This window comes from Enhydra lutris, unplaced genomic scaffold (assembly GCF_002288905.1).
Source record: "Enhydra lutris kenyoni isolate GAN:26980312 unplaced genomic scaffold, ASM228890v2 scaffoldscaffold93, whole genome shotgun sequence".
In the NCBI taxonomy this organism is placed as follows: Eukaryota; Metazoa; Chordata; class Mammalia; order Carnivora; family Mustelidae; genus Enhydra; species Enhydra lutris.
The window spans coordinates 536,286-608,374 of NW_019154177.1; the positions used below are offsets into that span (position 1 = coordinate 536,286).

General features: G+C 39.4%; 3 protein-coding genes across 3 annotated transcripts; 2 read left to right on the forward strand and 1 right to left on the reverse strand.

Moving 5' to 3' along the window:
- Nucleotides 1-9,886: 9,886 nt before the first annotated feature.
- On the reverse strand, nucleotides 9,887-10,831 carry LOC111138639 (olfactory receptor 2H2-like). Its single transcript, XM_022490670.1, has one exon. The coding sequence runs from the start codon at nucleotides 10,829-10,831 to the stop codon at nucleotides 9,887-9,889; it is 945 nt and encodes a 314-aa protein (XP_022346378.1).
- Nucleotides 10,832-31,961: 21,130 nt separating this feature from the next.
- Nucleotides 31,962-32,903, forward strand: LOC111138572 (putative olfactory receptor 2B3). The gene has a single exon (XM_022490593.1). The coding sequence runs from the start codon at nucleotides 31,962-31,964 to the stop codon at nucleotides 32,901-32,903; it is 942 nt and encodes a 313-aa protein (XP_022346301.1).
- Nucleotides 32,904-58,093: 25,190 nt separating this feature from the next.
- On the forward strand, nucleotides 58,094-59,038 carry LOC111138589 (olfactory receptor 2B11-like). Its single transcript, XM_022490606.1, has one exon. The coding sequence runs from the start codon at nucleotides 58,094-58,096 to the stop codon at nucleotides 59,036-59,038; it is 945 nt and encodes a 314-aa protein (XP_022346314.1).
- Nucleotides 59,039-72,089: the final 13,051 nt, after the last annotated feature.

A 72,089-nucleotide genomic window follows, 5' to 3' on the forward strand; every position in this document is an offset into this window, starting at 1 on the left:
CGGTCACCAAACTGTGGAAAGAACCAAGATGCCCTTCAATGGATGAATAGATAAGGAAGATGTGGTCCATATACACTGTGGAGTATGATGCCTCCATCAGAAAGGATGAATACCCAACTTTTGTAGCAACATGGACGGGACTGGAAGAGATTATGCTGAGTGAAATAAGTTAAGCAGAGAGAGTCAATTATCATATGGTTTCACTTATTTGTGGAGCATAAGGAATAACACAGAGGACATGGGGAGATGGAAAGGAGAAGGGAGCTGGGGGAAATTGTGTGTGGGGGGGAGATGAACCATGAGAAACTGTGGGCTCTGAGGAACTAACTGAGGGTTTGGGAGGAGGGAAAGCGGGTGGGAGGTCGGGTAAGCCTGGTGGTAGGTATTAAGGAGGGTACATATTGCATGGAGCACTGGGTGTAGTGCATAAACAATGAATTCTGGAACACTGAAAAGAAATTTAAAAAAGAAATTTAAAAAATTTTTTTAAATCTAAAAAAAAAAAAAAAAAAGACATCCAGTTGGCTAACAGACACCTGAAGAAATGCTCAACATCACTCATTGTCAGGGAAATACCAGGATGAGATACCACCTCATACCTGTCAGGATGGCTAAAATTAACAACACAAGAAACAATGGGTCTTGGCCAGCATATAAGAAAGAGTTGCACTGTTTCTTGCACTGTTGCTGAGAATGCAAACTGGTGCAGCTAATCTGAAAAATAGTGTGGAGGTTCCTCAAAATTTAAAAATAGAACTAACCAATTATCCAGCAATTGCACTAGTAGGTGTTTACCCAAAGGATACAAACATACAGATATGAAGGTTTACAGGTATCTCCATGTTTGTAGCAGCATTACCAACAATAGCCAAACTATGGAGAGAGCCCAAATAACCATCAACTGATGAATGGTAAAGAAGATGTGGTATATATACAATGAAATATTACTCATCCATCGAGAAAGAATGAAATCTTGCTATTTACAATGATATGGATGGAGCTAGAGGGTATTATGCTAAGTGAAATAAGTCAGTCAGAGAAAGAGAAATACCATATGATTTCACTCATATGTAGAATTTAAGAAACAAAATAGATGAATATATGGGATGGGGGAAAAGAGAGAGGGAAATAAACCATAAGAGATTCAATGATAGAAAACAAACTGAGGGTGATGGAAGGAGGTTATTGAGGGATGGGCTAGAAGGGTGGTGGATATTAAGTAGGGTACTTTTTATGATGAGCACTGGGTGTTGTAAGTCAGTGATGAATCACTGAATTCTATTCCAGAAATCAATATTGCACCGTACATTAACCAACTAGAATTTAAATGAGTATTTGAAGAAAAAAGAACGTGTACAACTCAACATGCAAAATCCCCCAATAATCCAATCAAAAATGGGCAGGAGATATGAAAAGACATTCTCCAAGGAAGACATAGGGATGACCAACATACACATTAAGAGAAGGGGCGGGGGGTGGGAGGTTGGGGGATCCAGGTGGTGGGTATTAGAGAGGCACAGATTGCATGGAGCACTGGGTGTGGTGCAAAAATAATGAATACTGTTATGCTGAAAAAAATTAAAAAAGTAATAAAAAAGTAAAAAAAAAGAGATACTCAATATCACTGAGTATCAGGGAAGTACATATCAAAACTACAATGAGATACTATCTCACACAAGTTAGAATGGTTAAAATTAAAAACAAGAAACAATAGGTGTTGGTGAGGATGTGGAGAAAGGGGTACCCTCTCAGACAGCTGGGAATGCAAACTGGTGCAGCCACTCTGGAAAATGGTATGGACATTCTCAAAAAGTTAAAAATAGAACTGCCCTATGAACTGGGAACTGCACTAGGGATATTTACCTAAAATATACAAAAATGTTATTTCAAAGAGATACACACACCCAGATATTTATAGCAGCATTATCAGCAACAGTCAAGTTATGGAAATAGTCCAGGTGCCCATGGGCTGATGAATGGATAAAGATGTGCTATATATCTTGGAATATGCAATGGAACATAACTCAGCTGTAGAAAAGAATGAACTCTTGCCATTTGCAACAACATGGATGGAGCTTGAGAGTATTATGCTAAATGAAGTAAGTAAGTCAAAGACAGACAAATACCATATGATTTCACTCATGTGTAAAATTTAAAAAGCAAAAGAAATGAACAAAGCAGTAAAAAGAGAGAGAGAGAGAGAGACAAACCAAGAAACAGACTCTTAACTGTAGCAAATGAACTGATTGCTACCAGTGGGAGGTAGGTTGGGGTTGGGTAAATAGGTGATGGGGATGAAGGAATGCACTTGTGGTGATGAGCACAGGTGTTGTGTGGAAGGGATGAGTCACTATATTGTATACCCGAAACTAATATTACTACTAATATTAATTGCTGACATTAACTAACTGGAATATTTATTTATTTATAAGTGTAAGCAGGGAAGGGGCAGAGGGAGGAGAGAGAGAATCTCAAGTAGACTCCAGACTGAGCATGGAGTATGATGCAGGTCTCAATCTCACCACCATGAGATCATGACTTGAGCCAAAATCAAGAGTCAGACACTTACCCACACTTAGCCATCTATATGCCCCTAACTGAAATTTAAATAAAAACTTTTTTAAAATGAAAAGGCAACCTACTGAATAGATGATATTTCCAAATGATCTATCTGACAAGACATTAATATACATGATATATAAGGAACTAATGTGATTACTACATTAGTTTTACATTTGAGAGTTCTGAATTCATAAAATATACTCAAGGACAAAAAGGAAAAAAATTCGTACCCAGCCTATACAATATCAATCCTCTGTTGTAATATGGAACTCCAAAAGTGGGTTGGACTTCTATGATAGATCCATGGCTTCATAAAAATCAACCCCAAAATACTTGATTTGCCCCCTGTTGTTATATGCAGTAGCCAAACCCTCAGGGCTGCATTTACTTTAAACAAAAATTTCAGATTAAAAACATGTGTTACCAATGGGGCACCTGGGGGGGCTCAGTGGGTTAAAGCCTCTGCCTTTGGCTCAGGTCATGATCCCAGGGTTCTGGGATCAAGCCCCACACTGGGCTCTCTGCTCAGCAGGGAGCCTGCTTCCCCCTCCCCCTGCCTGCCTCTCTGCCTACTTGTGATCTCTGTCTGACAAATAAATAAATAAAATATTTTTAAAAGATGTGTTACCAAACAAAACACAACCCCGCAAAAACCCAAAAAACAAAAAACAGAAAACAAAAAACCCCACCACCACCAACAACAAAAAAACCTCATACGAATCAACAACAAACAACAATATGATTTAAAAGTTTAAAAGTTTCAATAGACATATTTTTAATAAGACATCTAGATGGCCATAGATACATGAAACAATATTCAACATTAATTATCAGGGAAATGCAAATCAAAACCACAGTGAGCTACCATCTCACACGCCTCAGAATGACTAGTATAAGAGACAAGAAATAACAGGTATTTGTATGGAAGAAGAGAAAGGGGAATGCTCTTGCACTGTTGGTGGAAATACAAACAGTTCAGCCACTCTGGAAAATAGTATGGAAAAAACTAAACATAGAACTAGAACTACCATTGTGGCAATTCCACTTTCAGGTTTTTATCTAAAGGAAATGAAACACTAATTTGAAAATATATAGGCACTTCTCTATTCATTGCAGCATTATTTATGTTAGCCAAAATACTAAAGCAACCAAGGTGTTTATCAAGAGATGAATAAAGAATACAAACACACAAACACACAATGGAATATTACTCAACCATAAAAAAGATTGAAATCTTACCATTTGTGACAACATGGATGGACTGCCAAGGTATTATGTGAGGTGAAATAAGTTTGATGAATAAAGATGAATACCATAGGATTTCATTTATAGTTGGAATCTTAAGAAGAAAAACAAAACAGACTCTTAAATACAGGGGAAAAACTTAAGGTTGCCAGAAGGGAGGGAGGTGGGGGTGGATGAAATAGATGAAGATAATTAAGAGGGACAAACTTTGTGTTATGAAATGATTAAGTTGTCAGGATGTAAAGTACAGCATAGGGAATACAGTCAGTAATATTGTAATAACTTTCTGTGGTCACACATTATATCTAGACTTATGATCATTTTGTAATGTATGCAAATATTGAATCACTATGTTATAAAACTAATACAACATTGTATGTTAACTATACTTCAGTGAAAAAATACTGTAAAAAATTTAATTCTTCATGGTAATTATCTTGTAATATGCAATGTTCAATATATTTTAATATCTGAAGCCCTTCAATTTTAGACATCTACTGAAAGTTTTTTAAAATTATATTTTTGCATAGCACACATTGTCTTTCTATTTCATTGCAAATACTTTATCTGCTTTGTAAAATTATAAAACTGAGAATTAACATTGAATGAACTGTTCAGCATCATAACATTTCATCAAGATATACACAGTAGCTCAAATCTGTTGGATGTTTTGAATATACCTGAGATGTCCATCTGGTCCAGTGTGCAAGTTAAAGCTTTTATTTCCTTGTTGACCTTTTGCTTAGATGATCTGTCCATTTCAGTGAGGGGGGTTTTAACATCCCCAACTATTATTGTATTATTGTTGATGTGTTTCTTTGATTTTGTTATTAATTGGTTTATGTAGTTGGCTGCTCCCATGTTAGGGGCATAGATATTTAAAATTGTTAGATATTCTTGTCATACAGATCATTTAAGTATGATATAGTGTCCTTCCTCATCTGTTATTATAGTCTTTGGCTTAAAATCTAATTGGTCTGATATAAGAATTGCCACCCCAGCTTTCTTTTGATGTCCATTAGCATGGTAAATTGTTTTCCACTCCCTCACTTTAAATCTGGAGGTGTCCTTGAGTCTAAAATGAGTTTCTTGCAGACAGCATCTCGATGGGTCTTGTTTGTTTGTTTTTTAAATTTTATTTATTTATTTCACAGAGAGAGAGAGATCGCAAATAGGCAGAGAGGCAGGCAGAGAGAGAGAGGGGGACTCTCTCTGCTGAGCAGAGAGCCTGATGCGGGGCTTGATCCCAGGACCCTGAGATCATGACCTGGGCCGAAGGCAGAGGCTTCACCCACTGAGCCACCAGGCACCCCAGGTCTTGTCTTTTTATCCATTCTGATACCCTGTGTCTTTTGATCGGGGCATTTAGCCCACTTACATTCAAGGTAACTATTGAAAGGTATGAATTTAGTGCCACTGTATTACCTGTAAGGTGACTGCTACTGTATATTGTCTGTTCTTTTCTCGTACGTTACTTTTAGGCTCTCTCTCTCTCTCTTTTTTTTAATATATTTAAAATTTTTTTTTCTTTTCAGCCTAACAGTATTCATTGTTTTTGCACCACACCCAGTGCTCCATGCAATCTGTGCCCTCCCTAATACCCACCACCTGGTTCCCCCAACTTCCCACCCCCTGCCCCTTCAAAACCCTCAGATTGTTTTTCAGAGTCCATAGTCTCTCATGGTTCACCTCCCCTTCCAATTTCCCTCAACTCCCTTCTCCTCTCCATCTCCCCTTGTCCTCCATGTTATTTGTTGTGTTCCACAAATAAGTGAAATTTAGGCTCTCTCTTTGCTTAGAGGACCCCTTTCAGTATTTTCTATGGGGCTGGTTTGGTGTTTGCAAATTCTTTTAGTTTTTGTTTGTCCTGGAACCTTCTTATTTCTCCTTCTATTTTCAATGACAGCTTAAATGGATATAGTATTCCTGGCTGCATATTTTTCTCATTTAGTGCTCTGAATATATCATACCAGTTCTTCCTGGCCTGCCAGTTCTCTGTGGATAGGTCTGCTGCCAATAATATTTCTCCCATTGTAGGTTACAGATCTCTCGTCTGGAACTGCTTTCAGGATTTTCTTTGTCTCTTAGACTTGTAAGTTTTACTATTAGATGATGGGGTGTTGACCTATTTTTATTGATTTTGATGAGGGTTCTCCGTGCCTCCTGGAATTTGATACTTGTTTCCTTCCCCAAATTAGGGAAGTTCTCCACCATAATTTGCTCCAGTATACCTTTGCCCCTCTTCTTCTGGGATCCCAATTATTCTAATATTGTTTCATCTTATGGTATCACTTATCTCTCAAATTCTCCCCTCGTGGTCCAGTAGCTGATTGTCTCTCTTTTGCTCGGCTTCTTTATTTTCTATCAGTTGGTCTTCTACATCACTAATTCTCTCTTCTGCCTCATTTATCCTAGCAGTAAGAGCCTCCATTATTGATTGCACCTCACTAATAGTATTTTTTTTTATTTCAACTTGGCTAGATTTAGTTCTTTTATTTCTCCAGAAAGGGATTTTATTTCTCCAGAAAAGGATTCCCTAATATCTTCTCTGCTTTATTCAAGGCATTGCTGCTCTTATTTACCTGATTCTTTTTTGAGATTAAAACTTTGTCTGTTTGGTTTTTTGTTTGTTTTGTCTTGTTTTGTTTTATTTTTTAATTTTTTTAAATTTCTTTTCAGCATAACACTATTCATTGTTTTTGTGCCACACCCAGTGCTCCATGCAATACATGCCCTCCACAATACCCACCACCTGGTTCCCCCAACCTCCCACCCCCCACCCCTTCAAACCCTCAGGTTGTTTTTCAGGGTCCATAGTCTCTCATGGTTCACCTCCCCTTCCAATTTCCCTCAGCTCCCTTCTCCTCTCCATTACCCCATGTCCTCCATGTTATTTGTTATGCTCCACAAATAAGTGAAACCATATGATAATTGACTCTCTCTGCTTGACTTATTTCATTCAGCATAATCTCTTCCAGTCCCGTCCATGTTGCTACAAAAGTTGGGTATTCATCCTTTCTGATGGAGGCATCATACTCCATAGTGTATATGGACCACATCTTCCTTATCCATTCGTCTGTTGAAGGGCATCTTGGTTCTTTCCACAGTTTGGCGACCATGGCCATTGCTGCTATGAACATTGGGTTACAGATGGCCCTTTTCACTACATCTGTATCTTTGGGGTAAATACCCAGTAGTGCAATGGCAGGGTCATAGGGAAGCTCTATTTTTAATTTCTTGAGGAATCTCCACACTGTTTTCCAAAGCGGCTGCACCAACTTGCATTCCCACCAACAGCGTAAGAGGGTTCCCAGAAAAGGAGAATTTTATCTGAAAAATAAGTCGTGTGGCAAGAGCTAGAGCTCAATATGCTATTTTCCCAGGTGTTGGAATTCTACAGTCTTATAGGATCTGTAGGCTTGTTGTCCACTTGTTCTTCAACCTGTCTTCATGGGGAGAGGGGCCTGCCATGCTGTTTCTCAGGTATCCCTGCCTGGGCAATGTTGTCCCAACCCCTCTCATGGGTGTGGGCTCAGTGGAAACTGGCCCTCTGGCTTTTGCTCCCTGGAGGCTTTTCACATCCCTTCAGAGGATTAGGGCAAAAATGGCTGTGCCCAAATCTCTGGCCCAGAGCAGAAAGGTTACAATCTGTTCTCTTTAATAAACTCTCCAGGACAGAGTCTCCACTTCTGTCTGTGCCCAAAACTGTAGCCTCCCATTGTGCGTGTCCACTGCAACTCTCTCAAAGGTAGACCCAAGAGCCCTAGAGTGCCACTGTCCTTTGTGTTTCTAAAACCACAAGCAGCCACAGGCTCCTGCAGACACCTGAAGCTGCTGGATCATGTCCGGGTGCCACCCTGATGTCCTTCTGGACAACTACCACCCTGTGAGCTTTTGCCCAGTTGCAGGCACTGGTTCTAGACTTTTTCAGGCTGCTCAGGAAAAGAGTGATTATCCACCAGTGCAGCTCAAGGTTTATGATGATCTGAGCTGAGAGCCCCCTCCTGGGCTCACTGACCATAACCTGCTTCCTGGCTCCACTGCTCAGGCAGTGTACTGGTTTAGGCACCCCCTTTCACCCTGTGGCTCCTCATATCCTGAGACCACAGTGACCTACCTAGAATTCTGCTTTTTCATTTCCAGAGTCCCTTTCAGAGAGGGATGTCTCTCACTAGAGTAGATTTCTAAAGGTTCTTATTTTGTGCTCCAGTGTTTTATCACTTTCCAGAACCCAGCTTATGGAGGGTTCCTCCTCATTCTGCTTATCTTCTGATATATCCCCACAGATTCACAACTGCGCACATCCCACCTTGCAAAAAGTAGTTGATTTTCTGCTTCTAGAGATTGTAATATATATATTCTTACATCTCAGGCTGATTTCGTGGGTATTCAAAATGGTTTGATAGATATCCAACTAAATTCAGGGGACCAGTTGAAATGACATCCCCTATTTCTCCACCATCTTGAATCCCTCCCCCAGCAGCCCTACTTTCACCTCCAGGATAGTTGCTACTTATTGACCATGTCACACCATGAGCCAATAACACCCATAACAACTATCCCCTGCCCAGGATGTCCCTGAATGGAAAGCTCAAAATAAAGCCATAAAACAATCTCTGTCCCTATAGTCTTCTTCTTAGTCACTCCCTGTATTCTTTGCAACTGAGCAGAAGGATATCAAAATTTAATAAATATTGTTTTTAAAAATATTTTATTTCTTTATTTGACAGGCAGAGATCACAAGTAGGCAGAGAGGCAGGCAGAGAGAGAGGAGGGGAAGCAGGCTCCCTGCTAAGCAGAGAGCCCAATGTGGGGCTCGATCCCAGGATCCTGGGATCATGACCTGAGCTGAAGGCAGAGGCTTTAACACACTGAGCCACCCAGGCACCCCATAAGCATTGTTCTTTTATAGACAGTGAGAAACTACGTTACATCCTCACAGAAATTATGCTGTTATTTCTGAGCAGAAAGTGAGAGTAACAGGGCCTGATCCTAGCTCCACCTATATAGGAAATTGGCACCAGTGAATGAAAGGCAACTAAGGATTGAACACAGTTAACTAGACAATCTACACAACAAAGTCAGTAATTTATACTTATTATTTTAGTGAAACTAATGAGAACAGTCAACACTTATAGCAATAGCTAAAAAGCAACAAATATATCTTTGGTTCATAATATTCAAAAGTCCAAATGCATGCAGCATGGTAATCAGCCTGAGGCAGGAACTGGAGAACAATTCTCTCTCCACTAAACAATACAGAAGATTTTGTTTAGTATCTGCACTCACCATTTGACCATAAGCTCCATGGTGCTGATGATTTTGTCTTATCTACCATTATATTCCCAGCCCTACTACATAATAGATGTATAAAGGAAAGTGAATGAACAAGAATTGGATCTGATGGAAAGAAAGCTATTTGATTATAACAGCATCTAAAAATGAATAAAAAATGCAAGTCTATTCCTGTAATTAGGGGTTTGGCATGTCAGGACTCAAACTAAGAATCTGGACCCTAAACTGGTGAGTGTGGACTTCTACTTGGCTGACACCTTGCACTGGGTAGTTCTGGGCACATGATGCAACAGCAATGGTCCTGCTGTGGCAATGAGGCTCCAGTGACTGGGAACTGAGACCCACCAGATCAAAGTGCCAGAGAACACAGAAGTTCCTTAAAGTTTTCTGTCTCAAAACTTTCAGACCCTTTTTGGGCTGGACATTTGGATGAAAGTTGTGGTTGAGCTTGGAGGAAAATAGAAAGAAGGAAAAAGAAAGAAATGTCAAGACACAAAATATATTGCTTGGTCTTTTATTTTGGTCTGTGTTTCAACTGTATTGAGCATTCTTTAAGAGAATGATGTTAAGTGTAGTCATTTCTATATCATACTGTGCCTCAGTCAGCACCCTGAAGAAAGTGAGGGCCTAATCAGTCACTGATGAATGGGGCTGAAGTCTCAGGGTGAACAAAATACAGCTAACTCTCCCCTACTTTGGGGCTAGATGGTAAATCTTCAGCTTTTTGCAATGAGTTTCTTCTCTCTTCACAAGTTAAGCTAGAGACCAATATATGTCAGCCACTTCAGTTATTCTGGGAATCCCAGGTCCTCCTCCCCAGTCTTATTAGCGCCCCCTTGACCTCCTTGTTCCTTAAGGTGTAGATGAGTGGATTAAGGGATGGGGTTGCAACAGTGTAGAAAAGGGTGAGGAACTTGTCCTGTTCCTGAGCATAGCGGTTCTTGGGTTGGAGGTAAACAGCTGTGACCGTGCCATAGAAGAGGGACACCACAAGAATGTGAGAAATGCAGGTGCTGAATGCCTTCTTCTGCCCTGCAGCTGACTTTATTTTCAGCACAGCCTTAGCAACAACCCCATATGAGGAAAGAATGATCACTAGGGGTACCACCAGGAGAATGATACTGGCTATGGACATCTGGATTTCATTGTAGGTAGTGTCTGCACTAGAGGCCTGAATCAGAGCTGGGACTTCACACACAATGTCATCCACCTTGTGATGGGAGCAGAAGGGCAACTGGAGGGTGGCGGGAGACTGGACCAGAGACTGGACTAGGCCAGTCCCCCATGCAAGGATGGCCAGCTCCAGGCAGAGTTTGGGGTGCATGATAGCAGTATATTGCAGTGGATGACACACTGCCACATAGCGGTCCACAGCCATGACCACAAGAAGGACACATTCAGTGGCCCCAAGCCATAAAAAGACATAGAGTTGAATGGCACAGCCAATGTAGCTGATGGTCTTCTTTGGACCCCAGAAATTAACTAACATCTGTGGAACGCAGCTGCTGGTGAAACAGAGATCTAGCAGGGAAAGGTTGCAAAGAAAGAAATACATGGGGATGTGGAGTTTAGGATCCTTTGAGGAAACAAGAATTATGACTATATTTCCTGCAACAGTCAAACAATAAAAGATCAGAACAACCCAGAAAAGTATCTTCTCCAAATGTGGCTTCTCAGAAAAGCCCAGGAGGATGAAATCACTGTGGCTGTCATTGCAAATTGTGATCATAGCTTCTGGAGCAGTCACCTCTTTGGAAAATTGTTCAAAAGTAATGCTCAAAAGCCTGTGATGGTTGCGATACAGAGGCAGAAAGAGGGGCAGTATGACTTATTTGACTCCTTCATACTCAAAGATGAGATTCTGCTACCTATAGTTTAGGGAAAAATAAAAGATTCAGTGACTTGTCCTAATCTTTGATACATGTCATTCATTAGGTCTGTTTCTTTTCCTCTTTTGCATCTTCTTCATATTTTACCCAATTAGAATTTCTCATTATAAATATTATGTAAAGGATATATTAAATAGCTATTAGTGAAAATCACTTTGCTAAGTAATAAGAGACTATCCTATCTTTGCTTTGTTGTACATTTACAACATTTATAATACAGTTTTTAATAAAAATTACTGTTTAACCATATCTTCTTTTGACCTTTATGTCTTCATTTTGTTGTCTTGTTTCTCTGTATCTTTATATCTCAATTTATCTGAACATTCTCCTCCCATTGTCTTCCCATCCTGTCCTTCAATCTTCTCCTTCTTCTTCCTCATTCCTTCTCACCTTCTCTTGATTTCTGAGCTTGAATTCCTCCTCAGTTACTTAATGCTATGTGATCTTAGGAAAGTTATTTAAACTTTTTTTTTCTTACCTTAGTTCTTTCCTTAGATTTTCTATTTGGAAAATAGAGTACAATCATAGAAACTACCTATGGGTGTTGGAGGAATTAAATGTGAAAACACAAAGAAAACAGAGAGAAAGAGAGAGAGATACAAGTAGAGAGAGAGAGAGAGAGAGAGAGAGAGAGCCTGGCCCATGGTAACTATGTGATGTGTGTTAGCTACAATTATCACCATGATAATGATGACACTATTCAAATGTTTGTTCCAGATTAAAAAAAATCAAAATAGATAGGCAACATTTTGTAGAGAATATGAGTGGCATCATTAAGAAAAAAGAAATATTATATGTCTATATAATCTCCTTTCTAAAATAATTAGGAATGCAATCATACTGTTGAGGATCCATATCTGTACTCTCTACTCTGTTCCATTGGCCTATATGTCTGTTTTTTTTGCCAGTACCATGCTGTCTTGGTGATCAGAGCTTTGTAGTAAAGCTTGAAATCCAGGCAACATGATTCCCCAGTTTGTTTTTCTTTTTCAATATTTCCTTAGCAATTTAGGGTCTTTTCTGGTTCCATACAAATTTTAGAATTCTTTGTTCTAGCACTTTGAAGAATGCCAGTGGAATTTTGATTAGGATGGCATTGAAAGTATAGATGCCTCTGGGCAGTAGAGACATTTTAACAATGTTTGTTCTTTTTTTTTTAATTTTTTAATTTATTTTCAGTGTAACAGTATTCATTTTTTATGTATTATAATATATATATATATATTTATTTATTTTTTCAGCATAACAGCATTCCTTGTTTTTGCACCACACCCAGTGCTCCATGCAATCCGTGCCCTCTCCAATACCCACCACCTGGTTCCCCTAACCTCCCACCCCCCGCCCCTTCAAAACCCTCAGATTGTTTTTCAGAGTCCATAGTCTCTCATGGTTCACCTCCCCTTCCAATTTCCCTCAACTCCCTTCTCCTCTCCATCTCCCCTTGTCCTCCATGCTATTTGTTATGCTCCACAAATAAGTGAAACCATATGATAATTGACTCTCTCTGCTTGACTTATTTCACTCAGCATAACCTCTTCCAGTCCCGTCCATGTTGCTACAAAAGTTGGGTATTCATCCTTTCTGATGGAGGCATCATACTCCATAGTGTATATGGACCACATCTTCCTTATCCATTCGTCTGTTGAAGGGCATCTTGGTTCTTTCCACAGTTTGGCGACCGTGGCCATTGCTGCTATAAACATTGGGGTACGGATGGCCCTTCTTTTCACTACATCTGTATCATTGGGGTAAATACCCAGTAGTGCAATTGCAGGGTCATAGGGAAGCTCTATTTTTAATTTCTTGAGGAATCTCCACACTGTTCTCCAAAGTGGCTGCACCAACTTGCATTCCCACCAACAGTGGAAGAGGGTTCCCCTTTCTCCACATCCCCTCCAACACATGTTGTTTCCTGTCTTGCTAATTTTGGCCACTCTAAGTGGTGTAAGGTGGTATCTCAATGTGGTTTTAATTTGAATCTCCCTGATGGCTAGTGATGATGAACATTTTTTCATGTGTCTGATAGCAATGTTTGTTCTTCTGATCCATGAGCATGAAATCCTTTTCCATCTTTTTGTGTCTTCTTCAATTTCTTTCATGAGTGTTCTGTAGTTCCTTGAGTACAGATCCTTTACCTCTTTGGTTAAGTTTATTCCAAGGTATCTTATGGTTCCTGATGTTAGAGTAAATGGAATCAATTCCCTAATATCCCTTTCTATATTTTCATTGTTAGTGTATAAGAAAGCAACTGATTTCTGTACATTGATTTTGTATCCTGCCACATTACTGAATTGCTCTATGAGTTCTAGTACTTTGGGTGTGGAGTCTTTTGAGTTTTCCATATAAAGTATCATGTCATCTGTGAAGAGAGAGAGTTCAACTTCTTTCTTACAAACTCTGTGGTCAAATAATCTTTGACAAAGCAGGAAAAAATATACAATGGAAAAAAGTCTCTTCAATGAATGGTGCTAGGAAAATTGGACAGCTATGTATAGAAGAATGAAACTCAACCATTCTCTCACACCATACACAAAGACAAACTCAAAATGGATGAAAGATCTCAATGTGGGGCAGGAATCTATCAAAATCCTAAAGGAGAACATAGGCATTAACCTCTTTGACATCAGCCACAGCAACTTCTTTCAAGACTCATCTCCAAAGGCAAAGGAAACCAAAGCGAAAATAAACATTTGGGACTTCATCAAGATCAAAAGCTTCTGCACAGCAAAGCAAACAGTCAACAAAACAAAGAGGCAACTCATGGAATGGGAGAAGATATTCACAAATGACAATACAGACAAAGGGCTGATATCCAAGATCTATAAAGAACTCTTCAAACCCAACACCCACAAAACAGATAATCACATCAAAAAATGGGCAGAAGACATGAACAGACACTTCTCCAATGAAGACACACAAATGGCTAACAGGCACATGAAAAAATGTTCATCATCATTAGCCATCAGGGAAATTCAAATCAAAACCACCTTGAGATACCAGTTTACACCAGTTAGAATGACCAAAATTCACAAGACAGAAAACAACAAGTGTTGGAGAGGATGTGGAGAAAGGCGAGCCCTCTTACACTGTTGATGAGAATGCAGTTGGTGCAGCCACTTTGGAAAACAGTATGGAGATTCCTCAAAAAATTAAAAGTAGAGCTACCCTATGACCCTGCAATTGCACTACTGGGTATTTACCCCAAAGATACAGATGTAGTGAAAAGAAGGGCGATCTATATCCCAATGTTCATAGCAGGAATGTCCATAATCGCCAAACTGTGGAAAGAGACAAGATGCCCTTCAACAGATGAATGGATAAAGAAGATATGGTCCATATATACTATGGAGTATTACGCCTCCATCAGAAAGGATGAATACCCAACTTTTGTATCAACATGGATGGGACCTGAGGAGATTATGCTGAGTGAAATAAGTCAAGCAAAGAGAGTCAATTATCATATGGTTTCACTTACTTGTGGAACATAAAGGATAAGGTAGAGGATATTAGGAGAAGGAAAGGAATAGTGAATTGGGGGAAATTGGAGGGAGAGATGAAGCATGAGGGACTGTGGATTCTGAGAAACAAACTTAGGGTTTGAAGGGGTGGGTGGGGTGGGGATGGGTGAGCCTGGTGGTGGGTATTAAGGAGGGCACATATTGCATGGAGCACTGGGTGTGATGCATAAACAATGAATCTTGGAACACTGAAAAAAATAAAATTAAGATGTTAAAGAAAAGTGGTAATTTACATTTTTATGTGATTATTTAACTAATGTTTGTCTCCCCTTCTGAACTGTAAGCTCCACTGAAAAGGGGCTGTGCCACTTACTTTCTTCTCTCCACTGTACTCCCAGAACCTAACATACATGCTTGTCACAGAGTAGGTGCTTTAAAAATACTTCAAGTGACTGAAACAATGAAAGAAAAAAAAAAGAAATGTAATCATACCAACTTTCCCGCCATTATAACTTACCTATCTTTATATTACAAAGCAGATATATCTGTATTTATTGTTCTTTCCTTTGCATAAAACCTGATTACAAAACAAGTTTGGGAAATGCACTATCTTTTATTCATTTATGCGGTAGATCAAAAGAGATTCAGGAAATACTTGTTTCACTCCATCACTGGCCTATTCACTTAATGTACTAAAGGGCTGAGTGCTCCTTTTCCTTCTTCACCTTTTGTGCTTTCCTCACTCTCGTTCCTGCTTCTCTGCTCTCATCAACTGTCCTATCCATGTGGCATGACAAAGTCTCTCCTCTTGTTAAGGTTGTTTATATGGTACTTTGTAAATTTCCAGTGTTTCTATTCACAGTGAGCCTTTGCCAATGGAGTCACCCAACAAGACTCACTGAAGGGAAACAATCAGTGTTAAAACAACAGATTTTGCCAATCTATGCCCCACAGTGATTCCTTCGAGTGCATGTTCATCCAAAAAATTTAAACTCCTAGACTCCCTTCCTTCTCCCAAATCAGTATATTTGACGAAGTCTTACTTATTCCAATCTTAAATAAAAATGTTCATTTTCCAAAAAAATTTCCAGTTTATCAAATATTAAGTTAAACCAAATCATCAAAAGGAAAAGTGAATTGGGGTAAATTGGAGGGGGGTCAGAGCATGAGAGACTGTGGACTCTGAGAAACAAACTGAGGGTTTTGGAGGAGAGGGGTTTCGGGGGTTGGGTGATCCTGGTGGTGGGTATTAAGGAGGGTATGTATTGCATGGAGCACTGGGTGTGGTGCCTAAACAATGAGTCTTGGAACACTGAAAAAATAAAATAAAATAAACATAAAAACATCCTAATGGTGGAATTGCAGATACTATTCCCACCTCTATGTTTTATAGTTTATCATCTTTTTCCCCAAATTATTCCACATAGAGTTGAGAAAATGCACCGATAATCAATGAATAGAGAGAGATTTTAATTAGAGATCTACAAATTAAACAGATATTTAGGATCAGTAGCAGCACAGCCAAACTTGTCTGAACTCTTACCATGTAACTGACAATTGCCAAATGAATTAGTTTATTTAATCCTCACAGAATTTTTTTTTTCAGGTAATAAAACATGCTTGATTCATCTTCCTATACCTTACCATATACTTTTCATCACTTTTAAATAGTCCTAATAATGATAAAGTGAACTGGAGAAAATGAAATGCTTGGAAATACAGTTCAAAATGTTTAAAATCCTATTAAAAAAATAAAGTTGGTCAAATGGCCCACGCAAGCAAGAATTCTCAGAAAAATCATGGCATGACCTGATACAATCTATTTTATAGTCATACCTTCGAGGTGAATTCTTGATCTCAGTTTAACCCAGTTGAAGAACATGATAAATCATCATGCAGTTATTTATCTAAAGTTTTCACAGCAGTATGTGTTTTTGCTTTCACACAACTTGCTCGAAGTTCCTCTCCAAATATTCTGGCCTTACTGATTCCTATCTGATCCCCTGTACTGGATTGTGTCTGACTTTATCCACACACTAGAAGTAGACCCATCAGTCAGTAGTCCCCATGCTCACAGGTAGCTCCCAAACACGGTATCACTCATGTCTCATATCTTTGTTTCACTACTGTGCATTTTAGAAAATCCATACCTCTTCTTCCAGTCTCTGTCCTCTTTTCTGTACTATTGTTCCTTTATTTTCTGTAGCATTTTTGCAAAGTAGAGTTGAAATGTTAGCATTTTGTTTGTAAATCTGAGTTTGATACTTCAGGGAAAGAATAAAGTGTGATGTTTAAAAGAATCTCAGAGTCTTGCAGATTTTCTCATCGTCTAAACCAAGCTACCTCCTCTTCTATCCTGTGACTTTCATCCACTTGCAGTAACTACTGGTTTGTATTCTTTGTCTATTAAGGTTGCTCCTTCTTTTCTGCTTTCCTTCTTCCTTCCTTCTTTCCTTCCTTCCTTTCCTTTTTGATAGTAATGTTTATACCTATTTATATCCTTATCTATGTATCTGTATCTCCATCCATCCATGTTCTTTCTCTCAGTTGCTTTCTACTTTCTCACCATTAGAGATGTATGTTTCCTCCATGGATCAACTATTCTCCAAAGGTTCATGGGTTGGAGGAGAGAGTCTTTAAGTAACTGTTTACTGCACAATATACAAGAATTCTCTTCATCACTGTTCTGTTGACACTTGTCTTGTTCCCTCAAATATCAATTTTCCCTGTGATTTTTCTCTTAGCTCACCTCCTCTGCCTGTCAGAACAGGAAAAACTCCTGAGACTCAGTTAAGTGTGATTCCTGTGGCTGCCAGTGTGGAATACAATATTTACAATATTTACATCTCACCTTCTAAGGCAGGTGTCTCTGGTGCCAATGTAGCTCACTTTCTCAGCCTACCTCTGATTTCAGCAGAGCTGCAATGAACAGTTCTGTGTGAACCCAGATTCATCTTACACACCCTGACAGTGACCCATTTTGAGCAGGCTGCGTATGTCTTCCCTGTCTGCTTCAAGGCTTTTTCTGACACAGGGGGAGCCAACCTGGCACTTAGACAAGTGCCATGCAGAAACCTAAGAGATTTAATGACCCTAGGGGAAATCTTCAAACAAGGCAGGATGGTAATTAGTGAGAAATGCAACCCTTCTTTCAAGCAGAAGCATACTTCCTCTATGCTTTTCAGGAGGTCCTGGGAGAACTGAGCTCACGTAGTGCACAACTTGGCTACTACACCCTTAGGTTGGTTTGCTTTCTTATCTCTCTCACTCTGCTTCCCTCACTCATTCTTCTTGAAATCACCTCCTAAATCAAATGTTCAAACCTAAAATCTTCTCTCAAGCTCTGTTTTTAGGGCACCTAAGCAGAGTTGCAAGAGGAGAAAGCATTCTTAGATGACCTTTCACAAGAGGCATCACTCACCAGACAGCAACAAACGTCTCATTAATTTGGGGCAAATGGAATTGTGGTAACTCACAGCATGCTCTAACATCAGCATCACTAATGAATGGTCTTACCTGGTGTGGCTTGGCAGGAGGTACATGTAGGAGGAGAAGCTTTGGGGTATATGGTACATCTAACCCTTGAGAGATATGGGAGTAGTGATAATTAGATTATTATTAGGTTTGCTGGTTTTCATTGACTGTCTTAGGAGCCTCGAAGAAAAAGAATAGTATTCTTCAGCCAACCAATTATCAACCTAGTGTTGTGGTTCTCAAACTGCTTGTTACCAAGAGTTCTTGGTTCAATAGGTCTGGGGTGAGGCCCAAGAATTGATATTTCTAACAGGGTCCCAGGCGATGATGATGTTTCAGGTCCAGGGACACACTTTGAGAATGCTAACTTAGGGAATGTTACAAAAGCAAATAGGTTTCATGTAAGCGTCAAAGGAAATTCCTATATGCTATATAGGGAAGACTGTTGAAAATCAAACCCAGGACTTAGTTGTTAGGGCTACAAGGCTGCAAGGGAGACAAAATAATCTCAATAGTCCTTTTATGGTAAAGCCAAGACACTTATGGTGAAGGATTCAGACAATGAGACCTGGGGTAGCAACTATCTATTCAGTTGCATCTTAACATGAACTTCCAGATTTCTCTGAACCTTCCAAACTGGAGAAATGAGTCTCCCACATCTTGCTAGAGAAGAGAAGGCTCCACTTGCCTGGAGATAACGTAATGATGACACAGTCCTTCCTCAAAATCTCTCATGGCCCTTAATCAGCACCTTGAGAGCCATGACTATGGTCCCTGCTATCAGAGGAAGTGGCTTATTCTAAAATCTGTAGGACTTGAGTAACATGTACCATCAGGGACTCTTAGAGGTAAAACAACATAAAGCTGGATGTAGGAAGCTTATAGACATGGAGACACTTTTCCAAGATCTAGGAATTGAACTACTGGAAAGGAACTCCCGGATCCAGTATAACAGTATAGGGATGTCCATATACACATATATACCACATCTTCTTTATCCATTAAGCTCTGGATGCACACTGGGTTGCTTCTATAATTTGTATAATTTGACTATTGTAAATAACACTGCAATAAACATAGCAGTTCATATTTCTTTTCAAGTATGTGTTTTTGTTTTCTTTGGGTGAATACCCTATAGTGGAATTACTGGATCCTATCATAATTCTATTTTTAACTTTTTGAGGCACCTCCATACTGTTTTCCATAATAGCTGCACCAATTTACATTCCCACCAAAAATGCATGAGTGTTCCTCTTTCTCCAATCCTCACCAACACTTGTAATTTCTTGTCTTTTTTACTTTAGCAATTCTAGCAATGTAAGGTGATATCTTGTTGTGGTTTTTATTTGAATTTCCCTGATAATTAGTAATGTTGAGCACCTTTTCATGTGTCTGTTGGCCATCTGTATGTCTTTTTTGGAAAAATGTCTATTCAGTTTCTCTGCCCACTTTTTAATCAGATTACTATTTTTTCTGTTGACTTGTATAAGTTCTTTATATATTTTAGATGTTAGGCCCTTATCAGATATATCATTTGCAAGTATCTTCTCCCATTCAGTAGGCTGCTTTTTTGTTTTGTTGATGGTCCTTTACTGTACAAAAGTTTTGTATTTTGATGGAGTTCCAATATTTATTTCTGTTTTTATTTCCCAGCAGCACACCAGAGGCTGTTTTTCAAGAGGTGTAAAATCCTCTAGTACAAATATGAGGGTTTTCCTAAAACCCTAAGGGTTTTCTTTTTTTTCTTTTTTAATTTTTTTATTTCTTTTCAGCGTAACAGTATTGTTTTTTTTTAATTTTTTAAATTTATTTTTCAGCATAACAGTATTCATTGTTTTTGCACCACACCCAGTGCTCCATGTAATCCGTGCCCTCCCTAATATCCACCACCTGGTTCCCTCAACCTCCCACCCACCCCCGCCCCTTCAAAACCCTCAGGTTGTTTTTCAGAGTTCATAGTCTCTCATGGTTAACCTCCCCTTCCAATTTCTCTCAACTCCCTTCTCGGTTTTCTTTTGGTTTTCCCATAAACTTGGCATATCCTGATGCTATTTTTTTTTTAACCAGAAGTTAAAACTCTACTACCATAAGGCCTTACAAAATGTATGGCTCAGGTTTCAGGGTGACTTCTACTGTAGTGTAGACCTGCCTTGGAACACATTCAAAGCTGGAGTCTTCTGTGTTACCAGTACCTGTACTGGAGCAATATTCCACAGTGTCGAATATGCTTACTACAATACACAGAGAGACATGCCAGGCACTTCTCTTCCTTTTTAATGATAAGATATTCTTTTTGTGTGTGTGTGTGAGACACTTCCCAATTTTTTTTTTGATAAGATATTCTTAAAGCAACAGTGTGTTATACTTTCTTTTTTGTTTTTGTAATTGTTTTTTAACATCTTAATTTTATTCTTTTCAATGTTCCAAGATTCATTGTTTATGCACTATACCTAGTGTTCCATGCAATTCGTGCCCTCCTTAATACCCAACACCAGGCTCACCCATCCCGCCAAACCCCTCCCCTCCAAAACCCTCAGAATTTTTTTGTTTTGCAGAATTCTCAGTGTCAGAATCCACAGTCTCTCATTTTTCGTCTCCTCCTCCAATTTACCCCAATTCACTTCTCCTTTCCTTCTTCTAATGTCCTCCATTTTATTCCTTACATTCCACAAGCTAAGTGGAATGTAAGGAATAATGATATTATGATATTTGATATGATATCAAATATGATATGATATATGATAATATGATATCATGATAATTGACTCTCTCTGCTTGACTTATTTCACTCAGCATAATCTCCTCCAGTCCCTTCCATGTTGATACAATACCCTGCAATTGCACTACTGGGTATTTACCCCAAAGATACAGATGTAATAAAGAAGGGCCATATGTACCCCAATGTTCATAGCAGCAATGGCCACAGTCACCAAACTGTGAAAAGAGCCAAGATGCCCTTTAACAGATGAGTGGATAAAGAAGATATGGTCCATATATACAATGGATTATTATGACTCCCTCAGAAAGAATGAATACCCAACTTTTGTATCAACATGGATGTAACTGGGGGAGATTATGCTGAATGAAATAAGTCAAGCAGAGAGAGTCAATTATCATATGGTTTCACTTACTTGTGGTGCATAAGGAATAACAGGGAGGACGTTGAGAGTTGGAGAGGAGTGTGAAGTGGGGGAAGTCAGAGGGGGAGATGAACCATGAGAGACTATGGACTCTGAGTAACAAACTGAGGGTTGATTTTGGAGGGGAGAAGGGTGGTGGGTTGGGTGAGCTTGGTGGTGGATATTGAGGAGGGCATGTATTGCATGGAGCACTGGGTGTGCTGCATAAACAATGAATCTTGGAACACTGAAAAATATTAAATTTAAAAAATTTTAAAAATAAAAGATGAGACTCTCCCCCCCCCCGCCGCCACCAAAATCTACCCCCAGAGCAATCTACCCTATGGATACAGTCCCTATCAAAATAGCATTGACATTTTTCACAGAGCTGGAACAAACAATTCTAAAATTTGTATGGAAAAAGAAAAGACCCCGAATTTCCAGGGGAATGTAGAAAAAGAAAACCAAAGCTGGGGACATCATGATGCCTGATTTCAAGCTCTATTACCAAGTCATAGTCACCAAGACAATATGGTATTGGCACAAAAAAGACACATAGACCCATGGAATAGAATAGAGACCCCAGAAATGGACCCTCAACTCTTTGATCAACTAATCTTCAATAAAGCAGGATAAAATATCCAATGGAAAAAAAAGACAGTCTCTTCAGGAAGCAGTGCTGGGGAAATTGTACAGCCACATGCAGAAGAATGAAACCGGACCATTCTCTTACACCATACACAAAGATAAACTCTAAGTGGATGAAAGACAACAATGTGAGACAGGAATTCATCAAAATCCTAGAGGAGAACATAGCCAATAATCTTTTTGACATTGGTCACAGTGACCTCTTTCAACACATGTCCCTAAAGGCAAGGGAAACAAAAGTAAAGGTAAAGTTCTGGGACTTCATCAAAATAAAAAGCTTCTGCACAACAAAGGAAATAGTCAACAAAACTAAGAGGCAACCCACAATGGGAGAAGATATTTTCAAATGACAGAACAGATGAAGGGCTCCTATCCAAGATCTATAAAGAACTTCTCAAATTCAACACCCAAAAAAACAAATAATCCAGTCAAAAAATGGGCAGAACATATGAACAGACACCTCTCAAAAACGACATACAAATGGCTAACAGACAAATGTAAATAAGCTCAACATCACTTGGCATCAGGAAAATACAAATCACAACCACAATGAGATACCCCTTTCCACCAGTTAGAATGGATATAAATAACAAGACGGGGGACAAAAAGTGTTGATGAGGTTGTGGAAAAAGGGGAACGCTCTTATACTGTTCGTGGGAATGCAAGCTGATGCAGTCACTCTGGAAAACAGCTTGGAGGTTCCTCAGAAAGTTAAAAATAGAACTGCCCTACAACCCACCAATCGCACTAATGGGTATTTACCCCAAAGATACAGATGCAGAGAAAAGTAGGGGCACATGCTCCCCAATGTTCACAGCAGCAATGTCCACAATAGCCAAACTATGGAAGGAGCCAAGATGCCCTTCAACAGACAAATGGATAAAGAAGATGTGGCTGATATCGAAGAGGTTACTGCCTATATTCTCCTCTAGGATTCTGATGGATTCCTCTCATGTTGAGGTCTTTTTTCCATTTTGAGTTTATTTTTGTGTACGGTGTAAGAGAATGGTCAAGTTTCATTCTTCTACATATAGCTGTCCAGTTTTCCCAGCACCATTTATTGAAGAGACTGTCTTTATTCCACTGATATGTCTCCAAAGGCAAAGGAAACAAAAGCAAAAATGAACTTTTGGGACTTCACCAAAATCAAAAGCTTCTGCACAGCAAAGGAAATAGTCAACAAAACAAAGAGGCAACCCACGGAATGGGAGAAGATATTTGCAAGTGACAGTGCAGACAAAAGGTTGATATCCAGGATCTATAGAGAACTCCTGAAACTCAACACACACAAAACAGACAATCATATAAAAAAATGGGCAGAAGATATGGACAGACACTTCTCCAATGAAGACATACAAATGGCTATCAGACACATGAAAAAATGTTCATCATCACTGGCCATCAGGGAGATTCAAATTAAAACCACATTGAGATATCACCTTACACCAGTTAGAATGGCCAAAATTAGCAAGACAGGAAACAACATGTGTTGGAGGGGATGTGGAGAAAGGGGAACCTTCTTCCACTGTTGGTGGGAATGCAAGTTGGTGCAGCCACTTTGGAGAACAGTGTGGAGATTCCTCAAGAAATTAAAAATAGAGCTTCCCTATGACCCTGCAGTTGCACTCCTGGGTATTTACCCCAAAGATACAGATGTAGTGAAAAGAAGGGCCAAGTATACCTCAATGTTTATAGCAGCAATGGCCATGGTCGCCAAACTGTGGAAAGAACCAAGATGCCCTTCAACAGACGAATGGATAAGGAAGATGTGGTCCATATACACTATGGAGTATGATGCCTCCATCAGAAAGGATAATATCCAACTTTTTAGCAACATGGACGGGACTGGAAGCGATTATGCTGAGTGAAATAAGTCAAGCAGAGAGAGTCAATTATCATATGGTTTCACTTATTTGTGGAGCATAACAAATAACATGGAGGACATGGGGAGTTAGAGAGGAGAAGGGAGTTGATGGAAATTGGAAGGGGAGGTGAACCATGAGAGACTATGGACTCTGAAAAACAATCTGAGGGTTTTGAAGGGGCGGGGGGTGGGAGGTTAGGGGAACCAGGTGGTGGGTATTGGAGAGGGCACGGATTGCATGGAGCACTGGGTGTGGTGCAAAAAACAATGAATACTGTTACGCTGAAAATAAATTAAAAAATTAAAAAAAAACACAAAAAGAAGATGTGGTCCATATATAAATGGAATACTACTCAGCCATCAGAAAGGATGAATACCTACCATTGCATTGACAGGGATGGACTTGAGGGGATTAAGCTAAGTGAAGTAAGTAAATCAGAGAAAGACAATTATCATATAGTTTCACTCATGCATGGAACCTAAGGAATAGTGTGCAGGACCACAGGGGAAGGGAGGGAAAACTGAATGGAAAGAAATCAGAGAGGGAGACAACCCATGAGAGACTCTGGACTCCAGGAAACAAACTGAGGGTTACAAAAGGAGGGGGTAGTGGTATAGGGTAACTGGGTGATGGGTATTAAGGAGGGCAAGTGTTGTGATGAACACTGGGGGTTATACACAACTAACTAAAGCTGCATCAAAAACTAATGATGTTGAACAAGAGTGGTGAGAGTGGGCATCCTTGTCATGTTCCTTATCTCAAAGGGAAGGCTGTCAGCTTTTCCCCACTGAGGATGATATTCACTGTGGGTTTTTCATAGGTAGATTTTATGAAGTTGCAGCCACTTTGGAAAACAGCGTGGAGATTCCTTAAGAAATTAAAAATAGAGCTTCCCTATGACCCTACAATTGCACTCCTGGGTATTTACCCCAAAGATACAGATGTAGTGAAAAGAAGGGCCATCTGTAACCCGATGTTTATAGCAGCAATGGCCACAGTTGCCAGACTGTGGAAAGAACCAAGATGCCCTTCAATGGACGAATGGATAAGGAAGATGTGGTCCATATACACTATGGAGTATTATGCCTCCATCACAAAGGTGAATACCCAACTTTTGTAGCCACATGGACGGGACTGGAAGAGATTATGCTGAGTGAAATAAGTCAAGCAGAGAGAGTCAATTATCATATGGTTTCACTTATTTGTGGAGCATAAGAAATAATACGGAGGATATGGGGAGATGGAGAGGAGAAGGGAGTTGGGGGAAATTGGAGGGGGAGACGAACCATGAGAGACTATGGAATCTAAAAAACAATCTGAGGGTTTTGGAGGGGAGGGGATGTGGGTGGTTGGGTGAGCCTGGTGGTGGGTATTATAGAGGGCACATATTGCATGGAAGAGTGGGTATGGTACATAAACAATGAGTTCTGGAACACTGAAAAGAAATAAAAAAAAACTAATGATGTACTATATGTTGGTTAACTGAACATAATAATAGTAAATAAATGGCCAGATTGTAACCTGAAATTAAAGATATGAACATTAATTTTCACGGACCTGGAACAAACAATCTTAATATTTGTATGGGACCACACAAGCCTCTGAATAGCCAAAGCAATCTTGAGAAAGAAAACCAAAACTGGAGACATTATGATGCCAGACTTCAAGTTATATTACTAAACTGTAGTAATGTAGTACTGGCACAAAAGTAGACACATAGATCAATGGAATAGGGTAGAAAGTCCAGAAATAAACCCACAAGTGTGTAGCCAACTTTCCTTGTCATAGTATGCAAGAATATGCAATGGGAAAATGACAGCCTCTTCAACAAGGTGTTTGCAACTCTGGAAAGTTACATGCAGAAGAATGACACTGGACCACTTTCTTACACCATACACAAAAAATAACCTCAAAATGGATTAAAGACCTAAATGTTAGAACGGAAACCATAAAAATGTCAAAAGAGCACAGGCAGTAATTTCTTGGACATTAGCAATAACAACTTTTTTGTAGGTATGTCTACTGAAGTAAGTAAATAAAGCAAAAATAAACTATTGGGACATCATCAAAATAAAAGCTTCTGCACAGTGAAGAAAACAACTGACAAAACTAAAAGACAGTCTACTAAGTGGGAGAAGTTATTTGTAATTGACATTTCTAAGAAACGGTTAGTACCCAAAATATACAAATAACTAATATACCTTGGTGTGTTTGGATGGCTCAGTTGGTTCTGTATCTGCCTTTAGCTCAGGTCATGATTCCAGGGTCCTGAGATTGAGCCCCACATTGGGATCCCTGCTCAGTGGGGAGCCTGCTTCCCTCTCTGTCTCTGCCTCCTCCTCGCTTGTGCTCTCTTGCTCTCTCACTTGCTCGCTCAGTCTCTCTCTCAAACAAATAAAATCTTTTTTTTTAAAGAACTTATACAACTCAATTCCAAGAAAACAAATAATTCAATTAAAAATATGCAGAGGACATGAACAGACATTTCTCAAAAAAAGACATACATGTGCCCAACAGACATATGAAATGATAATCAATATCTCTCATTATCAAGGAAATGCAAATCAAAACCTCATACCTATCAGAATAACTAAAATCGAAAACACTTGAAGCAACAAGTATTGGCAAGGATGTGGAGAAAAAGGAACCCTCTTACACTGTTGGTGAGAATGTAAATTGGTACAGCCACTGTGGAAAACAATGTGGAGGTTCCTCAAAATACTGAAAATAGAAGTGCCCTATGAGGGGCAGCTGGGTGGCTCAGTTGGTTAGGTGTCTGCCTTCAGCTCAGGTCATGATCCCACAGTCCTGGGATGGAGCCCAACATCAGGCTCCCTATTCAGCAGGGAGTCTGCTTCTCCCTCTCCTTCTGCTGCTCTCCTAGTTTGTGCTCACTCTCTCTCTCTCTCCCTCTCTCAAAAAAAATAAAATCTTAAAAAAAAAAAAAAGAAGTGCCTATGATCCAGGAATTTTGTTACTGGATATTTATCCAAAGGATACAAAATCACTAATTTGAAGGGATATATGCATCTCTATGGTTATTACAGCATTAATACCCACATTACCCAGCATAATACCCAAATTATGGAAGCAACCTAAGTTCCCATCAATAAGTGAATGGATAGAGAAGATGTGGTATATAAATATAATGGAATATTATTCAACCATAAAAAAGGGAAATCTTGCTATTTGCAACAATATGGGCAGATTTAAAGGGTATAATACTAAGTAAACCAGAGAAAGAGAAATACCATGTGATTTCACTCTTATGTGAAATTTAAGAAATAAAGCAAATGAACAAAGGGAAAAAATGAGACAAACCAAAAAACCAGACTTTTTAAAATTATGGTCAGTTAGCCACTGTATAGTACACATTAGTTTTTGATGTAGTGTTCATTATTCATTAGTTACGTATAACACCCAGTGCTCATCACAACACATGACCTCTTTAATCTCTCTTACCTATACAGAGCAAACTGATGGTTACCAGTGGGAAAACAGGTGAGGGGTTGGGTGGAAATAGGTGAAGGGGATTAAGAGTACACTTATCTCGGTGAGCACTGAGTAACATAGGAAATTGTTGAATCACTATATTGTAAACCTGAAATGAATATTACACTATCTGTTAACTATATTAGAATTAAAATTTTAAAAAAGAAAATCTTAAAATTTAAATAATGACTATATGCTATATGCATGATTTTATAATTTATAAAGATGCATTATACACAAAAGAAAAATAAGTGAAAATCCAGCCAGTAATTTTCTGAGAGTATATCTAAGCTTGTATTCAATTCGATTTCAGTTTTCTTTATCGTATTCAAGTCTTAGGTGAGCACGTATTAAGTTATAAATTGCACAAAATCAACTTATATTCAAAATCTAGTCTTATGGTAATCCCACATCATTTCTACTAGTTCTGCCTTGATGGATTAATGGTAACCTTAAAAGTCGAAGTGATAATGTTGCGGTAATGTTACATGTTGCGGGTTGGTTTGATATAGTTATTTAAGCTGAGTATCACTAATGGGTACAATCTAAACATATTCATATTCATCAATGAAAAACAGGAATACTTTCTTCCAAATACACTATGAGTAGACTAACCCTCTGACCATGAACCCATTTAAATGGAATTTGGGCTATAAGTTCATTTACCCTTTTGCTTTCCTGAGTAAACACCTCCACATTTTTTCCTAGTTTATGTTTATGCTTTCTGATTATTGTCTTTCCCCTGGCTTTAACATTTGTGAACCAGCTGTGTGCCTGTGTTATCCTGCCAGTGCAGTTGGGGATAGAGCTCATTATTTCCTCTCTGGACACAATGACCAATTAAACTCAAGAGACCCTGGAATCCCTAGCGCTAAAATAGAGGACGCAGCATGTAGGAATAGTTAGCCCTTAAAGGGACATCCTCTCTCTCTATCTTAGCCAATGTTGCTGGTACCGATAAAATCAACTTCTCCCTGTAAACTCCACTAGGAACCTGGTGAGCAGAGCCAACATCAGTCAAACATGCTCCAGCAACTGAAGACATACCTATAAATCACTTTTATTTCATTGTAAGGACTTTTCTCATATTATATATTCACAATGCAGCCCAGGTCACATGCCAATGTCATTCCGATCTGTGGGCAAAAGGTCATTGAATAAGAATGTTACAAAGGTTGAGAACTCAAAAGGGAATTGCATATGTCGACCACGTCTCAGAAAGAGGGCACACAGAAAGGCACAGGTATCTCTCTGATACTTGAAAGAAAGGTGAGTAATGGCTGAAGCAAGGAATTCTGTCCTCTGGTCACCTCACCCACGTTCCTGCCTCTGGTGAAGTAATCAGTGTTTGGTTTGTTTCCTAGGGATCTTAAAATAGATGTCAAATATTTTCAGTGATTCAAACCACCCTGGTTATCATTTCACCCTTTAGAATGCACATTTGACCATCATATCACCAAACATTAAAACCATCAGTGGGATGTTTTTTTTTCTTTTTTTTTTCTTTTTTTTTTTTTTTAAAGATTTTATTTATTTATTTGACAGAGAGATCACAAGCAGGCAGAGAGGCAGGCAGAGAGAGAGGAGGAAGCAGGCTCCCCTAGAGAGCAGAGAGCCCGACACGGGGCTCGATCCCAGGACTCTGAGATCATGACCTGAGCCGAAGGCAGCAGCTTAACCCACTGAGCCACCCAGGCGCCCCCATTAGTGGGATGTTTTAAAGCAAAACATGAAATAGTGGTATTTAAGGTTTCTTTTGATTAGTGCAAGATATATAAATAGGACAGACGTAAGATAACAGTGAAATAAATGAATGTGTACTTGTCAAAGGAGGAGTCCAGTTTTCTGATAATAGAAAAGAGGATTCAGAACGAGTAGATCCCACTGTCATACAAAATGTGGGGAGAGCAGAAGATGTGAAAAAAAGAGAAGAAAATACTGATGCTGAATAGAGTCATCTTATGGCCCACACCTTTCAGATAACCCAGTACCCCTACTACCCATTGATTTGACTTTCATTTACTGGAAACTATGGTCTCAGTATAATGGTACAAGCAAAGAAAAAGTGACATATATATTTAATCATCTCACATTATAATATAAATTTACAATTAGTGTTGGCACCACCAACAGTAAATTTGGTCATATGTCTTCTGATGTTCATGCCAAGCCGAAATAATGGCCCATTATTATGTTAATGATTAGTACCAATGACTGGTATCCACAATGCTCTAAGTGACGAGTAGCTCATACTCACTCAATGCTTGCTGTCTCAGGCACTCATGACTTCAGAGCTGTGCACTGCCTCATTCGAGCTTCACAGTAACTCTCATTATCAGTGCAGAGATTCGTTCTAAATGTGGCAGAAGGGGGCTCAACAGTGTGCTCTGGATCATACACCTCAGAAATGAAACGTGGGCATGTGGTAGATCCAGGGGCTGTTTTCCTAACAGCTAACTTTTAAAGGTGATTTTTTTCTACCATTACCAAATGAGTAGATAATGTGATACTTCCTTGTTATTTTGATTTGTGTTTCCTTAATGACAGAAAATTTCTATATCTTTTCTATTTTTAATTTTGCTTCATATTTTTTCTCCCCCAAGTTGTTTATTTATTGGATTTTTGGTCTTGTCTCAAAATTATTATGTAATAATTCTCTCTTGAGGGGGGTGCGTGGGTAGCTCAGTAGTTAAGCATCTGCCTTCAGCTCAGGTCATGATCCCAGGGTCCTGGAATCAAGCCCCACGTTGGGCTCCCTGCCCGGCGGGAAGCCTGCTTCTACTTCTCCCACTCCCCCTGCTTGTATTCCCTTTCTTACTGTCTCTGTCAAATAAATAAATAAAATCTTTAAAAACATATTCTTGGATTTTATTTATTTATTTGAGAGAGAGAGAGACAGAGACAAAGTACCAGCATGTGGAGGGGCAAAGCGAGAGGGAGAAGCAGGTTACCTATTGAGCAGGGAGCCCCATGCAGGGCTCAAGCCCAGGACCCTAGGATCATGACCTGAGCCGAAGATAAGCACTTAACTGACTGAACCACCCAGGTGTCCCTATGTAATAATTCTTTGTTTTAGGATAGCAACCATTTTTGACATAAACACTGCACATTTTTGATCTGGCACTTTGCTTTTATCTTTATGTATCATAATTTTTCCTGTGAAAATGGGTGGTTCAGTGGGTTAAAGCCTCTGCCTTTGGCTCAGGTCATGATCTCAGGGTCCTGGGATCGAGCCCCACGTAGGGCTCTCTGCTCAGCAGGGAGCCTGCTTCCTCCTCTCTCTGCCTGCCTCTCTGCCTACTTGTGATCTGTCTGTCAAATAAAATCTTTAAAAAAAAAAAAGAAAATTTTAAATTTACATGTATGCCAACAACAGTCAAATCTCATATCCTTTTACATTTTTCAACTGAAGGTGTATTGCTGTTATTTATCAAGGAATAATATATATGTGTTGCTAGAAAGCTGAAATTGAACCCACATATCGCAGAAGGGTAAAAATATTTTCTAAAATTTTTTTGAGAGACAAGAGTGTATGCACAAGCAGTGGGGAGGACCAGAGGGAGAGAATCCTAACCAGGCACAGTATGGAGCTCAATCTCAGAACCCTGAGATCATCTGAGCCAAAATCAAGAGTCAGATGCTTAGTGGACTGAGCCACCCAGGTGCCCTGAAAGGGGTTAAAGTTCTTAGAGCTATCTCTCCTCACACTGGTGTAGGTGTACAGTGGCCCGTTCTCCCTCTGGAAAAGCCAGTCCGCCCCCATGTAAGGTAGGTCTGTCTTTGTTGTGCTACCCTCCGTCTTCAGTGCCCCGCCCTCTGTCTAGCAGCACTCACTATCTTTGTGCTTGTAAATTCAAATGGTGTTAAGTCCTATTAATGATCTGCCTTTAAAAACACAAAGTGGATTGAAGAAACTTCAATGAACTTGGGTCATATCATTAACTTACCTGATCACTTCCACAGACTGAGGAAAATTAACTTGATAATATGATTCTTGATGGTCTTTTTTCATGTATAAGCACCGCTGTGTGGTCATATCATTAACTTACCTGATCACTTCCACAGACTGAGGAAAATTAACTTGATAATATGATTCTTGATGGTCTTTTTTCATGTATAAGCACCGCTGTGTGGCCGTAATCTTGCTGTGCTCTCTGCATACCTGGAGGGAGACATGGTATAGAAAAAAGAATTGCCCTTAAGTCCTGGCCTCACCACTACTGAGTATGCAGATCATTTATGGTCACTGAGTCACAGTAGCAATAAAATGTAGATCACATCTGTTTTTCAGTGTCTGTCGCATGTCAGTCAAGCAGGGATTAGATGATCAAGTGTTGGGGATGAAGGAGTACACTTGTCCTAATGAGTACTGGGTAGTGTATGGAAGTGGTCAACCACTACATTGTACACCTGAAACTAATACTACACTGTATGTTAACCAACTGGAATTTAAATAAACATTTTTAAAAAGATATATAAAGATGTGGGCAGTTCCCACCTGTGGTTAACACAATAAATTATGTCAGCCATAATTTTACTACCTTGAATCAAATCATCTAGGACCAATATTTTGTACACACATAAGAAAAGGGAGAACTGAAATGTCTTTTACCACTTACAGTTGTCTGTGCTCTCTGCATATAATTTATATACTTTATCATTTAAAACTGATGCTCTACCTCATAAATTTAATTGAACATAACTACTAAAAAACAGGGGAATTACTTTCTAACCTAAAAGAATCATACTGTATTTCACAGGGGTTCCATTTAATTGACTACAAATTATATTTGGTGTTTAATTATTCATTATAATAATCAAAATTGGTTCAGTTCCAATAAGAGTATTCAATAATTATGTATTGATTACTTTTCTATTTTATATTTTCTAGGAATGAAAAATAAGTGAGTCATCATGAACTGGGCTAACGAGAGCTCCTCAAGAGAATTTATACTACTTGGCTTCTCAGACAAGCCCTGGCTACAAATGCCTCTGTTTTTGCTCCTATTAATATCATACACAATCACCATCTTTGGCAATGTGTCCATAATGATAGTGTGCATTCTGGATCCCAAACTTCACACACCCATGTATTTCTTTCTCACTAATCTCTCCATCTTAGATCTGTGCTATACCACAAGCACAGTCCCTCATATGTTGATAAATATTTGTCACAACAAAAAGACCATCAGCTATGGTGGCTGTGTGGCCCAGCTCATTATCTTCCTGGCCCTGGGTGCTACTGAGTGTCTCCTCCTGGCTCTCATGTCCTTTGACAGATATATGGCAGTCTGCAGACCCCTGCACTATGTAGTCATTATGAATCATTGGTTCTGCTTAAGGGTGGTAGGCTTCTCATGGCTCACTGGCTTCAGTAACTCAGTGTTGCAGTCTTCCTTGACCCTTAACATGCCACGCTGTGGTCACAAAGAAGTGGATCACTTTTTCTGTGAGGTGCCTGCCCTTCTCAAGTTGTCGTGTGCTGACACAAAGCATATTGAGGCTGAACTCTTTTTCTTTAGTGTATTAATTCTGCTAATTCCAGTGACATTGATTCTCATTTCCTATGGCTTCATAGCTCATGCAGTATTGAGAATCAGGTCAGCAGAAGGACGAAGAAAAGCTTTTGGGACATGTGGGTCCCATATGGTAGTGGTGTCTCTATTTTTTGGAACAGGTATATACATGTACCTACAACCACCTTCATCCACCTCTAAGGACTGGGGAAAGATGGTTTCCCTCTTCTATGGGATCATCACACCCATGTTGAATCCCCTCATCTACAGCCTTAGAAATAAAGATATGAAGGAGGCCTTCAAGAGGGTGATCCCAAGAATCTTTTTCTACAAGAAATAAGTACTCCTTTGTGATAAGAATCTTCTGAGCCTCTATCCTTGAAGATGGTAATAAGGTTTGAACGGATTTTCTTATTTTTCAGGCTCTTATGATTTCACTGGCTCTTATGATTTCAAAAGTTAGAAATGTTTTCCTCTTTTCAGAAAGCAATGCTGAGACCATAAGATACCTTATTTAAATTAAAAACTTCTTTGCTTTCCAGAACTTTGTTCCTTGAGGACACTTGGGTAATTTACCTTCCTATTTATATGTTATTTGTTCTATTACCAACCATTGTCTACCATCTTAGTTTGGGATTTCTGCATCTTTATAATTTTTTAAAAGATTTTATTTATTTGACACACAGAGAGAGATCACAAGTAGGCAGAGAGGCAGGCAGAGAGCAGGGGGGAAGCAGGCTTTCTGCTGAGCAGAGACCCCGATTCGGGACTTGATCCCAGGACCCTGAGATTATGACCTGAGCCGAAGGCAGAGGCTTAACCCACTGAGCCACCCAGGTGACCAAGCATCTTTATAATTTTTAAAAGATATTTTTATTTATCTATTTATGAGAGAGTGAGAAAGAAAGAGAACACCGGTTTGGGAGAGGAGCAGAAGGAGAAGCAGCCTCCCCAGTGAGTGGGGAGCCTGATGCAGGGTTGGATCCTGGGACTCCAGGATCATGACCTGAGCCAAAAGCAGATGCTTAACTGATTGAGCTATCCAGGTGCCCCCTGTCACATCTTTATCATTAAATAGCCCATGATCTCAAGGCAAAAAATTCCCATCATCACCCAAGCCTTCAGTAACTTCACTCTCACACGCCTTGATATGCATCATGTTCTCCTTCCAGAGTTGCTTGAAACATGTAGTATCTGCCTCTAATCTAGCAGGCTTAAACTAGTGAGGTGTGCACATCTCATACTAGAGACTTGAAATATCAGCTAAGTTTCATTTCTTGCACTATGTTTAATTTATCATTTTATTCCCCATGGACAGCATTTCTTTTTTCTCCTTTTGGAAAATCCTTATTTGTCTCAAGTTCTGCCCCAAACATGCAGGGTCTCCTCTAAATTAGATAGCTGTAGACCAGAAGAAAAGTAGTCAACAGTTACCCTACGGAAGAAATACTCTAGTTCCTGGAGGAAATGACCCTTAAACCCAGACACTTAAGTAATAATTTGCAGTTAGCAATGTAAGGATATAGATGAGGCAACACTCAGGCAACATAGAAAGGGTTACAAAACAAAGCTTTACAGTATTTCATATTATATTTAACATTTTCATGTTAAATTACAAGGAGTTTAATATGATTACAATATAAAGTAAAAAAAACACACAAAATGAGGCTGGAGATGTGAGCTGAGAAGTGTGGCTGTATCAAGTTAACAAAGCAGAATAATTTCAGTGTAGAAGGTGTCAACATCAGTGGAAAGTAACTAAAAAAATAAGTACAGAATACGGCTCTTATATAATTTTCATGTGTTTACTAAATACAGCATTTCAAATAAATGAGAAAAGGAATAACTTTAAAAATATGGTGCTTAAAAAGTTGCTTTTCTCAGAAAAATTAGTAAGAAATTTAAGGTGCAAAAACAAATGAAAACAATAATATGCCTCATACAGATGACTTTTTAAAATTGTTTTCTCTTGTTGAGTATATGATAAGCATTCCAAACCCAATATATTCAAGCCAAGCACCTGCTCTTCCTTCTCAATACAAAATCTTCCTTATCCACTCCCTATTTTAATGAAGACAGTCACCTGTTGTTTACATGTGCAGATCAGAAACAATGAACCGTATCTTACACCATTACCTCCATAGCTTTGCACATCAAAACCATTACCAAGACATAACAATCATTTCTCTTTGGTATCTCCCATTTCTCCATTGTTTTCTTCTTCACATACATATATATTTTAAATGTAATGGAATATTACTCAGCCATAAGAGAGAACAAGATCATAACAAAACAAAAAGGAGGATGGAATCACCATTTGCAACAACATGAATGGAGCTACAAAGTATTTATTCTAAGTGAAATAAGTCAATCACAGAAAGAGAAATACCATATGATTTCACTCATATGTGGAATTTTAGAAATAAAACAAATGAGCAAAGGGACATAAAAAGAGAGAGAGGCAAACCAAGAAAGAGATGCTTAACCTTAGAGAACAAATTTATGATGACCAGAGGGGAGGTGGGAGTGTGGGTGGGTTAAATAGGTGATGGGGAGTAGAGGTGCACTTGTGAAGAGAACCAGATTTTGTATGGAAGTGTTTATTCATTATATTGCACACCTGAAACTAATATTACACTGTACATCAACTAACTAGAATTTATTTTATTTTTTAGAACAAAATTTTATTTTTTTATTATGTTCAGTTAGCCAGCATACAGTACATCATTAGTTTTTTTGTTTGCTTTTTGTTTTGTTTTGTTTTGTTTTTATTTTCAGTATAACAGTATTCATTGTTTTTGTACCACACCCAGTGCTCCATGCAGTCCGTGCCCTCTCTAATACCCACCACCTGGTTCCCCCAACCTCCCACCCCCCCACCTCTTCAAACCCTTCAGATTGTTTTTCAGAGTCCATAGTCTCTCATCGTTCACCTCCCCTTCCAATTTCCCCCAACTGCTTTCTCCTAACTCCCCATGTCCTCCATGCTATTTGTTATGCTCCACAAATAAGTGAAACCATATGATAACTGACTCTCTCTGCTTGACTTATTTCACTCAGCATAATCTCTTCCAGTCCCGTCCATGTTGCTACAAAAGTTGGGTATTCATCCTTTGTGATGGAGGCATAATACTCCATAGTGTATATGGACCACATCTTCCTTATCCATTCGTCCGTTGAAGGGCATCTTGGTTCTTTCCACAGTTTGGCAACCATGGCCATTGCTGATGCTCTATTCAACAATTCATTAGTTGTGTATAACACGAAGTGTGCATCACAACACGTGTCCTCTGTACTGCCCATCACCTGGTTACCCCACCTCCCACCCCCACTCTTCTGTAACCCTCAGTTTGTTTCTTGGGGTCCTGAGACTCTTGTGGTTTGTCTCCCTCTCTGATTTCTTTCCATTCGGTTTACCCTCCCTTCCCCTTTGCTCTGGTCCTCTGCTCTACTCCTTATGTTCCACATATGAGTGAAACCATATGATAATTGTCTTTCTGGGACTTATTTCACTTAGCATAATGCCCTCCAGTTCCATCCACATTGACACAAATGGTGGGTATTCATCCTTTCTGATGGCTGAGTAATATTCCATTCCATATATGTACCACATCGTTATCCAATGATCTGTTGAAGGGTATCTCAGCTCCTTCCACAGTTTGGCTACTATGGACATTGTTGCTATGAACATTGGGGTGCATGTGGCCCTTCTTTTTGCTACATCTGTATCTTTGGGGCAAATATCCAATAGTGCAATTGCAGGGTCATGGGGTAGCTCTATTTTTATTTTATTTTTCAGTGTTCTCAGATCCATTGTTTATGCACCACACCCAGTGCTCCATGCAATACCTGCCCCTCTTAACACCCACCGCTAGGCTCACCCATCCCCCACCCTTCTCTTCCCCAAAACCCTCAGTTTGTTTCTCAGAGCCCACAGTGTCTCATGCTTCATCTCCCCCACCAATTCATCCCAATTCACTTTTTCTTTCCTTGTCTTAATGTCCTCCATGTTATTCCTTATGCTCCACAAGTAAGCAAAAACCATATGATAATTGACTTTCTCTGCTTGACTTATTTCATGCAGCATAATCTCCTCCAGTCCCGTCCACATTGATACCAAAGTTGGGTATTCATCCTTTCTGATGGCCGCATAATTTTCCATTGTATATATGGACTCTATCTTCTTTATCCATTCATGTGTTGAAGAACATCTTGGCTCTTTACACATTTTGGCAACTGTGGCCATTGCTGCTATGAACATTGGGGTATAGATGGCCCATCTGTCCACTACATCTGTATCGTTGGGGTAAATACCCAGTAGTGCAATTGCAGGGTCATAGGGAAGTGCTATTTTTAATTTCTTAAGGAATCTCCACACTGTTTTCCAAAGTGGCTGCACCAACTTGCATTCCCATCAACAGTGTAAGAGCTTTTGCCTTTCTCCACATCTCTCCAACACTTGTTGTTTCCTGCCCTGTTAATTTTGGCTATTCTAACTGGTGTAAGGTGGTATCTCAATGTGGTTTTGATTTGAATTTCCCTGATGAAGTGTAGTTCCATTTTTTCTTTTTTTTTCATTTTTATTTATTTTTTAAATTCTTTTCAGTGTTCCAGAATTCATTGTTTATGTGCCACACCCACTGTTCCATGCAATATGTGTCCTCCATAATACCCACCACCAGGTTCACCCAACCTCCCACCACTGCCCCTCCAAAACCGTCAGATTGTTTTTTAGATTCCATAGTCTCTCATGGTTCACCTCCCCCTCCAATTTCCCCCAACTCCCTTCTCCTCTCCATCTCCCCATATCCTCCGAGTTATTTCTTCTGCTCCACAAATAAGTGAAACCATATGAAAACTGACTCTCTCTGCTTCACTTATTTCACTAAGCATAATCTCTTCCAGTCCCCTCCATGTTGCTACAAGTTGGGTATTCACCCTTGTGATGGAGGCATAATACACCATAGTGAATATGGACCACATCTTCCTTATCCATTCTTCTTCTTCTTCTTTTTTAAAATTTCTTTTCAGCGTAACAGTATTCATTGTTTTTGCACCACACCCAGTGCTCCATGCAATCCGTGCCCTCCCTAATACCCACCACCAGGTTCCCCCAACCTCCCCCCCGCCCCTTCAAAACCCTCAGGTTGTTTTTCAGAGTCCATAGTCTCTCATGGTTCATCTCCCCTTCCAATTTCCCTCAACTCCCTTCTCTTATCCATTCTTCTGTTGAAGGGTATCTTGGTTCTTTCCACAGTTTGGCGACTGTGGCCATTGCTGCTATGAACATTGGGGTACAGATGGCCCTTCTTTTCACTACATCTGTATCTTTGGGGTAAATACCCAGTAGTGCAATTGCAGGGTCATAAGGTAGCTCTATTTTTAATTTCTTAAGGAATCTCCACACTGTTTTCCAAAGTGGCTGCACCAACTTGCATTCCCACCAACAGTGGAAGAGGGTTCCCCTTTCTCCACATCCTCTCCAACACACGTTGTTTACTGTCTTGTTAATTTTGGCCATTCTAATTGGTGTAAGGTGGTATCTTAATGTGGGTTTTTTTTTAATATTTTATTTATTTGACAGACAGAGATCACAAGTAGGCAGAGAGGCAGGCAGAGAGAGAGAGAGAGAGAGAGAGAGAGAGAGGAGAAAGCAGGCTCACTGCAGAGCACAGAGCCCGATGTGGGGCTCGGTCCCAGAACCCTAGGATCATAACCCAAGCCAAAGGCAAGGGCTTTAACCCACTGAGCCACCCAGGTGCCCCTCTCAATGTGGTTTTGATTTTAATGTCCCTGATGGCTCCCTGATGTTCATCCCTGATGAACATTTTTTCATATATCATTCATGATGATGAACATTTTTTCTTGTGTCTGTTAGCCATTTGTATGTCTTCATTGGAGAAGTGTCTGTTCATGTCTTCTGCCCATTTTTTGACATGATTATCTTTTTTGTGTGTGTTGAGTTTGAGTTCTTTATAGATCCTGGATATCAGACCTTTGTCTGTATTGTCATTTGTGAATATCTTCTCCCATTCCATGAGTTGCCTCTTTGTTTTGTTGACTGTTTCCTTTGCTGTGCAAAAGCTATTGATCTTGATGAAGTCCCAAAAGTTCATTTTTGCTTTTGTTTCCTTTGTCTTTGGAGACATATCTTGAAAGATTTGCTGTGGCTGATGTCGAAGAGGTTACTGCCTATGTCCTCCTTTAGGTTTTTGATGGATTCCTGCCTCATATTGAGGTCTTTTATCCATTTCAAGTTTATCTTTGTATATGGTGTAAGAGAATGGTTGAGTTTCATTCTTCTACACATAGCTGTTCAATTTGACAGCACCATTTATTGAAGAGACTGTCTTTTTTCCACTGGATATTTTTTCTTGCTTTGTCGAAGATTAGTTGACCATAGAGTTGAGAGTCTATATCTGGGCTCTCTACTCTGTTCCACTGGTCTATGTGTCTGTTTTTATACCAGTAACATGCTGTCTTGGTGATCACAGCTTTGTAGTAAAGCTTGAAATCAGGCAACATGATGCCCCCCGTTTTGTTTTTATTTTTCAACATTTCCCTAGCAATTTGGGGTCTCTTCTGATTCCATATAAATTTTAGGATTGTTTGCTCCAGCTCTTTGAAAAATGATGGTGGAATTTTGATTGGGATGGCATTGAAAGTATAGATTGCTCTAGGCAGTATAGACATTGTAACAATGTTTATTCTTCCAATCCATGAGCATGGTCTTCCATCTTTTTGTGTCTTCTTCAATTTCTTTCATAAGTGTTCTGTAGTTCCTCGAATACAGATCCTTTACCGCTTTGGTTAGGTTTATTGCCAGATATCTTATGGCTCTTGGTGCTATAGTAAATGGACTCGATTCTCTAATTTCCCTTTCTGTATTTTCATTATTAGTGTATAAGAAACCAGCTGATTTCTGTACATTGATTTTGTATCCTGCCACATTACTGAATTGCTGTATGAGTTCTAGTAGTTTGTGTGTGTAGTCTTTTGTTTTCCATATAAAATATCATGTCATCTGTGAAGAGAGAGAGTTTGACTTCCTCGTTGCCAATTTATACCTTTTATTTCTCTTTGTTGTCTGATTGCTGTTGCTAGGACTTCTAGTACCATGTTGAACAAGAATGGTGAGAGTGGGCATCCTTGTTGTGTTCCTGACCTCAAAGGGAAGGCTGTCAGCTTTTCCTCATTGAGAACGATGTTCACTGTGGGTTTTTCATAGATAGATTTTATGAAGTTCAGGAATGTTCCCTCTATCCCTATACTTAGAAGCATTTTAATCAGGAACAGATGCTGTATTTGTCAAATGCTTTTGCTGCATCAATTGAGAGGACCATGTGGTTATTCTATCTTCTCTTATTTATATGTTCTATCACACTGATTGATTAGTGAATGTTGAACCACCCTTGCATCCCAGGGATGAATCCCACCTGGTCATGGTAGATAATCTTTTTAATGTACTGTTGGATCCTATTAGCTAGGATCTTGTTGAGAATCTTAGCATCCATATTCTTCAGGGATATTGCTGTGAAATTCTCCTTTTTCATGGGGTCTTTGCCTGGTTTGGGGATCAGGGTAATTATGGCTTCATAAAAAGAGTCTGGATGTTTTCCTTCTGCTTCAATTTTTTTGAAACAGCTTCAGGAGAATAGATGTTATTTCTTCTTTGAAAGTTTGGTAGAATTCCCCAGGGAATCCATCAGGTCCTGGGCTCTTGTTTTTTGGGAGGTTTTTGATCACTGCTTCAATCTCATTACTAGATATCAGTCTATTCAGGTTGGCAATTTCTTCCTGATTCAGTTTTGGAATTTTATAGTTTTCCAGGAATGCATCCATTTCATCTAGGTTGCTTAACTTATTGGCATATAACTGTTGATAATAATTTCTGATGATTGTTTCAATTTTCTTGGTGTTAGTTGTTGATCTCTCCCTTTTCATATAATTTTATTAATTTGGGCCTTCTCTCTTTCCTTTTGGATTAGTTTGGCCAATGGTTTATCGATCTTATTCTTTCAAAGAACCACCTTCTAGTTTTGTTGATGTGTTCTACTGTATCTCTAGTTTCTATCTCATCGATCTCTGCTCTACTCTTGATTATTTCCCTTCTTGTGTGTGGAGTTGGCTGAATTTGTTGTTGATTCTCTGCTTCTTTAAGGTGTAAAGACAGCTGGTGTATTCTGGAGTTTTCAATTTTTTTGAGAGAGCCTTGAATGGCTATGTATTTCCCCCTTAGGACCGCCTTTGCCATATCCCATAGGTTTTGGACCCACATGTCTTCAGTCTCATTGGTTTCCATGAATTGTTTAAGTTCTTCTTTGATTTCCTGGTTGATACAAACATTCTTGAGCAGGGTGCTCTTAAGCTTCCACGTGTTTGAATTCCTTCCGAACTTTTTCTTGTGGTTGAGCTCCAGTTTCAAAGCATTGTGGTCTGAGAATATGCAGGGAATAATCTGAATCTTTTGGTATCAGTGGAGCCCTGATTGTGACCCAATATGTGGTCCGTTCTGGAGAAAGTTCCATGTGCACTTGAGTAGAATGAGTAATCTGTTGTTTTAGGGTGGAATGTTCTGTATAAAACTATGAGGTTCATCTGGACCAACGTGTTATTCAAAGCTCTGTTTCCTTATTGATTTTCTGCTTGGATGATCTGTCTATTCCTGAGTGTGGCATATTAAGATTCCCTACCATTAATGTATTCATATCAGTGTGACTCTTTCTCTTGATTAACAGTTGTCTTATGTAGTTGGCTGCTCCCATATTGGGGGCATAAATATTTATAATTGTTAGATCTTCTTAGTGGATAGACCCCTTAAGAATGATGTAGTGTCCTTCTGTATCTCTGACTACAGCCTTTAGTTTAAAATCTAATTTATCTGATTTGAGAATTGCTACCCCAGCCTTCTTTTGAGGCCCATTGGCATGAACAATGCTTCTCTATCCCTTCACTTTCAGTCTGGATGTATCCTTCAAAATGGGTCTCTTGTAGACAACATATGAATGGGTCTTGTCGTTTTATCCAATCTGCAACCCTGTGTTGTTTTATGGGCACATTTAGGCCATTTGTGTTGAGAATGATTATTGAGAGATACATTTTTATTGACATCATGTTACCTGTGAAATCTTCGTTTCTATAGATTTTCTCCATAAATTTCTGTTCAATGATATTCTTGGGGTTTTCCTCTTTTATAGAACCCCCCTTAATATTTCTTGTAGTGCCGGCTGGGTAGTGTCATACTCTTTTAAACCTTGCTGGTCTTGGTGCACCTGGGTGGCTCAGTGGGTTAAGCCTCTGCCTTCAGCTCAGGTCATGATCCCAGGGTCCTGGGATCAAGCCCCACATCGGGCTCTCTGCTCAGCAGGGATCCTGCTTCCTCCTCTCTCTGCCTGCCTCTCTGCCTGCTTGTGATCTCTCTCTCTGTCAAAACAACAACAACAACAACAACAACAACAAATAAAAACCCTTGCTGGTCTTGGAAGCTCTTTATTTCTCCATCCATTTTGAAAGTCAGTCTTGATGGATAAAGTATTGTTGGCTGCGTGTTCCTCTCATTTAGTGCCCTGAATACATCTTGCCAGCCCTTTCTGGCTTGTTGGGTTTCTGTGGACAGGTCTGATGTTATTCTGATGGGCTTTCCTCTGTACATAAGGAATCTCTTCCCCCTAGCTGCTTTCAAGAGCTCCTGTCTAAAATTATGATTCATTGTTTTCACAATCAGGTGTCTCGAGGACTTTCTAGATTCTATGATCTTGGGAGGAGACCTTTCTGCCTCTAGGACATGAATGCTGGTTCCATTCGCCAGATTGGGAAAATTTTCATGGAGAATTTGTTCAACTATATCCTCTAGTCTTCTTTCTTTCTCCCCCCCCCCTCAGGGATTCCAATAATTCTGACATTGGAACATTTCATGGCATCATTTATTTCCCTAATTATGTTTTCATGTTCTAGTTCTGTGAAAAAAAAATAGATGGTATTTTGATAGGGATTGCACTGAATGTGTAGATTGCTTTAGATAGTATAGCAATTTTAACAATATTTGTTCTTCCAATCCATGAGCATGGAATATTTTTCGTTTCCTTTGTGTCTTCATCAATTTCTTTCATGAGTGTTCTGTAGCTTTCTAAGTATAGATCCTTTGCCTCTTTGGTTAGGATTATTCCTAAGTATCTTATGGTTTTGGGTGCAATTGTAAGTGGATTTGATTCCTTATTTTCTCTTTCTTTGTTCTCATTGTTAGCGTATAGAAATGCAACTAATTTCTGTGCATTGAATTTGTATCTTGCCACTTTGCTGAATTCCTGAATGAGTTCTAGCAATTTTGGGGTGGAGTCTTTTGGATTTTCCACATAAAGTATCATGTCATCTGCAAAGAGTGACCGTTTGACTTTTTTGCCAATTTGGATGCCTTTTATTTCTTTTTGTTCTCCGATTGCTGAGGCTAGGACTTCTAGTACTCTCTTGGACAGCAGTGGTGAGAGTGGACATCCCTGACCTATTCCTGACCTTAAGGTAAAAGTGCTCAGTTTTTCCCCATTGAGAATATTTGCTGTGGGCTTTTCATAGATGGTTTTTATGGAATTGAGGTATGTTCCCTCTATCCCTATATTTTGAAGAGTTTTAATCAAATTTTAATCAAGTATTTAATCAGTATTTTGCCAAATTTTTTTTCTGCATCAATTGAGAGGATTGTGTGGCTCTTGTCCTCATTTATCCTAGCAGTTAAAACCTCCGTTTTTTATTGCACAGCATTAATAGCATTTTTTAATTTCAACTTGGTTAACTTTTAGTTCTTTTATTTCTCCAGAAAGGGATTCTCAAGTTCTTCTATACTTTTTTCAAGATAGTCAGTATCTTTATAATTGCTTTTCTGAACTCAAGTTTCAACACCTTCCTTTCTCCAAGCTGATTAAGTCCCTGGTAGCCAGTACTTATTTCCTTTTTTGAGATGAGATTTCTGTCTTGTCATTCTGTCCAGGGAACAACAGATGAATGGGGGAACAAAATGTTACATGCCCACAACAATCCCAGAGAAATATACACTAAACAAATCAGATGTGACCCAAAACCCAGGAAGAAAAAAGGAGAGAGAGAGAGAGATCATCAGACAGATGAGCAGAATAGAGCAATACACGAGGTTCTGTGAGTAATTTGGTCTGTTTTTTTTTTTTTTTTTTTTTTTTTTTTAGAAAAGTAGATCCCAAAATTGTAAGGAAAGAAAACTATATTACCAAAATAGAATTAAATACAATGAAAGGATAGAATGTAACTGTACACATCGAGATACCACCTTACACCAGTTAGAATAGCCAAAATTAACAACTCAGTAAACAACAATTGCACTATTGGGTATTTACCCCAAAGATACAGAGAAGGGCCATCTGTACCCCAATGTTCAAAGTAGCAATGGCCACAGTCACCAAACTGTGGAAAGAACCAAGATGCCCTTCAACAGATGAATGGATAAAGAAGATGTGGTCCATATATACAATGCAGTATTATGCCTCCATCAGAAAGGATGAATACCCAACTTTTATATCAACATGGATGGGACTGGAAGAGATTATGCTGTGTGAAATAAGCCAAGCAGAGAGAGTCAATTATCATACAGTTTAACTTACTTGTGGAGCACAAGAAATAACACAGAGGACATGGGGAGATGGAGAGGAGAAGGGAGTTGGGGGAAATTGAGGGGGAGACAAACCATGAGAGACTGTGGACTTTGAGAAACAAACTGATGGTTTTGGAGGGGAGGGGAGTGGGTGAGCCTGGTGCTGGGTATTATGGAGGGCTTATATTGCATGGAGCATTGGGTGTGGTGCGTAAACAATGAATTCTGGAACACTGAAAAGAAATGAAAAAGAAAAAAAAGAAAAAAGAAAAAAATTTTAAAAAAGAATGTAACCATAAAAATAGAAATTAAAAGACAAGATAAAACAGAACAACAACAATAGCAAAAAGAAGGGACTATAAATAGACAAGTGAACAGAATAATACACTATTCCTGAATGTATTTTACTCAGTTTGTTAGAGAAAACTACATCACAAAATTGTAAACATTTGTATTATGGAGGGCACATATTGCATGGAGCACTGGGTGTGGTGCAAAAACAATGAATTCTGGAACATTGAAAAGAAATTTAAAAAATAAATAAAATTTTTTAAAGAATTAAATACATCAAAAGGATAGAATGTAACTGTAAAGATGAAAATTTAAAAAGACTTTAGAGGGGGAGACAAGATGACGGGGAAGTAGGAGGAGGCGCCCTTTCAACCTGTACCCTAAAGTGAGCTGATTACCTTCCAAAGACCTCCGATCACCCACGAAATCAGCCTGAGATCAGAATTATACACATCTGGATCTTTACAGGAGCAGAAGACGCCAGTGGGCAAGTAAAGCGGAGTGGGAATGGGTCGGACTGATATCGGAAGATAAACAAAAGGGAGAGTGAGCCACCAGAGGCGACCCATTGGAAAGTAATATCCCAATATGAGAGTGCCCTGTGTCTGGGGACCAGTATTAACTTGGAGTCTGGTAGAAAGCACTCAAAAAGAGCAAGGGATCGCGGGGAAGGGGGTAATTGTGGGAATTGGGGCGGTTAGGGACAGGGGCTTAAGTCCCCAGACCCAGGACAGCCACCCCTGGCGCAGAGCCAGAGAGAGTGCGGTGGAGAAATCAGGTCTTGGTCCCTGAGTCACCAGCGCGCGAGACAGCGCGTGGGGTCCGGCTCCCGTGAGGGGCTGGGAGCCTCGCCAGCCAGCAGAAGCACAGCCTTTTTGCAGTCCCCATGCGAGTGCCATGCCGTGCTATCAGAGTCCAAGTCGCACCCTGCGCCCTCCCCTTAGAGAGGTACGCACAGGCGCCAGCCTGGTGCTCTCGGACCTGGAAAGACCAGGCACTCCCATCCTGGGCCAGCGGGAAAATCGCAGTGTGCAATCACTGCTTGGAACCTCTCTGGCAGTCTGAAGCTGCCCAGACAGCCGCTGCTGCCATGGTTTTGGGTACAAGCAAAAAAATCCTGCGTCCCCAGGGACCGCGACTCGGAACCTGCTCTGCCAGCAGCCAAGGGGGAATTTATTTGGGCTCTGCTGCCAGACTGAGGCTTCTCTCTGAGAGGGAGGTCAGGGTGCAGTTTGCTTTCCTCTAAACCTACAAAAACCAACAAAAGCGGTCAAGGCGAGAGAGAGAAAAAAAAGTGAACAAACATAAAAACCTCCAGAGAACAAAAGCCTGAAAAAAAAAAAAAAACAGTTTCCTCAGAGCCCACCCCCTTGAGGGGGGCGGGAGGACTTAACTCAGAGAACATCATTGACTGAAAACCCACGTGGCAGGCCCCTCCCCCAGAAAACCAATCAGGAAAGAAAGGAAAAAAAAAAAAGACAACAAGAGAACAACCACCACGACTTCATAGGACAACTTTTATTTTTAATTTGTTCCCATTATTCTGGCTCATTTTTTTAATATAGATAATTTTTTAACCTATTTACCATCACAGTGAGATGTCCAGTACATCAAATTGCATAATAACCTTCTAACCTGAACTTTTTGAGACATACACCTGTGTTTTTCTTTTGCGTTTCTATTTTTTAAATTTCTTTTTTTTAACTTTAATTAGTTTAGTCTAGTTTATTCCTTTTTTACTTTTATTTTCTAATATTCATATAGAGTTAAACTTCAAGGTAACCCCTTTCCCCAATCAATGCTACCCCTATAGGTAAACCAATTTTTAATCCCCCTTTATCTTAGGAAAGTTGAGTCCTTTAACAAAGATATCAAGATACATCCAGGAAGAATCAAAACAACCTTCCTCGCCCACACTGAGAATTTATAACAGAATTTATAGCCACTCTCCCATCTTTTTCTTCCACCAGTGTTCCTGTGTTTTTGTGTTTGTCCTGATAGTATATACACTTGAGGTTCTTTTTGACGAGGTTCTTCCTTTATTTGCTTATCTATATATATATTTTTTTTTCTTCTCTTGTCATATGCTTTTATCAGTCTTTTTGTTTGTCTGTTTTTGTTTGTATACTTCATAAATCTTACCTTAGGGCCCATTTTGGCTGAACCTCTCTTTTATCTTCCCTTTCTTTCCTGTCTCTCTCTCTCTCTTTTTTCTTTTTCTTTTCCTTTTTCTCTCGTTTGGGTGGGGAATCCTGATTGCTCAGAAGCGTTCCAGGGTGCACCTTGACTGCACCACGGTCGATACATCCAGCTACATCTGTCCAGTCATCTCTCACCAAAATGACTAGGAGGAGGAATGCCCAACAGAAGAAAAATACAGAGGATGGACCTTCTGCAACAGAGCTAACAGCTATCAACATAGACAATATGTCGGAAAGAGAATTCAGGCTAACAATTATCCAGGCAGTAGCTAGGTTGGAGAAAGCCATGGATGACCAAACAGAATTGATTAGGGCTGAACTGAACTCTAACAATGTTAGAGAAGAGCTGAAAGCTACCAGGGCTGAGGTTCACAATGCTCTCAATGAGTTCCAACCTAATCTAAATTCTCTCAAAGCTAGGGTAACTGAGACAGAAGGTAGAATTAGTAATCTGGAGGACAAACAGATAGAGAGAAAGGATCAGGAGGAAGCCTGGAACAAACAGCTTAGAAGCCATGAAAACAGAATCAGGGAAATAAATGATACCATGAAACATTCCAACGTCAGAATTATTGGAATCCCTGAAGGGGAGGAGAAAGAAAGAAGTCTAGAACATATAGTGGAACAAGTTCTTCATGAAAATTTTCCCAATCTCGTGAATGGAACCAGCGTTCATGTACTAGAGGCCAAACGGTCTCTACCCAAGATTATAGATTCCAGAAAAACATCAAGGCACCTGATAGTCAAATTGAGGAATCATAATTGTAGATATAATCTCTTGAAAGCCGCTAGGACAAAGAGGCTCCTTACTTACAGAGGAAAGCCCATCAGAATAATGTCAGACCTGTCCACAGAGACCTGGCAAGCCAGAAAGGGCTGGCAAGATATATTCAGGGCACTAAATGAGAAGAACATGCAGCCAAGAATACTTTATCCAGCAAGACTGACATTCAAAATGATGGAGAGATAAAGAGTTTCCAAGACCAGCAAGGCTTAAAAGACTATGCAACCACCAAGCTGACACTGCAGGAAATATTAAGGGGGGTTCTATAAAAGAGGAAAAATCCTAAGAATAGCATTGAACAGAAATATAGAGACAATCTACAGAAAGAAAGACTTCTGGGCGCCTGGGTGGCTCAGTGGGTTAAGCCACTGCCTTCGGCTCAGGTCATGATCTCAGGGTCCTGGGATCAAGTCCCGCATTGGGCTCTCTGCTCAGCAGGGAGCCTGCTTCCCTTCCTCTCTCTCTGCCTGCCTCTCTGCCTGCTTGTGATCTCTGTCTGTCAAGTGGATAAATAAAATCTTTAAAAGAAAGAAAGAAAGAAAGAAAGAAAGACTTCAAAGGTAACACGATGTCAATAAAAACGTATCTATCAATAATCACTCTCAATGTGAATGGCCTAAATGTGCCCATAAAATGGCACAGGGTTGCAGACTGGATAAAACGACAGGACCCATCCATATGTTGTCTACAAGAGACCCATTTTGAACCTATAGATACACCCAGACTGAAAGTAAAGGGTTGGAGAAGCATCTTTCATGCCAATGGGCCTCAAAAGAAGGCCGGGGTAGCAATTCTCATATCAGATAAATTAGATTTTAAACTAAAGACTGTAGTCAGAGATACAGAAGGACACTACATCATTCTTAAAGGGACTATCCACCAAGATGATCTAACAATTGTAAATATCTATGCCCCCAATATGGGAGCAGCCAATTACATAAGAAAACTGTTAATCAAGATAAAGAGTCATGTTGATATGAATACATTAATAGTAGGAGATCTTAACACGCCTCTCTCAGAAATAGACAGATCATCGAAGCAGAAAATCAATAAAGAAACAAGAGCACTGAATGACACATTGGACCAGATGAACCTCATAGATATATATGGAACATTCCACCCTAAAACAACAGAATACTCATTCTTCTCAAGTGCACATGGAGCCTTCTCAAGAATAGACCACATACTGGGTCACAAATCAGGACTCAACCGATACCAAAAGACTGAGATTATTCCCTGCACATTCTCAGAGCACAATGCTTTGAAACTTGAGCTCAATCACAAGGAAAAGTTCGGAAGGAACTCAAACACCTGGAAGCTAAAGACCACCTTGCTTAAGAATGCTTGGATCAACCAGGAGATCAAAGAAGAACTGAAACAATTCATGGAAACCAATGAGAATGAAGACACTTCAGTCCAAAACCTATGGGATACAGCAAAGGCGGTCCTAAGGGGGAAATACATAGCCATCCAAGCCTCCCTCAAAAAAAACTGAAAAATCCAGAACACAGCAGCTGTCTCTACACCTTAAAGAACTGGAGAATCAACAACAAATCAAACCAACTCCACACATAAGAAGGGAAATCACCAAGATTAGAGCTGAGGTAGAAACCAGAGAAAAAGTAGAACGTATCAATGAAACTAGAAGCTGGTTTTTTGAAAGAATCAATAAGATCGATAAACCATTGGCCACACTAATCCAAAAGAAAAGAAAGAAAGCCCAAATTCATAAAATTATGAATGAAAAGGGAGAGATCACAACTAACACCAAGGAAGTAGAAACAATCATCAGAAGTTATTATCAACAGTTATATGCCAATAAGCTAAGCAACCTAGATGAAATGGATGCATTCCTGGAAAACTATGAACTCCCAAAATTGAACCAGGAAGAAATCGACAACCTGAATAGACCGATATCTCATAACAAGATTGAAGCAGTGATCAAAAACCTCCCAAAAAACAAGAGCCCAGGACCTGATGGGTTCCCTGGGGAATTCTACCAAACTTTCAAAGAAGAAATAACATCTATTCTCCTGAAGCTGTTTCAAAAAATTGAAGCAGAAGGAAAATTTCCAGACTCTTTCTATGAAGCCAGCATTACCCTGATCCCCAAACCAGGCAAAGACCCTACCAAAAAGGAGAATTTCAGATCAATTTCACTGATGAATATGGATGCTAAGATTCTCAACAAGATCCTAGCAAACAGGATGCAACAGCACATTAAAAAGATTATCCACCACGACCAGGTGGGATTCATCCCTGGGCTACAAGGATGGTTCAACATTCGCAAATCAATCAATGTGATAGAACAAATCAATAAGAGAAGAGAGAAGAACCACATGGTCCTCTCAATTGATGCAGAAAAAGCATTTGACAAAATCCAGCATCCGTTCCTGATTAAAACGCTTCAAAGTATAGGGATAGAGGGAACATTCCTGAACTTCATAAAATCTATCTATGAAAGACCCACAACAAATATCATCCTCAAAGGGAAAAAGCTTGCAGCCTTCCCGTTGAGATCAGGAACACAGCAAAGATGCCCACTCTCACCACTCTTGTTCAACATAGTATTCGAAGTCCTAGAAACAGCAATCAGACAAAAAGAGAAATAAAAGGTATCCAAATTGGCAATGAAGAAGTCAAACTCTCTCTCTTCGCAGATGACATGATTCTTTATATGGAAAACCCAAAAGACTCCACTCCCATACTACTAGAACTCATACAACAATTCAGCAACGTGGCAGGATACAAAGTCAATGTACAGAAATCAGTGGCTTTCTTATACACTACCAATGAAAACACAGAAAGGGAAATTAGAGAATCGATTCATTTACTATAGCACCAAGAACCATAAGATACCTGGTAATAAACCTAACCAAAGAAGTAAAGGATCTGTACTCGAGGAACTACAGAACACTCATGAAAGAAATTGAAGAAGACACAAAAAGATGGAAGACCATTCCATGCTCTTGGATCGGAAGAATAAACATTGTTAAAATGTCTATACTGCCTAGAGCAATCTATACTTTTAATGCCATTCCAATCAAAATACCACTGGTATTTTTCAAAGAGCTGGAGCAATAATCCTAAGATTTGTATGGAATCAGAAGAGACCCCGAATCGCTAAGGAAATGTTGAAAAACAAAAATAAAACTGGGGGCATCACATTATCTGATTTCAAGCTTTACTACAAAGCTGTGATCACCAAGACAGCATGGTACTGGCATAAAAACAGAAACATCGACCAGTGGAATAGAGTAGAGAGCTCAGATATGGACCCTCAACTCTATGGTCAAATAATCTTCGACAAAACAGGAAAAAATATACAGTGGAAAAAAGACAGTCTCTTCAATAAATGGTGCTGGGAAAACTGGACAGCTATATGCAGAAGAATGAAACTCGACCATTCTCTTACACCGTACAAAAAGATAAACTCAAAATGGATAAAAGACCTCAACGTGAGACAGGAATCCATCAGAATCCTAGAGGAGAACATAGGCAGTAACCTCTTCGATATCAGCCACAGCAACTTCTTTCAAGATATGTCTCCAAAGACAAAGGAAACAAAAGCAAAAATGAACTTTTGGGACTTCATCAAGATCAAAAGCTTCTGCACAGCAAAGGAAATAGTCAACAAAACAAAGAGGCAACCCATGGAATGGGAGAAGATATTTGCAAATGACAGTGCAGACAAAAGGTTGATATCCAGGATCTATAAAGAACTCCTCAAACTCAACACACACAAAACAGATTATCATATCAAAAAATGGGCAGAAGATATGGACAGACACTTCTCCAATGAAGACATACAAAGGGCTATCAGACACATGAAAAAATGTTCATCATCACTAGCCATCAGGGAGATTCAAATCAAAACCACATTGAGATACCACCTTACACCACTTAGAATGGCCAAAATTAGCAAGACAGGAAACAACATGTGTTGGAGAGGATGTGGAGAAAGGGGAACCTTCTTCCACTGTTGGTGGGAATGCAAGTTGGTGCAGCCTCTTTAGAGAATAGTGTGGAGATTCCTCAAGAAATTAAAAATAGAGCTTCCCTATGACCCTGCCATTGCACTACTGGGTATTTACCCCAAAGATACAGATGTAGTGAAAAGAAGGGCCATGTATACCCCAATGTTTATAGCAGCAATGGCCACGGTCACCAAACTGTGGAAAGAACCAAGATGCCATTTTGGCCATTCTAACTGGTGTAAGGTGGTATCTCATTCTAACTGGTGTAAGGTGGTATCTCTGGTTTTGATTTGAATCTCCCTGATGGCTAGTGATGATGAACATGTTTTCATGTGTCTGATAGCCATTTGTATGTCTCCATTGGAGAAGTGTCTGTTCATATCTTCTGCCCATTTTTTGATATGATAATCTGCTTTGTGTGTGTTGAGTTTGAGAAGTTCTTTATAGATCCTGAATATCAACCTTTTGTCTGTACTGTCATTTGCAAATGACAGTACAGTCCTGGAGTTTTTTAGTTCTCGTTGATTGGTAAACTCAGTCTTGGCTGGATGTTCTTGTTAATATTCTGTGGGAGGGGCTTGTTGTGTTGATTCTAAAGTGTCTTTGCCCTAGACAGATCTGTATCACTCTTGCCAGGGTGTCAGGCTAAGTAGTCTGCTCTGGTTTGCTCTACGTGGCTTTTGTTCCCTGAAGGCTTTAAGCACAGCTTTAAAGGTTGAGAATGAAAATAAACAAAATGAAATTGTGGCCTCCCAATCTCTGCCTCTCAATCCAAAAGCTCAGTGCCCCATTCCTCAGTGAGCCCTCAGAGAAAAGAAGTCAGTCACTCCTGTCTCCCTGTTTTTGGCTGTACTCCATGCTCACGGGGCCTGTGAATGAGCATTTCTCTCGGGCACATGACCCCAATTTGAGTCTCCAAACCCTGTGGATACCTGTGGGACATTCCCGTGTTCTTCTCCTGGGGGAGGAAAGAGGGTCTCCCCATTTCTGCAGCTTGTTGAACCCCTGCTCAGAGAACAGTGGCCCAACTATGCTGTGGTTCATGGTTTATGGCAACCCCAAGCTGAAAACCCACTCCTGGGCTCACTCTTTGCAGCTGGCTTCCCCACACCAATGCCCGGGAGCTCTGCCACATTCAGGCATCCCTGGTCTTCCTGTGACCCTGAGGATCCTGAGATCACACTGTTTCAGCTAGTGTTTTGCTCCCGCTTAGCCACCTGAGTGACATCACTCACTGGAGCAGACTTCCTAAAAATTCTGCTCTTGTGTTCTGCTGCTATATCACTTGCCAGGAGCTGGCTGATGGAGGCTCCCTCCCCCCACCTTCTATCTTCCAAAATATTTCCTCAGATTCACTTCTCTGCACCTCCTACCTTGAAAAAAGTGGTCGCTTTCCTATTTGTAGAGTTGCAGATATTCTTAGATCTCTGGTTGAGTTGTCAGGTGTTCAGAACAATATGACAGCTATGTAGCTGAATTCCTGAGACCAGACAAAATTAAGGTCTCCTACTCCTCCTCCATTTTGGAACTAACAGGGTTGATCAATCTTACTAATATTTTCAGAGAATCTGTTCCTGGTTTCACTGATTTTTGTGTTGTATTTTTAGGTTCTATATATTTATTTCTGCTCTAATGTTTATTTCTTTCCTTCTTCTGGCTTTAGGCTTCATTTGTTTTTCTTTCTCCAGTTCCTTTAAGTGACAGCTTAGGTTGATTATTTGAGATTTTTCTTGCTTCTTGAGGTAAGGCTATCTATTTGCTATCTATTTCACTTTGGAATCGCTTTTGCTGTAACCAAAAATTTTTGGACCATATGTTTTCATTTTCATATGTTTCCATGTATTTTTAAATTTCTCCTTCAGTTTCCTGGCTGACCCATTCATTCTTTTTTCAATTAATTATTTAACTAATTTTTATTATGTTCAATTAGCCAACATATCATTTGTTTTTGATATAGTGTTCAACAATTCATTAGTTGCTTATAATACCCAGTGCTCATCACATGATCAACACATATGATGACTCCTTAATACCCATTAAGTATTAACTCCCCCACCTCCTCTCTTCTGTAACCCTCAGTTTGTTTCCTGGAGTCTGGAGTCTTTCATGGTTTGTTTCCATCTCTGATTTCTTCCCATTCAGTTTTCCCTCTTTACCCCTGTGGTCCTCCATGCTATTCCTTATGTTCCACATATGAGTGAAACCTTATGATAATTACCTTTAGTCCCATGTTATTTAACTTCCATGTATTTGTGGTCCTTCCACATTTTTTTGTGGTTGACTTCAAGTTTCACAGTGTTGTGGTTGAAAAATCTTTTTGTATTTGTTGAAACCTGATTTAGAACCTAATATTTCATCAAAAAATATTAAAAGCAAAAATAATATATTATCCAACAATTCCAGTACTGGTGATTAGGTAAGAATGAAAACACTAATTCCAAAAGATATGTATACTCCTATGTTTATTCCAGCATTATTTACAATAACCAAGATGCAGAAGTAACCCAACTGTCCATTGACAGACACACACACATATATATATATATATCTCACATCTTCCTTATCCATTTGTCCATATGTATATAGTATATATATATATATATATATACACACACACACATATATATACTATATATACACACATATATAGTATATATATATATGCATATGTGTGGTGTATGTGTATATATACACACATATATATAAAATTTAGACATTAAAAAGATAACTTGACCGTTGCAACAACATGGGTGGCCTAGAGAATATTATGTCAAGTGAATTAAGTCAGACTGAGAAAGACAAATACCATTTGATTTCACTTATATACGGAATATAAAAAAATAAACAAACTAGAAGCAGATTCAGACCCATAAATACAGAGAACAAACTGACAGTTGCCAGAAAGAAGTGGGTGGATAGATGGGAAAAACAGGTGAAGGAGAGTGGGACATACAAGTTTCCAATTGTAGAATAAGTAACTCACAGGAATGAATGGTACAACATAGGGAATATAGTCTATGAAATTATAGAGTTATACAGTGACAGATGGTGGCTACAAATACGATGAGTACATCATAATGCATAGAGATATTGACTCACTATATTGTACATCTGAAAATAATAGAAAATTGTGTTTATTTTTAAACAATCTTGCAAAGCTTGTTTTTTCCACTTACTAGTTTGCAACATTTTAAATTGTTACTGTAGTATTTTCTGAAGCCAAATCCACTGAGATGGTGACAATAAGAAGAAATCTCTCCAATGTTGATTTCAGCATTGTCCACAATAGCCAAAATACGGAAAGAGCCCAGATATCCACCCACAAATAAATGGATAAAGAAGAGGTCACACACACACACACACACGCACACGCACACGCACACACACACTGGAAAATTACTCAGCCATCAAAAATGAAATCTTAGGGCACCAGTGTGGCTCAGTTGGTTAAGCATCTACTTTTGGCTCAGGTCATGGTCTCAGTTTCCTGGGATCAAGCCCTGCATCAGGCTCCCTGCTCAATGGGGAGTCTGCTTCTCTGTCTCCCTCTGCCCCTCCCCCATGCTCATTTTCTCTCTCTCTCTCTCTCTCTCTCTAATAAATACATAAAATCTTTTTAAAAATGAAATATTCAAACTGAGGGTTTTGGAGGGAAGGGGGCTGGGAGGTTGGGTGAGCCTAGTGGTGGGTATTATGGAGGGCATGTATTGCATGGAGCACTATGGGTGCAGGTGCATAAACAATGAATTCTAGAACACTGAAAAGAAATTTAAAAAATAAATAAATAATTTAAAGAATTAAATTAAATTTTAAAAAAGAGAAATATTGCCACTTGCAACAACATGGATGGAACTAGAGGGTATTATGCTAAGCAAAATAAGTCAGTCAGAGAAAGACAAATACCATATAATTTCACTCATATGTGGAATTGAAGAAACAAAACAGATTAACATAGAGGAAGGGAAAGAAAAATAAAATAAGATGAAAATTGAGATAGGGGCAAGCCATAAGAGATGTGGAACTCTAGGAAACAAACAGGTTCGCTGGAGGGGAGGTGAGTGGGAGATGGGATAACTGGGTGATGGGCATTAAGGAGGGCACATGATATAATGAACACTGGGTGTTGTACGAACTGATGAATCACTAAATTGTACCTCTGAAACTAATAAAAAAATAAAGAACAAATCTATCATTTCTCTATTACAATATGTTTCATTAAAACTAAATTTTATCTGTCATGGTTCAGTTATATTTTGAAGCATCTAGACAAGTTACTAACATATGTCAGCACTCAACAGTTATTTACTGATTGAATGAATAAATAAATAAATAAATAAATAAATAAATAAATAAAATAGCTTATATTAAGTTTTCTCGACATAATGATATAGTGCTTAAGCCAAATGAGGAAATGTTTAGTATAGTCAATGTTAGGCCAGGTAAAAAGTATATACTGTTCTAGACTATTGTGGGAGAAATATTTGAAGACAAGAGTCTTTAGGTTCCTTAGAAAGCATAGTGGAAGGTGACCACCACATTTTTCTCTGTGTAGAACTAGAAACATTCTGCTTTTCTATAGCAGTTTTCAAGAAAGAATAGCCTGAGAAAAATATAAATAAAAGAAAAGTCTATCTTGACACCGAAAGCAATTGTCTTAAAATTTCCCTGAGCTCCAAGAAAGTTTTCCATGATATTGTTGAAGTAAATGAGTTTTTTAGGATTCTTTTAGTCCTGAGTCCATTTCTCACAACAAGGAAAATGCCAAAATTTATCTTCCACTTTATTGTGGAAAGAAGTAAGTTAGAAGGTAGTATTCTCATGAGAGACTCTCTACAGTGTTTCTTGCTAAGAAATGTCCCCTGAGGTTCATTATCTGTATGAAGAAAATGCCCCACAGCTTTATACAAAGAGAGAACACATCTTAACAAAGATGATTTTAGAGAAAAATTGCTTTCCACATATAAATATATTTGTGATCCTTCAAATCAAATAAATGAATAATATTAAGGAACTAAGATATGATGAAGTGAAGCCACTGAACACAGAGAGAATATTCAATCCTTATCTCTAATACTCAATGCAGTTGGAAAGAAAAGATCAATGTCAATTTTGCAAAAACAAGGAGTACGACCACTGAATACCTGCCATGATTTAAGGTGGGTGTTGGATGTAGGCAAGAGTGATCTATTTAGCTTCATTAATTTTATCTTTTTGTAACTCTATATGTGTTGTCACCTCTCTATGCAGATTTTTATACTAAAATAAATGTGGAAATAAATGGACACTTTTAATAATGCAACATCATTATAACTTATAACATTAAAACATGCTTCCTTTGGTGAAAAATAATGTAGGGACACTGTTTGCATTAGTGGGTTTTTCTGTGAATTAAAATATATGTATCCTAGCATTAAAAAGCTTAACATCATGAACACCAGATTCAAGCTATATGATAGGAGAGATTTGGGAAATGAAAGAGAAGAAAATGTAATCCTTAAGAGGCTTCTGACAAGGGTAATACACTGTGAATATTTAGATGCAACTGAAACAAGGATTAATGAACTGATATGGACTCTTAATCACCACTGGGCACTATACTTCATAAAAGTAATCACCCACATATTAAGTATTTCATTTAATGAGGCATAGTCACACATATTGGATTAATTAATCCTCACAAAACACAGCTGTTAAGTAAGCAAAGCAGAAAAGGTTTATGTGTTAATTATCAGCAGTTGACTGGATCCAGGTTCTCTGACTTCATAACCTCTTTTCTACTACAACACTGTTTTTAAACTTCTTTCCACTTCTAACAACAAAATATACATTTTACATCATAACCCAAGTCACACATGTACACATACACTCACAAGTACAATGGAAACAAACAGCAAATCCATAAAGAACCATAGAGCTGTCAAGTTTGTGATAGATTACAACTCCTGATGTGACAAGCACCAGCACATATCATTATCATTTTTAAAACACTGATGTCTTGAAAGTCTCATGTCACCAGGATTTAGCATTTGATTTGTTCCTCAAGTACTGAACATGTGGAAAGGAATCATTTCCTTTCAGCTGATGTTTCCTGTTATGACAAAAGGTTTACACTAAAAAAGTCACTTTAGGATTTGAGGCATAGACCCAAGGAACAGCACTATGTCTTGTTTCTATGCATTCAGACTGATCTGGCTGGAGCTCAGAAAGTCCTGAACTTACCTAAACCAAGTCATGACTTCAAGCAGAGTGGCCAGGACCAGCAGATGGTGGATGAAAGAAATGAAGCCATGTGGTAAGTCAGCATGGGTGGTTCCTGGAAAACACTCCTTTGCTTTATGCTATTCTCTGACACAAGAGCAATTCTGACTTTCCCCTTCCCTAATCATTTTTCTATAAACATTTGGTCTATTGCATCTCCTAGGCAAACTATAGAGATTTGTTGGTCTTTCTTTTAGATGTGCTTCAAAATAATCATGTTTGACATTTAGACTCCTACTTTTTCATGAGTACAAATATTAAATCACTTCACTAGAGTGACACCACAGAGAAACTCCCTGCATAATTTACTGTACTTAAATGACTAAATGGACAATCAGGAAAATCCAATACGGAAGTAAAAGTCCTCACTTTGATTTGAATCCACCAATAAGAGGAATGATGGTCATGAGTCTGGGCAATGCAAGTACTCCAAAGGTCTTCATCCTCTTGGGTTTCTCTGACCATCCCTGGTTGGAAATGCCGCTCTTCATAACGGTGTTTGTGGCTTACATCTGCACACTGGTTGGAAACATCTCGACTATTGTGGTGTCCAAGGTAGACCCTTATCTTGACAGCCCTATGTACTTTTTCCTTTCCAACCTCTCCTTCCTGGACCTGTGTTTTACCACAACCACCATCCCTCAACTGCTGTGGAATCTCTGGGGACCAGATAAGTCCATCAGTTATGGGGGCTGTGTAGCCCAATTCTATATGTTTCACTTCCTGGGGGCCACAGAATGCATCCTCTTGGCGGTCATGTCCGTGGATCGGTACGTGGCCATCTGCAAGCCCTTGAGGTACCAGGCTATCATGGACCGGCGATTCTGTGTCTCCCTAGTGGCTGTGGCATGGATAAGTGGTTTGGCTAACTCCTTGCTTCAGTCATCCCTCACTATCCAGCTGCCACTTTGTGGTAACAACAAGGTGGACGACTTCCTGTGTGAGATTCCAGTGATGATCAAGATGTCCTGTGTCGACACCACTTTCAATGTAACTATGCTCTCTCTTGTAGGGACGTTCTTCACCCTGGTTCCCTTGTCTCTTATCCTTCTCTCCTATGGGTTCATTGTAGCTACAGTGCTCAGAATTCGGTCATCAACAGGAAAAAAGAAGGCCTTCAACACCTGTGGCTCTCATGTTATTGTGGTCTCTCTCTTCTATGGGCCAGTAATATGCATGTATGTGCAACCTTCTGGTACTAAATCCCAGGACAAGGACAAACTCATGGCTCTGTTCTACAGTCTGCTGACTCCTATGCTTAACCCTTTTATTTATACTTTGAGGAACAAGGACATGAAAGGGGCAATAAGGAGGCTTCTCCTCCCACTGAACCATCAGAGAAGAGAATAAAACACAGCTATTTTATACTCCATACTCTCCATGTAAGACTCCAAAGAGCCCTTGCTCTATATATATCTCTGGATGTAACCCTCTTCCAAAATGTTTAGAATCCTTCAGTCATTATCTGATCTACACATATGTTTATTCACAAAGTGCTATGATTTATTGGCCCTCATTTTGCAATGTGAAACTTAATTCCCACTTGTAAGTTACATGAGAGTGAATCCCTGTCATTAAGTCCTCTAAGTCCATTGAGAGATGCTGCTATAGGAATCTGAAAAATTGCTCACTGACTGACTCATTCATCACCAGTCAAACAAAAGGAACCCTCTCATTTTATGCATAATCTTATAAAAATAACACAAGTATCATGTCATCTGTGAAGAGGGAAAGCGTGACTACTTATACAAGTTAGAATGGCAAAAATTAACAAAACAGGAAAAAACAGATGTTGGTGAGGATGTGGAGAAAAGGGGAACCCTCTTACACTACTGGTGAGAATGCAAACTGATACAGCCACTCTGGAAAACTGTATGGAGATTCCTCAAGATGTTAAGAATAGAACTACCTTATGATCCCAGCAATTGCACTACTAGGTATTTACCACAAAGATACAGATGTAGTAAAAAGAAGGGGCATATGCACCCCAGGGTTCATAGCTGCAATGTCCACAATAGCCAAACTGTGGAAGGAGCTTCGATGCCCTTCAACAGATGAGTGGATAAAGAACATGTGGTCCATATATACAATAGAATACTACTCAGTCATCAGAAAGGATGAATACTGAGCTTTTGCATTAAGAAGGATGGGACTGGAGGAGCTTATGCTGAATGAAATAAGTGAAGCAGAGAAAGATGATTAACATATGGTTTCACTTATTTGTGGAATATAAGGAATAGTTATGGAGAACATTAAGAGAAGTAAGGGAAAATGAAGTGGGGGGGAATCAGAGGGGGAGAAGAACCATGAGAGGCTATGGACTCTGGAAAACAAACTGAGGGTTTTGGAGGAGAGGGTGGTGGGGGAATGCGTTAGACTGGTGATGAGTATTAAGGAGGCATGTATTGCACAGAGTACTGGGTGTTACATGCAAAAAAATGAATCATGGAACACTACACAAAAACTAGTGATGTACTGTATGGTGACTAATAAAACATAAAAACATCTTTTAAAAAATGAAAAAAAAATGGGGAGGGGAAAGATGGCAGAGAAGTAGGAGACCCTGTTTCAACCGGTCCCCTCAAGTGAGCTAAATACGTATCAGAACACTCTGAACACCCATGAAATCAGCCTGAGACGTAAGATTATACACTTTTGGATCTCTGCAGGGGCAGAAGACATCAGTGGAGAGGTAAAGCAGAGTAGGAATGCTCAGACTGATATCAGAGGATAAACAGAGGGGGGAGAGAGCCACCAGAAGTGACCCATTGGAAAGTAATACCCCAATACAAAAGTGCCCTGTCACTGGGGGCCAGCATTAACTTGGAGTCTGGTTAAAGCACTCAAGAAGAGCAAAAGATCTTAAGGGGCAACCGGTGGAATTGGGCGGTCATGGGCATGGGCCTAAGCCCACAGTCCCAGGATGGTCACCACAGGCAACCACCGGTGCCAGAGAGAGTCCCGCAGAACCTGAAGTCAGCGGTCCACGGGCCACAGCTGTCCACTGCTCGCACCCCGCCACACCTAAGAGAGCCTGGTGTAGGCGCCAGATGGCAGTCTCCGGGACCGCAGCCTTCTGCAACTGGCCACTGGGTTCTGACCCTGCCCAGCCAGTATGGCCAGCGTGGGCCTGGACCCCAGACAGCAGTCCCAGCAAAGGCAGCCACCAGAAGCAGGCTCTCTGGACCAGTAACACTCATGGTTTTAGTGGCACAGGGATACAGAGACAAGCGGAGGCCCTGGGCGACCACTGGGACAGGGGTTGGGGGTGCGCACCGCCTGTGGGAGGTTGCCCTGTTCAGTGGAGTCTGCAGAGGGGGAGTCTGTGTGTTCTGGATCAGCCAGAGGGGAACAGTCTGAGGCTTCTCTCTGAGGCGGAGGTTTGGGTGCAGACAGACTCTTTCCTTGCTCTGACCCTCTGAAAAGCTGCAAAAAGCCACTAAAGAATAAAAACCTCCAGAGAACAAAAGCCTGAAAAACCGGTTTCCATAGATCCCAGTCCCTTGATAGTGGGCAGAGGGACTCAACCCAAGCTACTGATGGGAGAACAACGCAGTAGGCCCCTCTCCCAGAATACAAATCAAAAGAACAAGAGGACAAACACCACAGGGTCCCCATAAAACTGTAAAACCCCAACATCAGGGAAAAACAATATATTAAGCTCCTGGGTGCCTGGATTATGGTTGATATTTTCAGCTATACATCCCCTCAACCACCTCTCACTAAAATGGTTAGGAGGAAGAACGCCCAACAGAGGAAAAATTCAGAGACTGTGGCCTTCTCCATCAGAACTATTGGATATAGACATAAACAGTATGTCAGAAAGAGAATTCAGGGTAACAATTATCCAGACAATGTCTAGGTTGGAAAAAACCCTTAGTGACAACATAGAATCTCTAAGGGTGGAAGTGAGAGCTGACCTGACAAAAGTTAAAAATGCTATCAATGAGATCCAATCTAATCTAAATACTCTACAGGTAGGGTAGCCAAGGCAGATATTGAATTAGTGATCTAGAAGAAAAACTGATAGAAAAGAAGGATCAGGAGGAGGCCTGGAACAAACAGCTTAGAAGCCATGAAAACAGAATTAGGAAAATATATGACACCATGAAACATTCCAACATCAGAATTATTGAGATGCCTAAGTGGGCGGAGAAAGAGAGAAGACTAGAAGACTTAGTTGAACAAATTCTGGATGAAAATTGGTGTGATGTTCATCATCACTAGCCATCAGGGAGATCCAAATTAAAACCACACTGAGATACCACCTTACACCAGTTAGAATGGCCAAAATTAGCAAGACAGGAAACAACGGGTGTTGGAGAGGATGTGGAGAAAGGGGAACCCTCTTACACTGTTGGTGGGAATGCAAGTTGGTGCAGCCACTTTGGAGAACAGTGTGGAGATTCCTTAAGAAATTAAAAATAGAGCTTCCCTATGGCCCTGCAATTGCACTACTGGGTATTTACCCCAAAGATACGGATGTAGTGAAAAGAAGGGCCATCTGTACCCCAATGTCTATAGCAGCAATGGCCATGGTCACCAAACTGTGGAAAGAACCAAGAGATTCACTTTAAATTCAAAAATGCAGAAGCTGAAAATACAGAAAAAGATACTCCATTCAAACAGAAACCAAGAGCACTAATGGCTATACGGAGTTCAAAAAAATATGCACATACAGATATAATTACTGTAGACGAGTAACAACAATTTACAATGCTAAAACTGATCCACACACCAATGAGATGTAACAATCATAAACATATGCATCCAGCAACAGACTCCCAAAATATATCACGTAAAAACTGATTGGAGAAACAGATAATTCCATAATAATGGTTGAACTTTAGGGCACCCTTTCTTTTTTTTTTTTTAATTTCATAATTTTTTAAAATTTTATTTTATTTTTTCAGTGTTCCAAGATTCATTGTTTATGCACCACACCCAGTGCTCCATGCAATTTATGCCCTCCTTAATACCCACCACCAGGCTCACCCAACCCCCCCCACCTCCCCTCCAAAACCCTCAGTTTGTTTCTCAGAGTCCTCAGTGCACCCATTCAAGGACGGACATGACAACAAGCCAAAGATCATCAAGGAAATAGAATATTTGAATGACACTATGAATAAACCAAGCCCAACAGTAATCTCTAGAACACCCAACTCCACAATAGTAGAATACATGTATTTCTCAGCACTCATGGAACATTCTATAGAAAGCCAATAAGCTAGGCCATAATCAACTAAAAACAAATTTTAAATGACTGAAATCATATAAAACACATCACCTAATCACAGTGGCATCAAATTAGAAATCAATAAAAAGACTGAAAAACACAAGTATGTGGAATTTAAACAATGTGAATTAATTCCCTAATAAATGGTCAGGGAAAAAAATCACAAGAAAAATTAGTAAATAATGTGGAAAGAATGGAAAAAGAAGCACAACATACAAAATGCTGCAAGAGTATATTACATAGAGATGTATTTAAAAAAAACTTCCAATTTCTCTGTGATGAAAATGTATGTGTTATGTGTTTGTAAGTCAAGTGACATAACAAGTACAGGATAGGGGTGCCTGGGTGGCTCAGTGGGTTAAAGCCTCTGCCTTCAGCTCAGGTCATGATCTCAGGGTCCTGGGATTGAGCCCCGCATCAGGCTCTCTGCTCAGCGGGGAGCCTGCTTCCTCCTCTCTCTCTGCCTTGCCTCTCTGTCTACTTGTGATCTCTGTCTGCCAAATAAATAAATACAATCTTAAAAAAAATACGTACACGGGGTGCCTGGGTGGCTCAGTGGCTTAAAGCCTCTGCTTTCGGCTCAGGTCATGATCTCAGGGTCCTGGGATTGAGTCCCACATCAGGATCTCTGCTTAGCAGGGAGCCTGTTCCCCCTCTCTCTGCCTGCCTCTCTGCCTACTTGTGATCTCTGTCTGTAAATAAATGAATAAAAACTTTAAAAAAATAAGTACAGGATAACTGTCTTTTTTTGAGCACTAATAACCATTATATTTTCACATAGGTAAAGTTAGTTAATGGAAATTTATATCAGCTATGATCTCAGCAGAAAATTTATGACACACTGCAACTGGAAAAATGAGGGAAGTTTAACAAAGAAAGGATTTACAAAGGTGTGGGAAGGACTGCGAAACACCAGTAAGAGATTTCTATATGTATATTATACCCGAAATACATTATAAACCCAAGGCCTGAAATAGCAAAACAGAGGAAGTACTGGAAACCAGAAAGAGAAAAATCCATGGTTACCACCAGGACCTGTGGCTTTTGGTGAAACAATGCAGGCAGACTGGTTGGTCCAGCTGAGAGGAAGTTGGTGGATATCCCAACCCAGCTGTTCTCTGTCTCCAGCCCTTAAAAGGTGGCTCTCGTTGCCTGATCCCAACCAGCAGCCAGGTATCAAGCAACCATCTTGATTCAGCCTCTCAAGGTACAGCAGAGGGTAGGAACAACATTTGGAATAAAGAATGGATCTGGGGTGGAGGAGAGGGATGAAGAATATCTACCACACATGAAACATGGAACAGTGCACATCTATATATTCCTGGTGGCTCAAGGAAAGAAGTAGGATTGCAAACCACAGGAAGGGTTGTCAAAGGGAAACCATTCCATTTCTAAGTGATAGTGTATTTGAATTTGTCCCTCAAAATGATTCCCTGTTGAATTACGTGTGAGATATTTTTAAAATCTTAATGTTTATCTACATATCTAATATTATGTGAGAGACAGAGAGAGAAACAGAAAGACTGTCATGAAGTCTTTGTTATAAAATTTTTAAATATTTAACACTGGGTGTTACATGCAACCAATGAATCATGGAACACTACATCAAAAACTAATGATGTGCTATATGTTGGCTAACTGAATATAATACAGATGCTAATGTAAATATTTAGAGCTTTTAATTTTAAGCATCACTGATTCCTTCTCATTGGAAAGATCAATTATTATATTTTCCTCTCTTTCCAAGTCACTTTTGTGCTCCTTTATTGTTAGGTCTAGAAACAATTAAAACTTATGAGAGAAAGAGAGAGGAGGTAAGAGTAAGAGGACCCTTGGCTTACCCCAAACCTTGAAAACAACTAGATAACTACTGAATCATTCTGAATACTCAAGAAATTGACCCGAGGACTGACAGGAAAGAACTGCACAACTAGGAGAGAAGAGGTCACATTGAGGAAGGTAGGAGGTGTGGAGAAATGATTCGGGGGAGAAAAAGATTGTGGGTGCTATGAAGAGGTGGGAGCCCTGATCACAGAGAACGGCAATGGAGAGAAGAGCACACAGGGATATGCAGAAGTAGAACACGTCCTCAAAGCCATGGGCTGGGAAGCTGAGGGGCTTATTTTCATGTTTCTGTAACCAGTGGGGCTCAAAGACTGGAGTTTTAGAGGCTGGTGGGCTCGGCTGGGATAGTCCGGAAGACGCTGCCCACACGTGGTGAGAAAGCGGACGAACGGCCCTGGGGCAGGCGGAGCAATCTGAGGAGTGTCTGAGGCACACAAGGGAGGGACTGCTCTTCTTTTCGCACATCTGTGAGAGGCGGCGTTTTCAGAGTTGCCTCTTCAGGGATGAAGGAACCAAGGTGCACCATTCCCACCCCCACCACTCAGCATAGGCGCAGAGACACCTGCCAAGGGCAGCTAACCTCGACACTGGCTGTCTAGCTGCTTGCTGCAATTCCCGTGCCCCTGCGGTCTGACGCCACTGCCCTTCTTGGACAAGCCTACATCCATCCTGATCTGGTGAGCCCTTCCCCCAGAAGACCAGTACAGGTTCCAGCCGCAACAGGTCCCTAAAGTTTGGCATTTTAAAAGTCAACAGGCTTGGAGTACCTGGGTGGCACAGTAGGTTAAGCATTTGAGGGGTTTTTTGGCTCGGGTCTCGATATCATGAGATCAAGCCTTACACTGGGCTCTGTGCTGGGCATGGAGTCTGCTTAAGTTTCTCTCTCCCTTTCTTGCTGCCCCACCCTTCTTGCACAGTCTTTCTCTCTCTAAAAATGAATAAATATTTAAAAGATAAAATAAAAATAAATCAACAAATCAATAAAAGTCAGCAGGCTTGACTGGTATAGAGCCCAAAGTGCACTGTGCACACAAGCAAACAGGAAACAGTGTGAAAACAGTGATCTGAAAAATGCCTGGGATGCACAAGGAGAAATTATTCACTCTCCTGGGAGTGCTTCCCTCTGAGTAGCAAGCACAGACTCCCAGTTTTAAAGGAGCTGGATGGTACCATTTCCCTCCCTTCCCCCTCAGCATAAGTACAGAACCACCTGAAGTAAACAGCACAGAGCCTACACTGCTTAACCAACCTAAACTGTTAGGACCAAGTACTGTCCCCTTCTGCTCTGTTGGTACTGCTTTTCTCAGGCAAATGTACCTTGGGCCCAGCACAGCAGGGCCCTTACCCAGAAGATCAGCAGAAAACCCCATATAAGCCATACTTCCTGACCACAGAGTTCTGCAAGTCTTCAGTTCTAACTGAAGTAGCATCAAGTCTCATTTAAGAAGCAGACTAGAACACACCTAGTTAAAACTCACTGCATTCTGGCCAAAGTCAAAACACTGTCCACTGAAGGTAAGGAGAGTCTCTACAGACAATTGTCTGAAGGATAGAGCAGCTAAAACACAGCAGCAGAGTGCATATACCACACACCAGAGACAACTGCTGAAGGGCCAGGCCGAGGACATTATATGACCTCTTCTTCGTAAAGCCATTACCATCAGGAGCAGGAACATAACCAGCTTTTCTAATACACAAAAGACAGACTTAAAATGTGAAGACAGAGGAATTCATACAAAAAAAAAAAAAAAAAACAAGAAAAGTCATGTCCAGATATCTGATCAAAACAGATATAAGTATGCCTGATGGAGAATTTAAGCCAACAATCATAACGATACTGGGATTGAGAAAAGCATAAAAGACATCAGGGAGACCCTTACCACATAGATAAAAGAGCTAAAAACTGATCAGCCAGAGAAGAAAAAAATGCAATAACAGAGATTTGAAACTGACTGGAGGTACTGACCACAGTGATGGAAGAAGTGGAGGAACAAATAAGTGATATAGAAGATGGAATAATGGAACATAATGAAGGTGAACAAAAGACAGAAAGAATTATGAATCACAAGAATAGACTTAGGGAACACAATGACTGCATCAAACATAATAACATTCTTATCACAGGAGTCCCAGAAGAGAGAATAGGGTTTAGAAGGTTTATCTGAAGAAATCATAGATAAAAAGTTCCTTAATCTGGAGAAGGAAACAGACATCCAGATCTAAGAGGGATGGAAAATTTCCATAAGATCAACAAAAGCGCACCAACTACATATTGTAGTTAAATTTGCAAAATATAGAGATAAAAAAAATCCTAAAGCAGCAAGGCAAAAGAACTCCCTAACTTACAAGGGTAAGACCTATAAGGCCAGCTGCAGATCTCTCCACAGAAACTTGGCAAGCTAGATCAAAGTGGCATGATAAATTCAATGTACCAAATGGAAAAAATCTGTAGCCAAGAATACTCTATCCAGCAAGGATATCATTTGGAAGAAAAGGAGAGATAAAGAGTTTCCCAGACTAACAAAAAGTAAAGGAGTTTGTGACCACTAAATCAGTCCTGCAAAAAATATTAAAAGAGATGTTTTGAGTGGAAAGGAAAGACCAAAAGCAACAAAGACCACAAAAGAACAGAGAAACTCTTCAGAAACTATGACAAAACAAGTAATAAAATAACAATAAATACAAATCTATCAATAGTTGTAAAATACATTTACATACATAAATGTAATGAACTAAACACTCTAATCAAAAGACATAAGGGGAGTTAGGAGAAGGGAGTTGGGGGCAATTGGAAGGGGAGGTGAACAATGAGAGACTATGGACTCTGAAAAACAATCTGAAGGGTTTGAAGAGATGGGGGGTGGGAGGTTGGGGGAACCAGGTGGTGGGTATTAGAGAGGGCAAGGACTGCATGGAGCACTGGGTGTGGTACAAAAACAGTGAATACTGTCGTGTTGAAAATAAATTTAAAAAATGATTAATAAAAAAATAAATAGAAAGGAAAAAAAATAAAAATAAAACAAATATTTTATTTAATCTTTGGCATCTTTATTAAATCTTATTAAGTATTTTTGGAAAAAAGAAAACCCTTTACAGTTCAGTGAAAATGTTACCAAAGTAAAAAATGTTATTACAAAAAAAAAAAAAAAGACATAAGGGGGGTACCTGGGTGGCTCAGGGGGTTGAGCCTCTGCCTTCGGCTCAGGTCATGATCTCAGAGTCCTGGGATCAAGCCCCGCATCGGGCTCTCTGCTCAGCGGGGAGCCTGCTTCCTCCTCTCTCTCTGCCTGCCTCTCTGCCTGCTTGTGATCTCTCTCTCTGTCAAATAAATAAATAAAATCTTTAAAAAGAAAAAGACATAAGGTGTCAGAAATCTGTATGACACCTAGAAGAGACTCATATTAGACCTAAAGAAATCTACAGGTTGAAAGTGAGGGGGTGGAGAACCATTTATCATGAAAATGGAAGTTAAAAGAAAGCTGGAGGAGCAATACTTATATCAGACAAGCTAGATTTCAAACCAAAGAATGCAACAAGAGATGAAGAAGGGCACCATGTCATAATAAGGGGAACTCTCCAACAAGAGGATCTAACAATTGTAAATATTTATGCCCCTAACTTGGGAGAATCCAAATATATAAAACAATTAATAATATACATAAAGTAACCCATTGTTAATAACACAATAACTGCAGGAGATTTTAATACCCCACCTACAGTAACAAACAGAGCATCTAAGCAGAAAATCCACAAGGAAACCATGACTTTGAATGACATACTGGATCAGATGGACTTAACAGATACATTCAGAACATTTCATCCTAAAGCAGCATAATACACATTGTTCTCAAGTACACAGGTATATTCTCCAGAATAGATCACATATTAGGTCATAAATAGGTCAGAAAGTATAAAAAGACTGAGATCATACCATGCATCTTTTCTGATGAAAATGCTATGAAACTTCAACTCAACCACAAGAAAAAATTTGGAAAGATCACAAATACATGGAGGTTAAACAACATGCTACTAAGAACAAATGGGTCAATCTGGAAATCAAAGAAGAAATTTTTTAAAAAATACATGAAAACAAAGGATAATGAAAACATAATTGTCCAAAATCTTTGGGATGCAGTCATGTATATAGCAATACAGGCCTACCTTGAGAAGCAAGAAAAATCTCAAATGAACAAAGTAACTTTACACCTAAAGGAGCTAGAAAAAGAACAACAAATGACATCTAAAGCCTGCTGAAGAAGGTAAATAATAAAGATTAGAGCAGAAATAAATGATATAGAAACTAAAAAATATATAACATATCAATGAATCCAGGGGCTGGTCCCTTGAATAAAAATTAATAAAATTGAAAACCCCCTATCCAGACTTATCAAAAAGAAAAGAGAAAGGACTGAAATAAATAAAATCACAAATGAGAGAGGAGAGATTACAACCAACATCACAGAAATACAATTATAAGACAATATTATGAAAAATTATGTCAACAAACAGGACAATCAAAGAAATGGATAAATTCCTAGAAACATAAACTACCAAAACTGAAATAGGAAGAATAGAAAACTGGAACAGACCAATAACTGCAAAAAACTGAATCAGTAATTTTAAAAAATCCCAAAAGGGACACCTGGATGGCTCAGTGGGTTAAAGCCTCTGCCTTCGGCTCAGGTCATGAACTCAGGGGCCTGGGATCGAGCCCCACATTGGGCTCTCTGCTTGGCAGGGAGTCTGCTTCTCCCTCTCCCTCTCTGCCTGCCTCACTGCCTACTTGTGATCTCTGTCTGTCAAATAAATAAATAAAATCTTAAAAAAAAAACAAAACCAACAACTCCTAACAAACAAAAGTTCAGGGTCTGATGGCTGCACAAGAAAATTCTACGAAACATTTAAAGAACAGTTAATAGATATTCTTCTCAAACTATTCCAAAAAAATAGAAATGGAAGGAAAACTTCCAAATTAATTCTATGAGACCAGAATTACCCTGATTATAAAACCAGTAAAAGACTCCACTAAAAAACAGAACTATAAGCCAATATCTCTGATGAACATGGATGCCAAAACTCTCAATAAAACACTAGTAAATCGGGGCGCCTGGGTGGCTCAGTGGATTAAAGCCTCTGCCTTCAGCTCGGGTCATGATCCCAGGGTCCTGGGATCGAGCCCCGCATCGGGCTCTCTGCTCGGCAGGGAGCCTGCTTCCTCCTCTCTCTCTCTCTGCCTGCCTCTCTGCCTACTTGTGATCTCTATCTGTCAAATAAAATAAAATAAAAAAATCTAAAAAAAAAAACCACTAGTAAATCAAATACAACAATACAATAAAAGAATCATTTACAATGAGAGACTATGGACTCTGAAAAACAATCTGAAGGGTTTGAAGAGGTGGGGGGGTGGGAGGTTGGGGGAACCAGGTGGTGGGTATTAGAGAGGGCACGGACTGCATGGAGCACTGGGTGTGGTACAAAAAACAATGAATACTGTTATGCTGAAAATAAATTTTTAAAAATGATTAAAAAAAAAGAATCATTTACCACGACCAAGTGGGATTTATTCCTGGGTTGCAAAGGTGATTCAATATTCACAAGTCAATCAATGTGATACACCACATTAATAAAAAAAAAAAGAATAAGAACCATATGATCATTTCAGTAGATGCAGAAAAAACATTTGATGAAGTACAGCATCCATTCATAATAAAAACCCTCAACAAAGTAAGGTTACAGAAACATACTTCAACATACTAAAGGCCATATATGAAAGACCCACAGCCAATGTCATCCTCGATGGGGGAAAACAGAGCTTTTTCTCTATGGAGCAAGTCAACGATATCCACACTCACCATTGTTATTTCACATAGTACTACAACTCCTAGCCATCAGACAACAAAAAGAAATGAACATTCTAATCAGCAAGGAAGAAGTCAAGCTTTCACTATTTGGAGATGACATGATACTCTATACAGAAAACCCAAAAGATTCCACCAAAAGTTTATTGAAACTGATACACTGATTCAGTAAAGTCATAGGATACAAAATCAATGTACAGAAATTAGTTTCATTTCTACACACCAATAATGAAGCAACAGAAAGAGAAGTCAAGGAATCTTCCATTTACAATTGCACAAAACCCATAAAATACATAGGAATAAACCTAATCAAAGTGGTAAAAGATCTGTACTCTGAAAACTATAAAACAGTTATGAAAGAAATTGAAGAGGACACAAAGAAATGGAAAAACATCCCATGCTCATGGATCAGAACAAACATTGTTAAAATGTCTATACTACCAAAGCAACCTACATATTTAAAGTAATCCCTATCAAAATACCAGATGAATTCATGTATCAGTTGTAGCAGTTTTTTGGTGGAGTCTTTCAGGTTTTCTCCATAGAGTATCATGTCATAATGAATGTTTGTAAATAGTGAAAGTTTGACCTGTTAAATAGTGAATAGTTTGACTTCTTCTTTGCTGACTTTGATGCCTTTTATTTCTTTTTGTAGTCTGATTGCTGAGGCTAGGACTTCTAGTACTATGTTAAGTTGAGAGTGGACATCCCTGGTGTGTTCCTGACCTTAGGGTAAAAGTTCTCAGGTTTTCCCCCATTGAGGATGTTATTAGCTGTGGGTCTTTTGTATATGGCTTGTATGATGTTGAGGTATGAATTACTACCTCTATGTTGAGGTATGAATTAATATGAATTAATACCTCTATCTCCACACAGTGGAGGTTTTTAATCAAGTTAGAAAGTTGTATTTTGTCAACTGCTTTTTCTGCATCTATTGAGAGGATAATATGGTCCTTGTCCTTTACAACTGTGAATCACTAAATTCTTCCCCTGAACTACCCTGTTAACTAAACTGAATTTAAATTTAAAAAAAATTAAATACCACCAGCACTTTTCACAGAGCTAGAACTATCCTAAAATTTGTATGGAACCACAAAAGACCCCAAATAACAAAGCAATCTTGAAAAGCAAAGCTAGAGGCATCATGGTTCTGGACTTCAAGTTGTGTTACAAAGAGGCACTAATTAAAACAATACGGTGCTGGCATAAAAACAGACACGTAGATCAACAGAACAGAATAGAACACCTGGAAAAGAACCCACAACTACATGACCAACTAAAATTTGACAAAGCAGGAAAGAATGTCCAAAGGGAAAAAAAAAGATAATCAATAAATGGTGCTGGGGAAACTGGACAGCAACATGGAAGAGAATGAAACTGAATCACTTTTTTTATAACATACACAAAAATAAATTTTAAAAGGGTGAAAAACCTAAATGGGTGAAAAACGTGAGACAGGAAA

Bases quoted from the DNA above. Each gene is read 5' to 3' on its own strand.
- LOC111138639 (XM_022490670.1), bottom strand. From the start codon at position 10,831: ATGATCACAATTTGCAATGACAGCCACAGTGATTTCATCCTCCTGGGC.
- LOC111138572 (XM_022490593.1), top strand. From the start codon at position 31,962: ATGAACTGGGCTAACGAGAGCTCCTCAAGAGAATTTATACTACTTGGC.
- LOC111138589 (XM_022490606.1), top strand. From the start codon at position 58,094: ATGAGTCTGGGCAATGCAAGTACTCCAAAGGTCTTCATCCTCTTGGGT.